The 72,089-nt window shown below is 42.8% G+C and overlaps 2 protein-coding genes across 2 annotated transcripts in view; both read right to left on the bottom strand.

The window, feature by feature from the left end:
• Window positions 1–16,258: 16,258 nt before the first annotated feature.
• On the bottom strand, window positions 16,259–59,553 carry CDK5RAP1 (CDK5 regulatory subunit associated protein 1). The gene is given in 14 exon segments (XM_033433481.2): window positions 16,259–16,511; window positions 21,011–21,151; window positions 34,070–34,219; window positions 36,466–36,596; window positions 42,247–42,302; window positions 43,010–43,107; window positions 44,359–44,589; window positions 48,787–48,907; window positions 50,730–50,940; window positions 52,862–52,962; window positions 53,991–54,025; window positions 54,516–54,619; window positions 57,286–57,400; window positions 57,403–59,553. Coding segments are annotated over 14 exon segments (1,668 nt in total). The 5' UTR covers window positions 57,448–59,553; the 3' UTR covers window positions 16,259–16,382.
• A 7,327-nt stretch (window positions 59,554–66,880) lies between these two features.
• The window catches only part of SNTA1 (syntrophin alpha 1), a 26,342-nt gene continuing 21,133 nt past the window's right edge, over window positions 66,881–72,089 (bottom strand). The window contains exons 4-8 of the mRNA XM_004272725.4: window positions 71,138–71,345; window positions 70,858–70,988; window positions 68,480–68,676; window positions 67,583–67,770; window positions 66,881–67,498 (exon numbers count right to left, since the gene is read on the bottom strand). Coding sequence (XP_004272773.1) covers window positions 67,406–67,498; window positions 67,583–67,770; window positions 68,480–68,676; window positions 70,858–70,988; window positions 71,138–71,345 — 817 coding nt within the window. The 3' untranslated portion in view covers window positions 66,881–67,405. The remainder of the gene's footprint in view (window positions 67,499–67,582; window positions 67,771–68,479; window positions 68,677–70,857; window positions 70,989–71,137; window positions 71,346–72,089) is intronic.

Genomic DNA, 72,089 nt, shown 5'->3' with positions numbered 1-72,089 from the left:
AGGTGTCACAAATTTCACCTAAAAGATGATTCCATTTCCCTCAAATGTCCAAGAAAAATAAGACCCAGGACAGTTGGGTTTTGTCTTCTGCTTATCATCATGTATAGGTTCTGCCTAGGTTCTGCCCTCTGGAAAAGGTCAATGTCATTTGCTCTATGCATCTAACATTCCAGCCAATTCCAAAATGGGACCTTTGGCAACTGAAACTGTAGCTGAGGTTCACAGTATGAGAGCAGTGAAGTTGGGGAGGGCCCTGCAGCAAAATGCTGAGCCTGAAGGCAGGGACACAGCCCAATCCCCACTTCAGGCATTAACCATCCCATCAGTCAAAATCGCCTCCCTCTCCCACACTCTTGCATTGTAAAGCTGTGGGAATACCACAGCATGATCATAACAGGACGTACAAAATCACAAAACATCGAGTGGTAGGAACCTAACAGAGAACTGGGTCTTCTCTAAATTATAGGAAAAACCTGAGGCCCAGAGAATAGGCTCTAGAATTTGGGGAGCCATTAAATGAGACAATAAGTGAGAAGGAGCCTGGGCTAGAGACTGGAAAATCCTGAATACAGATGAGCACCACAGCAGGCTACTGACACCATTCAAGCCTCATTCCTGAGGCAATTAGGGAAAGGAAAAGGGGCTGAACAAATCATGTAACAACCATGTTTAAAATCCCCCAGGCCTGCATTCATGCTCTTGTCTGCCTGAGACACTGTGTACTTTCCAATCCTCCTGCACCCATTTGGATCCTTCATATCACACACATCTGATACAAAATGTCACTTGACATGGAGGCCATCCCCGAACACCCTATCCAAAGGGACCCCATACCCTCTCCCTCAGATCCCCGCTCTAGTATTGGTCACTCAATGCTGAGTGCCAACTATGACCAAGGCATGACACTGGCACCACGGAGTGAATCTCCCAGGCTTCAACCATAACAGCTAAAAGCCTGCCATAGGGGCCGGCCATGTATTCACTTCCATTAAGTCTAATGTACAATCCCTGTGAGGCATTACAACGATGACCATTTCTCGACCAGTAGGACGTGTCCAGCACAGGTCTAGACACTCAACGGACAATACATAAGAAAACAGAAAGTGCCGACTCACCCACCCAGGGAATGCAAATCTAGGCCATGAGGAGAGGCAAGGTTTTGGACCCACTTCCGTGAATCCATCTGTATTAAACATCCTGAGTATAGATATATTTAAGTACAAAGAAATACAGATATTAATGATGGGGAAAGAAAAAAAAACTAGAAAAGAACAAAAAGGAAATATCTGAGTCAAGCATGAGATTAGAAAATTCTCAAAAAATGTAATGGTGTACAAAAATGCTTATGAAGGTACTGTTAATTTTTCAAAAGCAAAATAAAAATGACATTAGGTCTATGCAAACAAAAAAAAAAAAGGAGAAATACCAGTGCCGTCACTCAGAATCTCTTTTCCCTTCTTCATACTTCTCTGAACTTTTCCTGCCATGTGGGGTCTGTATTTTATAAACAGAGAGCGAAATGCGTATGAAAGGAAGAGGAATTATTCAATGGAGGCCAGAATTCCACAGATAAGATGAGCCTTGCTTGAGCTTGCTTGAGAAGAAAGTCATTCTAAGGTTGGGAGAACTGTGAGTTACGTATAAACATGCATACACACACATGTTACTTGAAGCACTACTTAAATGGAGGAATTCACCTGAAAAATGAAGATGTGTGGCTTCTCTTGGAAAATCAGAGGTCTGGGGGACCGAGCCGTCTGCTTCAGGGCTAATCAGCTGGAGAGAGCAGTGCTTCCTCCTCTCTAAGGGGCTCCTCTCTCCGTCTCCACAAACCCCGCCACGCCCCCACGGTCCTGCAACATGGAGGCTGGGAGGTCAACTGCCCTTTGCCTTCATGCTCATCCACTGGGGTGCTCACACCGGGCCACCTCACTCCTCAACATCAGAGCCAGGCCTCCAAAGATACTGAAATTGATGGTAGTCTCACATGATAACAGGGATTTTTCTCTTGTTCTCCCTCTAGACCCACTTTAACCAAAATACATCCCCTGTGCCTGGAAGTCCCCTTCCTCCGGATCCTAAAAATGTCAACACTGCTGTAATTTTGTCCCAAGAAATGCTCAAGGAAATCATCACTAACAGTGCCAGGCAGAGCTCTGTCAAGGTAAGCCTTACCCACATGGCTCCTCCACTCTCCTCTTTGCTTAAGTCTAGTCTATCAACCTCTAAGTTTGAGAAGGTAGAAATACAAGTAGGTTCTGGAACATTCTTCCATAGATAAATATGAGGAAATGCTATGGGATACATATTTTCCCTTAATGGTCATATAAGTGGGTCCTTGCTTACACTGGGGAAAAGGAGAAAGCAGGGGCACAGGAGGACAAATGTTTTCTGAGTGTCTCCTATGTGCCAGGTACAAAGCCAGGTGTCTTTACATGATGTCATTTCGTCCTCACAACAGCACTGAGAGGTAGAGCTTCTTATTCCCACTTTACAGGTGACCAAAGTGAGAGAAGCAACTTACCAATAGTCAAAGCATGTGCAAGGGGGTGGGTTTATCTACATATGAGGTATTCACTTGCCCCCCGCCCCAAAAGCGGTAGAAGGCAGTAGTTACAACAAAATACTAACCTTAAGTCCTCTCTGTGTCAGGCTCTATTTCAGCAATGTACAATGTTTCCTTACCAGAGTCTCCCAAAATCATCAAGTGCAGAACTATCTGCCACAAGAGCATAGAAAGAAACGGGCTTTAAACAGGATGAGGAGTAACAGAAAATGTGTCTCTGTGTTATATGCCCCACTGTCCTTCCGAGAAAGGAAATGAGATAAAAGGAAATGTCTGGAATTAGTGTCTGTGTGGTCATATCACCTGTACCAGCACCCAGCAAGGTAACCAATGCATACTGCAGGATCAATAAATATTTAAATAAAAGAACCAAGCAATGCATGGATATCTCGCAATGTAACATCCTGCAGTCCTTCTTCCTCTCCACACTCTAAATGATGACTTCTTTACAACAGATGAGTAACCTAGGTGCAAAGATCACCAAAATAGTCTACAACCACCTGTCAAGAAACAAAATCCACGCCACCTACTGGGTTGACATGGAAAAGGATGGTGAGAAGTTTGCCACTGGGCAGACGGTGAGTGCTAAGTAACAAATCACGACTGAGCTGTGAGGAGGAACTAGCAGGAGCAGAGGTCACATGGAAAGAAGAGTGTTCTGTAGGGGGAACTCATACCAAAACCCTGGGGGCCACAGTGCCTGTGTGTCCCTAGGAGGAGGAGACCAACCAGGCTGGTAGGCTCAGCCTTGAGGGAAGACTAAACAGGTGGTCCCCTGAGACCCGGTCATCTCCACTCCAGGCCTCACCTGTGACCTTGTTGGTCATATCACAATATGACATGTTTGCTGAGTAGCGTGGTGAAGGTATTTTTTTAACTCATGTTTGTTTTATATTAATGCAGGATTTAATCATCTCCCATGCATGCAAGATTTCAAAAGACAAACTGATAGCGGACATCAAGATTGAGAGGTACTTGTCTGTAACTACAAACCCCTCAACATTCGTCAGCACAGGAAGCAATATCAAAAACCCAATTCAAATCACATGCGAAGAGTAATGGAGAAGGCCCTTGGGAAATACTTGGATGATCACAGGGAAATCAGAAGGAAGTTTTACTCACGTGCTCTTATTCACCTTAAATTTGCTCTTTCCCCTCTGTATTCAACATTTTAAGGGGATATGGGGATATATGTATTCATATAGCTGATTCACTTTGTTATACAGCAGAAACTAACACAACATTGTAAAGCAATTATACTCCAATAAAGATGTTAAAAAATAAAAGTAAAAATAAAATTTTTTTAAACAAAAAATAAATTTTATACGTGACTTTAAGAAGCAACTGAACTGGGACTTCCCTCGTGGCGCGGTGATTAAGAATCTGCCTGCCAATTCAGGGGACATGGGTTTGATCCCTGGTCTGCGAAGATCCCACGTGCCATGGAGCAACTAAGCCCATGCGCAACAACTACTGAGCCTGCACTCTAGAGCCCATGTGCCACAACTACTGAGCCCGCATGCCACAACTACTGAGACCTCATGCCACAACTACTGAAGCCCATGAGCCTAGAGCCCGTGCTCCACAACAAGAGAAGCCACCGCAATGAGAAGCCCGCGCACCGCAACAAAGAGTAGCCCCTGCTCACCGCAGCTAGAGAAAGCCTGCGCACGGCAACAAAGACCCAACACAGCCAAAAACAAATAAATAAAATTTTAAAAAAGAAGCAACTGAACTAATACCTAAACTCTACTTTAGAACTGGTTAATAATTTTTATTTAAAAATAATTTTTCCTTGTATTTTGTTTCCTGACAGCTCTCAATACAGAGTGACACCCCCTGAGGCTGTAAGTCGATTTGATTTTCAAAACATTTATCTATAATAGAGGAGAAATTATTTTAAAGCCAGGCACTCAGTGAAACGGGGACTCTGCAAAGGAAAAGATCACACAGACTAGATCACAGGCACAATGTGGAGCAGGACTGCAGGCTCCAAACCTAGGTTCTCTCTGGGAAGCTCTTAAAACTTGGTTCCCCAAGCTCAGTACTGGAATGCCACATTCAGTCAGTGACCTAAAGGAAGGCCTAGAGTCTGTGCTTTTTTAGTGTTGGGTGATTCTCATACACCAAGAAGTCTTGGGGGTCCACTGGAAGGAAAAAGATGATCTAGATTCTAATTTTGCCTTGGCTCACAGGAGGATATCCAGCCTCCCATAGCCTCACACTTCCCATCAGAGGTTTTCAGTCCTTGTTCTACAGAGCAAGCACATGGAGCCCCAGACGAGACCTGGGAGGTACGCAAGTGGGGAGAGCAAGGGTGGGACCCAGGGACCAGGCTCCAGAAAGAAATATGGAAACTTACAGAAGGTTCACCAACCACCTCCGCATTTAAGACATTTGATCTCCCACATGTTCACACTTTCATTCAACAAACATTTAGTGAGCATCACTACGTGTCCAGCCCTAAATCTATAACATGAAACGGTGATGAGGTCCCAGACTCCAGGAGTGACCCTCTAGTTTAAGCAGGAGGACAGGAACAGATTAAAACCATAAATAAATAAGCCACATCATTAAGAGTCTGGTAACCACACACTGGACGGAGGCACACAATGGGTACCCAGAGGTGAACAACCTTATGTCTATGTCCCATATGTCAGCCGTGAGATAGTGGGGAGTCATGTGAGAGGTAGACTCTGGGAGTCGGTGCAAGCCTGGGGTTGCTTCATCTTATCTGTACCGGGCAGCTATGTGTTAGGCCAAGCTCTGTGCCAGGGAAGGATCACAAAAGGCATGAACCCTGACGCCACATAACTACCCACCTGACAGGGAACACAGACACTCATGCAAATAGCTGTCAATTGAGCATGAAGAAGACAGAGTGGAGGAAGCATGAAATGGAAGGCAGACTGCGGGTTCACTGAGAAAATGATGCCTGAACTCGGCCCTGAAGAAGGAGCAGTTTACCAGAGGGCACAAGTGTGTACCAGGTAGAGGGAACAGGATGTGCAAAGGGTAGGTCGCATGGACACATCGGCCTCTTGAGGGGAATGCAAAAGAAGGGAGGTAAACATAGCACCAGCGAGGACGACCAGATCAGGGAGGGACTCAGAATGGATCCAAAGGAGGCACCATCCATCCTCCCCAAAATACTGAATTCACATTTGGCCTGAGGGCACGTGGCTGTACCACTGTGCCTACAGCAATGTCTGGAACATAAAAGGAGCCCAAAAATCACTGGTAAAGGAGCCACCTGAGGCATCAAAACCTACTGAAGGGCCTTTGAAAATTCCCAAAGAATTAGAGGCCTGAGAGATAGATTAAGATCCACTTCCCCTCATAGCCTTGTAGAGTACCAGACTTCTTCCACCAGGAAAAAAGCCCATATGTACAGAGGCACCTAAGACCACTTTCCCTGATGTGAGGACTACCTGGGGGACTAGCAGATATACTAACAAAAAAGCTCTACCCATCTCTTTCAGATGGACGAGGTGCAAAATGTGATACCTGTGGTTCTGAAGAAATTACTGCTTGCCACTGTTGGTATGTGGAACTAATAATGTGAACACCTACAAGAGTCAGTGTCACAAGAAAGGTACAAAGATGGGAAACCACACTCCAGAATGTGACACGGCGTCTGACCACTGTGATTGAAAAGCACTTTTTTGTTTTTAGATAGGGACTTCAGCATCTTGAGATGGCAAAACATGAAAAACAAATCAAAATGTCCCTTCTACACTTTCAAATGAAATTCAGCCCACTAGGTGTTTTCAGAACAACAGCATCATGACAGGAAACAGGGACCAAGTCACCTAGTCACATAGATACTGGGGTTTGAGAAATGCAAGAGTGTGAGTTCATAACCCTTATAACCATCAAGAGATATGATGCAAAATGCCATCTGTACATATTTATGATGAACTCTAGGGGGTTCAATGTACTGCAAATGAAATCAAAATAGTAGGGCTTAATTCTTCTGTTTTCTCAAGGTAGGGAGGGGAGACATGGCGGCATATCTCTTGGTATCAATTCTCCGCACATATAATGTCCATCAGATTTCCAGTTAGTTCTAGGGTCCTTGGGAACTTACCCTCACACACACAAAACACTGGGAGAGACTATGTCTTAACTCAAATCCCTCCGTTGAATGAGCAGGGGAGAGATTTCTCCTAGAGCCATACACTGCCCAAAGATATCCTCCAGCTGACTGTGGCTAAAACAACCCAGCCTAGTCATTGTTTCTTTCAACTCATATCATAAGATGCTCCTTCTTTACTTCAGAAAATTTAAATCAATGGAATATTCCACCAGGAGTAATCTCAAACTCACTAACAATGCCAAGGATCAAGTGCTTAAATCGGTAAGAAAAAGAAATATAAACATTTTCCTTTCACGCTAAAGCTCACTCTGCACTTCAGTCTTCAGAGTAACAAAGAGGGGCCAGTGGGCCCTGGCATCACAGTCTGTTCAGGGCTCTCCCACCAGCTCCCTCTGGTCCCCCCACTCTTTCCTAGGCAGATTCATTGCGTACTGCTCCTTCAGTTACCATGTAAGTCCTAACCCTGAGATTAGAAACACCCCCACTACATATGCCTAACTCATCTACACTATCACCTTGTGACTACTGGAGCCTCTCATTCTCTGCCACCCTGACTCAAATTTCCCCTTCTTCCCATCTATCTAACCCTACATTCAGAGAAAACTGAAAAGAGAACTTGTTTTCTGAAAAACATTTAAAAGAACGGGAGTTTTCCATACACAAAAATAAATTCAAAATGGATTAAAGACCTAAATGTAAGGCCGGACACTATAAAACTCTTAGAGGAAAACATAGGCGGAACACTCTATGACATAAACCACAGCAAGATCCTTTTTGACCCACCTCCTAGAGAAATGGAAATAAAAACAAAAATAAACAAATGGGACCTAATGAATCTTCAAAGCTTTTGCACAGCAAAGGAAACCAGAAACAAGACAAAAAGACAGCCCTCAGCATGGGAGAAAATATTTGCAAACGAAGCAACTGACAAAGGATTAATCTCCAAGATATACAAGCAGCTCATGCAGCTCAATATCAAAAAAACAAACAACCCAATCCAAAAATGGGCAGAAGACCTAAATAGACATTTCTCCAAAGAAGATATACAGATTGCCAACGAACACATGAAAGAATGCTCAACATCACTAATCATTAGAGAAATGCAAATCAAAACTACAATGAGGGGTTTCCCTGGTGGCGCACTGGTTGAGAGTCCGCCTGCCGATGCAGGGAACACGGGTTCGTGCCCCGGTCTGGGAAGATCCCACATGCCGCGGAGCGACTAGGCCCGTGAGCCATGGCCGCTGAGCCTGCGCGTCTGGAGCCTGTGTTCCGCAACGGGAGAGGCCACAACAGTGAGAGGCTCGCGTACCGCAAAAAAAAAAAAAAAAAAAAAAAAAAAAACTACAATGAGGTATCACCTCACACCGGTCAGAACAGCCATCATCAAAAAATCTACAAACAATAAATGCTGGAGAGGGTGTGGAGAAAAGGGGACCCTCTTGCACTGTTTGTGGGAATGTAAATTGGTACAGCCACTATGGAGAACAGTATGGAGGTTCCTTAAAAAACTAAAAATAGAACTACCATTCGACCCAGCAATCCCACTACTGGGCATATACCCCGAGAAAACCATAATTCAAAAAGACACATGCACCCCAATGTTCATTGCAGCACTATTTACAATAGCCAGGTCATGGAAGCAACTTAATGCCCATCGACAGACGAATGGATAAAGAAGTTGTGGTACATATATACAATGGAATATTACTCAGCCATAAAAAGGAACGAAATTGAGTCATTTGTTGAGAAGTGGATACATCTAGAGACTGTCATACAGAGTGAAGTAAGTCAGAAAGAGAAAAACAAATTTCGTATATTAACGCATGTATGTGGAACCTAGAAAAATGGTACAGATGAACTGGTTTGCAGGGCAGAAGTTGAGACACAGATGTAGAGAACAAACGTATGGACACCAAGGGGGGAAAACTGCGGTGGGGTGGGGATGGTGGTGTGCAGAATTGGGCGATTGGGATTGACATGTATACACTGATGTATATAAAATTGACGACTAATAAAACCTGCAGTATAAAAAAACAAACAGGGCTTCCCTGGTGGCGCAGTGGTTGAGAGTCCGCCTGCCGATGCAGGGGACACGGGTTTGTGCCCCGGTCTGGGAAGATCCCACATGCTGCGGAGCGGCTAGGCCCGTGAACCATGGCTGCTGAGCCTGCGCGTCCGGAGCCTGTGCTCCACAATGGGAGAGGCCACAGCAGTGAGAGGCCCGTGTACTGCAAAAAAACAAACAAACAAAAAAACCCAACTAATACTAAACTTTCTTAGGGTTATTTGTATGGAAATATGTTAATATAAATGTTTCAGACGTTACATGAAATTTCTAAAAATCTTATATGTTCTGGTATAATGTTATAAGTCATAATTCTAGTTATTATTTTAAAATGTGTATCTCAGAAATAACTAAATTTCCTTGTCAATTGCATTATTATGAACTTTCATCAAATCTTTAACCGTGGTCATTTTTAAGTCTTTTGTCATTTACAGACAGTTCTGGGTATACTCTGATGCTTTTGCAAATATGTTCCTATAAAAGGGTTTCATCTTCAAGGAATTCATGGAAAAGACTCTGACAAGTACAGGTTTCTGGTAACTGATTATATTGCTGAACTGAATGAATAAGCATTTTCAGAACTCTAATGGAAAACTGATGAATTCAGAAAAGTGCTAACAAAAGATCAAGATGAAAAAAAAATTAATTACATGGGACTGAGTGAACTGATGAGGATGATTATAATTTTTGTGACTTTCTGTTTGAATAAAAAAAAAATCCCACAAGGACTCAGAGGCAAAAAATATACAAATCAATTTTCACTGCAAAGTAAAGGAGCTGTTACAGTGGAGGATTACTGGACTGAATGTCAATATTATGACATAGTATGAGTGTGTTTTCTGTTTGGTAATTGCAATCGTTGCTTTTGTTGTGGTCATCCATTTACAATGCTTGGTGTCAGTTTATCTCTTGTAAAAATAAAATACAGCGTGTATGTGAAAAAAAATAAAATAAAATAAAATAAAAAGATTAAATGAGGTAATGCATGCAGAAAGCTTATCCCTGGTTCTAGCACACAGTGAGCGCTAAATACGTATTACTTATTTTTGGAGATTAATATGAACTTTCTTGTGATGGGGTGGAGGCCAGAAGAAGGCAAAATGTTTTGTGAACTTCATTCTCAGGAATAAAAGAACAAAAGTGTGTTGGGACATATATCTACCCTATGACCCAGCAATTTTAGTTCTGGTCATTCACCAATGAGAAATAAAAAATATGTCCAAAATGGGCAAGGATTTTCCTCACAGCTTTATTCATAAAAGACTAAAACTTGAAACAACTCAAATGTCCACCAACAGGTGAATGGACATACAAATTGTGATATTTTCATACAATAAGATATTAATCAGTAATAAAAAGGAATGAACTGATGTGTACAACAACATGGATATATCTCAAAACATTATGTTGAGCAAAAGAAACCAGACACAAAAGTTGCTTACTGTATAGTCTGTACAGTCTGTAAATGAATTTCTGGAACTGACAAAACTAAGCTAATGTAATAGAAATTGGAGCAGTAGTTGCCTTAGCGGGAGGGTTGACTGGAGAGGTGCACTGGGAAATTTGTGGGGTGATGGGAAATATTCTATATCTTGATTGGGATGGTGGTTTCGAAAGTGTACACATTGTCAAAACACATCAAAATGTACACTTAAAATATGAGCATTTAATTTTACGTAAATTCAAATTCAATAAAAAATAACTCCCAAGAAAATGCAAAAAAATATATATAAAAATCCTAGAAGATAACATAGGAGAAAATCTAGGTGACCTTGAGTTTGGCAGTTACTTTTTAGGCACAACACCAAGGGCACAATCTAAGAAAGAGGTCATTAAGAAGTTGGACTTCATTAAAATTAAAAACTTTGGCTCTGTGAAAGATGAAGTTAAGAGAATGAGAAGACCAGGCACAATCTGGGAGAAAATATTTGCAAAGCATATATCTAATAAAGGATTGGTATTCAAAATATACAAAGAAGAGACTTCCCTGGTGGCACAGTGGTTAAGAATCTGCCTGCCAATGCAGGGGACACAGGTTTGAGCCCTGGTCCAGGAGGATCCCATGTGCCACGGAGCAACTAAGCCCGTGCACCACAACTACTGAGCCTGAGCTCTAGAGCCCGCGAGCCACAACTACTGAAGCCTGCAGGCCACAACTACTGAAGCATGCAAGCCACAACTACTGAGCCCGCGTGCCTAGAGCCCTACTCTGCAACAAGAGAAGCCACCACAATGAGAAACCCTCACACCGAAATGAAGCATAGCCCCCACTCACCCTGCCAACTAGAGGAAGCCCATCATGAGCAGCAACGAAGACCCAACACAGCCAAAAATAAATAAATGAATAAATAAATAAATGTATATAAAATATACAAAGAACTCTTCTTTTTTTTTTTTGCGCCACGCTGCGTGGAATGCCGGAGTTTAGTTCCCCGACCAGGGATCAAACCCACATCCCCTGCAGTGGAAATGCGGAGTTTCAACCACTGGACCTCCAGGGAAGTTCAAAATATACAAAGAACTCTTAAAATCCAACAATAAGAAAATTAACAACCTGATTAAAAAGCAGACAAAAGGGCTTCACTGGTGGCACAGTGGTTGAGAGTCCGTCTGCCGATGCAGGGGACATGGGTTCATGCCCTGGTCCAGGAAGACCCCACATGCCACAGAGCGGCTGGGCCCGTAAGCCATGGCCGCTGAGCCTGCACGTCCAGAGCCTGTGCTCCGCAACGGGAGAGGCCACAACAGTGAGAGGCCCACGTACTGCAAAAAAAAAAAAAAACAAAAAACAGACAAAAGATCTAAACAGACATCTTACCAAAGAGACACAGATGGCAAAGAAGCATATGAAAAGATGCTCAACATATGTCATTAGGGAACTGCAAATAAAATAACAAGATACTACTATACTACACATCTATTAGAATGGGGAAAATTCCAAACACTGACAACAACAAATGTTGATAAGGCAGGAACTCTCATTCATTGCTGGTGAAAATGCAAAATGGTGCAGCCACTTTGGAAGACAGTTTGGCAGTTTTTTATAAAACTAAACATACTCTTCACATATGACCCAGCAATCACGCTCCATGATATTTACCCAAATGAGTTGTAAACTTATGTCCACACAAATACTTGTCACAGATGTTTTATGGCAGCTTTATTCATAATTGCCAAAACTTGGAAGCAACCAAGATGACCTTCATTAGGTGAATGAATAAATACATTTATCCAGTGTAGTATATCCATACAATGGAATAATATTCAGCACTAAAAAGAAATGAGCTATAAAGCCATGAAAAGACATGGAGGAACTTTAAATGCATATTACTAACTGAAAGAAGCCAATCTGAAAAGGTCACATAATGTATGATTCCAACTATATAACATTCTGGAAAAGGCAAAATTATGGAGACAGTAGAAAATTCAGTGATTGCCAGAGGTTGGCAGGAGGGAGGGATGAACAGAATTTTAGAGCAAGGAAACTATTCAGTATGATACTATAATGATGGATACAAGTCTATAAATTTGTAAAACTCCACAGAATGTATAACATCAAGCGAGAACCGTAGTGTAAACTATGGACTTTTGATGATAATGTTAAGTCAATGTAGGTTCATCAATTGTAACAAATGTACCACACTGGCATGGGATGTTGATAGTGAGAGAGGTTGTACATGGGCACGAGGCAGGAGGTATATGGGAATGCTCTGTGCTTTCTTGTTATTTTGCTGTAAACCTAAAACCACTCTAGAAGAACAAAGTCTATTTTTAAAAGAAAAAGAAGATCTTGAATCAATAACCTACCTGCCACCATAAGCACTAGAGAAAGAAGAGCAAACTAAACCCAAAGCAAGCAAAACAAAAGAAATAAAAAGGATTACAAAAAAATCCTATGAACAATTTATGCCAATAAATTAGATAACCTGGTTGAAATGGACAAATTGCTAGAAATACACAACCTACCAAATCTGACTCAAAAAGAAATGGAAAATATAAACAGATCTATAACTAGTAAGGAGACTGAATTAGTAATCAATACATTCTATTAACATGGAGTATTACCAATGATTGACATTATTCAACGATAAAAAAGGAATGAAGGACTAACACATTACACAACATGGACGAACCTTGAAAACACTATGTTTAGTGAAAGAAACCAGACACAAAAACCACATATTGTATTATTACATTTATATATTAAGAAAATGTCCAGAATAGGCAAATGCATAGAGACAGAAAGGATAGTAGTGTTTGCCAAGGGATGTTGGGGGGAGTGGAAAATGAGAACTGACCACTAACAGGCATGGGGTTTCTTTTTGGAGAGATGAAAATGTTCTGGAATTAGACAGTGGTAATGGTTGCATAACCTCATCAATTTACTAAAAACCACTGAACTGCATACTTTAAAATGGTGAAATTAATGGTAGGTGAATTACATCGCAACGAAAAGGGAGAGGGAATCAGTCAAAGTGGCTATATAGGGTTACAGTAACATTAGACAATGTGGATTTCAAAGCAAAAAATATTACCAGGGGTAAAGAAGGTCACTTCATGTTGATAAAGGAATCAATTATCAAGGGGACATAAAAATCCTAAATGTTTATTCATGTATTAACATAGCTTCAAAATACATGAAGCAAAACATTGTAGAACTGCAAGAGGGAAAGAGACAAATCCATAATTATTTTCAAAAATTTCGGGCTTCCCTGGTGGCGCAGTGGTTGAGAATCTGCCTGCCAATGCAGGGGACACGGGTTCAAGCCCTGGTCTGGGAAGATCCCACATGCCGCGGAGCAACTAGGCCCGTGAGCCACAACTACTGAGCCTGCGCGTCTGGAGCCTGTGCTCCGCAACAAGAGAGGCCGCGATAGTGAGAGGCCGGCGCACCGCAATGAAGAGTGGCCCCCGCTTGCCACAACTAGAGAAAGGCCTCGCACAGAAACGAAGACACAACACAGCCAAAAGTAAATAAATAAATAAAATAAAAAAAAAAAAATTTCAATACCCCTCTCTCAATACCTGATAGAACTTGATAGATAGTAGGCAAGGATATTATAGGTTTAATGTGAACTGACTGACATTTACAGAACACTACACCCAACAACAGCAGAATACATATTCTTCTCCAGTGTACACCGAACATTTACAAAGACAGATCATACTCTGAGCCATTAAACAAGTCTCAATAAAATTCAAATGATTAAAGTCATACAAAGTATGTTCTCTAACCACAACGTAATTAAATTAGAAATCTAACACAAAGATCTCAGGAAAATCCCCAAACATGTAGAAATTAAATAACCCAGTTCTAAATAACCCATTGGTCAAAGAAAAAAATCAAAAGGGAAATTGGGAAGTATTAAACACAACATGTCAAAAGGCATGACAGAAAAATCCATGGTAGCTTGGGGATGGGGGATCAGAGGCGAGAGGGATTACAAAGGGACATGAGAAAAATTTCAGGGGTGATGAATATATTCACTATTTTGATTTGGTGATGGTTTATACATGGTTATATACATAGGTCAAAACTTACCAAACTATACACTTGAAATGTGTGCATATCAGTTGTATGTCAATTACACATACTTCAATAAAGCTGTTAGTAGCGTACATGGTGTATAACCATTTGTATGAAACAAATACACACACTAAACACCATATATACAGAGACTATATCTGAAAAGACATATTAGAAAATGATAAATGTGCTGGCTTTTTTTTTGGCGGGGGGGCCACATCCTGCAGCATGTGGGCTCTTAGTTCCAACCAAGGATCAAATCCGTGTCCCCTGCAGTGGAAGCGCGGAGTCTTAACCACTGGACCACCAGGGAAGTCCCAAGTGCTGGCTTTTTAAAAAGGAACTAGGGGATTAGAAAAAAGTGATGGGAAGGAAACGGACCAATTACAGATACCTACTGTATTGTTTGAATTATTTACCACATGTATGTTTCACTTTTTCATAAAAAGTAAAATAAAATTTCCAAAAAAGAATTTTTCACATATTTTCAATGAAGAACTGAGGTGAAGAGCCATAACAAACATTTCTTGAGTAGAAGATGGATCTTGAGGGCAGAAATCAACCCCTCAAGCCATACCGACAGGTGAGGAAGATGTTCCTGGCCTGGGATTCCCAAAGGCTACCATGCAGGTCAGTGGAAGGGGTCAAAGGAGATCATAGCCAGACACACAATAAAAGCCTCAGCATATCCTAATATACACAGTCTGTTTTAGAAGCAAAATCTTTCAATGATCACTCTCATTTGTTAAGATTTTACTATGGGGGCTTCCCTGGTGGCGCAGTGGTTAAGAATCCGCCTGCCAGTGCAGGGGACACGGGTTCGAGCCCTGGCCCGGGAAGATCCCTCATGCCGCAGAGCAACTAAGCCCATGCGCCACAACTACTGAGCCTGAGCTCTAGAGTCCACGAGCCACAACTACTGAAGCCCGTGCACCTAGAGCCCGTGCTCCGCAACAAGAGAAGCCACTGCAAGCCTACGCACCGCAACGAAGAGTAGCCCCCTCTCGCCGCAACTAGAGAAAGCCCACGCACAGCAACGAGAACCCAACACAGCCAAAAATAAATAAATAAATAAACTAAAAAAAAAAAAAGATTTTACTATGTTCCATAGACAGTGCTAAATTCTTTACAAGTATAATCTCACTGACCTCCATATGAGATAAGCATTTTATTATTATCCCCATGTCACAAGAGAAAATCAAGGCACACAAGAATAATAAAGTAACTACTCAAGTTCACACAACTCTGAAGCAATGGAGTGGGGAATTCAACGAAAGTCCTTCTGACTCCAAATATTCTACACTACCATCTTTTGGATTTTTTTTTTCATGATCCCCACAGAATGACATAATCTTGGTAGTGAATGGGCCAAAAATGACTCCTCAGAGCCTACTATAAGGTAATGATGCTTTCTAAACTCCAAGTGCTGTCAGACCTGAAGGTAAAGAGTGAGCTGACAGGGGCTTCCCTGGTGGCGCAGTGGTTGAGAGTCCGCCTGCTGATGTGGGGGGACACGGGTTCGTGCCCCAGTCCGGGAAGATCCCACATGCTGCGGAGCGGCTGGTCCCGTGAGCCATGGCCGCTGAGCCTGCGCGTCCGGAGCCTGTGCTCTGCAGCGGGAGGGGCCGCAACAGTGAGAGGCCCGCGTACCGCAAAAAAAAAAAAAAAAAAGAATGAACTGACAGGCTAAAAAAGGGGTCCATGAGGGAAATTCTCAGGTAAAATATGAGAATAAAGTGAGGAGACAGGCAGCTAAGTCAATGTTATCAAACCAAAATGTTAGAAAGATCTAGAGCAGTTTTTGCTAAGCAAATGGTTCTCTCCACCTTCGCCTCCCCTTCAGTCTCTAATTCCTAGGGTACATGGGAGAAAACCAGAGAGGTTTTCTGGTAGAAATCGGGCTGGGAAACACTTAATCCAGAAACTATAGGGAAAATCTCAGAGACACTAACCAAGGCAAAAATGAAGTAAAAGTAGATAAAAAGGGACCACTTCAGTAATTTAATGACTGTAAAAGCTGTTCACAAAGGAGCAAAGAAATGCATTTTCCATTTCATAGAAAGCTGCTTCACCACTTACAGCTTGTCTCCAAAGCTTCGTTACCTCTTTCATTAGTGACCAGTCATCTCTCTCTTCCTGCTGGGAAGGAATGAGAGGCCAACCACTCAGGTCGGCAATATGCTGCAGAGTCCTTCAGAGTGGTCCTGCAGAGAACATGTCCTTTAAGTGTCTGAGAGCTGGCTGAGGTGATCTGAAAGAAAACCAGTCAGAAGAAGGCAAGGTAACCAGGACTGAACTACAGGGACTTAATGTGAATCATCCAGAGGAGAGGCCACCAAAAGGAATCTAATGGAGATAACAGGCCAGCAGAGACTGCATGGTTCCTCTGTGCCCCCAATGCTTAGAGGAAGAGACGTTTGATACAATGCTAATGCATATAAGTTAAGAAGTCCAAAATAGGTCATTCCCAAACAGCCACTTCTCCCTTTTCTCTTGGGAGACGGCTTCTCCCCAGAGGCAACCATAAAGTTCAGGTGTGAGCTGCCTATCACAGACCCTGCCCCTCCTAATCCCAGAGGTAAGCTGTGATCCAGGCTGTACCAGTCAAATTCCTCCTTAAGATATTTATGGCCAATATTTGGTGAGAAAGGCTCTCTTTTTTCTCTAATTGAGAGCTGAAAGCATGTGACCCCCAAAATTACCAGAGGCCTCATTTCTGACCATAAGAATGAGTCAGTCCATTAGTAAATATTTATTTAGTGCCTATTGTGTTCTAGGAATTGTCCTACGTGCTAGAGATATCAAGAAGAACAAAACAGATGTTTTTCCTACCCTCAAAAGAGCTTTCAAGAGAAGACAGACAATATATAAACAAACGAAAATTACTTCAGGCACTAAAAAGTGCTATGAAGATAAAATGGGCTAATGTAAACAGAGAAAAAAGCAAGGCAGAGGGAAGCTGCTTTCAGCACTACAGTGGGCCTCTCCAGGAGACGACATTTAAGAGAACCTGAAGGCTTAAAAGAAGGCAGCCAGGCAAAAGTCAAGAGCCTCCTAAGCAACACAGCATGTGCACAGTCCCTGACACTAGAACTAGGTCTGAGGGGCAAAAAGGAGGTCACCAAGACTAGAGGAAAGAGAATAAAAAGAGTACAGGGCATATGAGGTTGGAAAGGTAGCTGGGGAAGACCACAAAAGGCCATGGACACCCTGCATTTTATGCTGGCTCCAATGAGAAATCACTGTGGGGCTTAAGCAGATGAGCGAGTGATCTGATTTAGAAAGGTCACACTGACTTCTATGGGGCAGAACGACTAGAGGGCAAGAATGGAAACAGGAATATGAAGCCTCTGAAATTCTCAAGTACTGTTGGTGGGAGTGTAAACTGGTACAACCATTTTGGCTATTTCTATTATACACACCCTGTTACACAGCAATTCCAAACCATATACCCTATAGAAATGAATATATACTTGCACTAAAACACAGGCATAGTCGTAGCAATTCTATTCATAATAGCTCCAAACTGGAAACAACCAAAATGACCAATATATAAATTGTGGTATATTCATATAATATGGATAAATATAATCATGGATGAATTGCACAATATCCATGCATCAAAAATATACACTGTATTAGAGCAATTATACTCCAATAAAGATGTTAAGAATATATATATATATATATATATACACACACACACACACTGTATAATTCAATTTTATATCAAAAACAAGCAAAACTGAACTATGGTATTAGAAATTAGGATGCAGGGGAAAAGAGTAACTGGTAGGAACATGACAGGGGTTTGGGGAGTTCTGAAAATATTTTGTTTCTTAATTCAGGTGGTATTCACATGGGTAGGGTCACTTTGTGATGATTCATCAAGTAGTACACTTGTGAGCAATTTTCTACATTTATGATATGCTTCAATAAATAATTCATTTTCAAAATATAGAAACAGAAAACCCGTGAGGAGGCTGCTCTAATCTCCCAACCAAGAAATTATGATGGCTTAGAGAAGGAAAGAAACGGTCAGGTCCCAGATACATTCCACAGGTAGAGCCGAAACAGATGAACTACTGATGGGGAGTACAGGAAAGTAAGTATCTAGGATGATTCCTATATTTTCTGTTTGAGCAACTGAGTGGTGCCACTTGCTGAGATGGAGGAGACTTGAAAAGAAGAAAGCTGCAGGAAAGTGGGAAGAATTCATTCTATTTTGGCCACATTAAGTTTAGGATGCAAGAAAGAAAGGAGACAAATGCAAATCTGGAGAGGAAGTGAATGGATGGAAGCAAAAAGCACAAGGAGCAGCGTGACAGAAGACGCAGACACTTCCTACACAGTCCCACATGAGCAGATAGCGTGGACAGGTGGAGATGTGAGTGAGCTGGTGGAAATAATGATGAGACAATGAGATTTCACCTGATTGTATCGATTTTCTCTATGAAATATGAGGCAAAGACATCAGCTGAGACTAGGATTTAGATAAGTGAGCGAAGATTTAGGGAGAATGAGAGTGGAAAAGTTACTTTACTGGGGAAATACAGTAGGATTAGGATTTCAGCGCCATTCATTTGAGTTTTATGGCATGAATGTGAACTGAGTGCAGTTGGTTTATGTGAAGAGACTGTTATTTGTCCCCCAACAGTTCTCCTGTTCTTCCTCAGTTACTCCTCAGAACTCCCAATTTTTAACTGGGCACATTGTCATTCAGAATGAAGACCACACTTCTCAGCTGCTTTGCAGCCTGGCGTGATATGTTACCATGGTGGAAATAGGATGTGCAACTTCTGCAAACTGTCCTAAAAGGAAGAGGACAAGCCCTTCACCTTTCTTCTTCCTGCTTGCTACTAGCTAGGACATGGCTGCTGGAACAGCCAACCTGAATCATAAGGTAACCTTGAGAATGGAGGCCACACACAGCAGAGCAAAAGACAGAAGGAGCCTAGACCCTTGGTGATCATGGAGCCATCAAAATCACCAGTCCTGGACCTTCTATATCTAGATTTTTATGACAAAGAGAACTCCTACCTTATTTAAGCCACCGTATTTTGAGTTTTCAATCCCATCATCTGACCTAATCTATGTAATAAAGATTAACTGTGTGCTCTTCCCCAACAATGTTCAGCTGCTAGGGTGCGGCTGCAGAGTAAGTAGATAACCACTTTCACCAAGGTTGGAGTTTAGCCAAATAAGCACCATAGAAGAAAGGGAGACAAGAAAATGAAATTTACGAGGAAATGGTTCTAGCACAGCCCGGGGACTCTTAAGTAGAGAAAGACGAGAAAAGTGACAGAAAAATCCAACAGACCTCTGGTTCCACATCTTCTCCTTCATTCTGATCCTTCCACTAAATCTCACTTGTGGGGTTTATGTCACTTCGCATCAAAAGAGTCCCAAGTAACATAAGTATCGGAACAAAAAAAGAGTCCCAAGTATCACCTTTCTATCTTTCTTGACAAATGGAATTTTTCCATTTTACAAAAGAATATCATACTAACATTACAACCCATACCACCAAACTCATCTTGCAAATAACCCTTATCTATAGTAGAAAGAGAACAGGAAGAGGTATGAAAAAGCAACTGAAAATCAAAGAAGCAAACATTCAGAAGACAAAGAAGAAAACAAGACAGTGTCAAAAAGGAAGAATGAACAAGTAGAAGAGCCTATGAGAGACTGTTTCCAGATCAATCACGTTGTTGCCTAGTAGGAATTACTTCATTTAGGAAATCTCTAGGTAATGCTGAAAGTAAGACAATCCCCAGTCAGGACAAGGCCAGAAAGGAAGGGGATCATCAAGTTCCCAACATGAAAAATCATTGTTTTTGCTAGATGGACAGAACAGAAAAGTTCTGAGCGCTGGTAAAATTTCCAGGCCAATCTACAGAAGTTACATGCCAGGGGAATGAGCCTCCCTCAGCTGCACACCATGAACCATGGCTCCCATGACTCCAGAGAGAGGTGATGAAGAGCAAGGACAGAAAGCAGAGGAGAGGGTAAGGCACTAAGGAACAGGGTGGACGACATAACACTGAACAACATCAGCAGAAGCATCACCCTCTCGCCACCTCTCTCTTTGCAGATGCTTCAAAGCTCAGTGTTGGAAAAGTGGTCTTACTCCTGCCCACCTCATCAGTACGTGTCCTGCCAGTCTCTGGCTCTGGGGCAAAGTGGACATGAGGAAAAAAAGGAAGATGGCAGTAGCAGACCTGTGGTAGTGTAGGAAGAAAAAGAAGAAGGAAGAAACTCATGAAGGAGGGAAGAAATGAGGAATATCCTCAGTGAAATGGGGAGAGGGAGAAAGGGAAAATCCCACAGCCATTCAACTAGACCTGTTAGTCCAGGGAAGGGATGCAGGAAACTGGAGCACACGTAAGTTAGGGATGCCTGCAGCATCAGAGACCTTGAAGGGCATGCTGATCTCTGACAGAGAGAACTATCAACTCACTTAAAATCACTTACACTTCCTGGCCTCTCTGCAGCAGGAAACTACTTGCCACTATGTATTCCAACCTCACCAAATTCCCAGAAAGAACCCTTTCAGGGCAGGAGAGAAGAAAAACAAAAAGCCTAGTTTGGAGCAGGCTAAAATTCAATTCAAGTGCCCTTCCATTGGTCAGGTTGAGAAGAGATTTTTATTTTACTAAAGAATTTCTCCAGAAAAACTTCATTCCTCCAAATTATCCAATCCAATACCCACTTCACAGTGCAAGTCAACAGTGCAAAAGGATACCTTACCTTCACCAGCACATAGTCCCCAGGCTGGGCTTGGACCCTAAGCCCAGGGTTAGTGACATCCTCCATCGCTACATCAGGAAAGATCACCTTAAGGTTTCCATCATTCCGGCCATACAGGTCAGTGGCAGAGCGTTTACTGAGCTGCAAAAGAACAGAGGAGAGGTTATGAGTCTGTCACAGTCATCAGTTCTTGGTCTGTCTCAGATCCCCAGGGGTCTGACCCATAGAGCATTTCTTTTTTTTCTTTTTTTAAGTATGGTACCTCTTTTTTTTTTTTTTTAATTATTTAGTTATTTATTTTTGGCTGCATTGGGTCTTTGCTGCTACGTGCGGGCTTTCTCTAGTTGCAGCAAGTGGGGGCTACTCTTCGTTGCGGTGGGCTTCTCATTGCGGTGGCTTCTCTTGCTTCAGAGCACGGGCTCTAGGCACACGGGGCTTCAGTAGTTGTGGCTTGCGGGCTCTAGAGTGCAGGCTCAGTAGTTGTGGTGCAAGGGCTTAGCTGCTCTGCAGCATGTGGGATCTTCCCGGACCAGAGCTCGAACCCATGTCCCCTGCATTGGCAGGCAGATTCTTAACACTGTGCCACCAGGGAAGTCCCCATAGAGCATTTCTTAACCAAGGAATCACAAGACTAAGTGCTTTACTGCTGCTTCACCAACAAGGGCAGTAAATAGCACACAACAGAAGCTCAATAAAATTTTCTGACAATATAATATATGATTCAATCAACGAGTCTTTGATTACAAAATTACCTTTCGCAGGAATGGACCTCCAACAGGCCTGATGCCAAGGACATAGGGGTGATACACTTGGCAAAAGGACTCTCACTTCACAGAGTCTCATAGTCTCAGACTCTCATAGTCTCAGGAATGTTCTGGGGTTGTCTGGCCTGGGTTACTTGTCCCAGTGAATAGGCAGACTGGAAGCCAGAGTCTCCATCACAACATGCAAAAGACTGGGCCAGGAGAATACTAAAACCAGTATGATGGTATTAATTTCCAGAACATACCCAAGTCTTTCTGCTCCAATCATGATGAAGTGACAAAAACCAAATTTATCCTCAGGCCTTAAATAACCAGGAAACTGGACAAAATATATGAGACATCTATTTTCAGATACTGGACAACAGATTTGCAAAACTATGATCCCCAAGAGAAGGAAAACAAATGGGGTGAGCCCTTCAATCACCCCTGCATTCTACCAGAAGACATGTGCCAGACCAGAGAATGCAAAGTGGGGAGGGAGATCTCAAGGCAGAGCATGGTGGTTCTCTCTGAATTGAGGAAAGTTGGATCAAAGTCCAGGGAGCCTGCAATAGCTGGAAATTGTGGAGCAAGTTCGAGAGAGGAGGGAGCTAAGCAGAAAAAGAGCTGTAGAAATGTGCATAGCGGCCCTCTGAGTCTTTGCTGAATAATAATACGTCCCTGTGTGGAGCAAAAATCCATGATGTCAGACAAAGAAAGTAACCTGGGAACTGCCAGCTGGTTAGCTCCCAGATCTCACAAAGGGCTATGAATCATCTGACCTACCATCAAATAGTCCTCACTGATTCCTTGGGATATGCAGTAACAACTCTAGAAGAGTCGTAAGTAGTACTAAGACTAAACTATCCCTAGAATAAAAAAACTTTTCTAGCAGATTAAAAACAAGACTTTATGGCCATTCTGACCAGTGTGATGTGTGGAATCTAGAAAAATGGTACAGATGAACCTATCTGCAGGGCAGGAACAGAGAGGCAGACATAGAGAATGGACATGTGGACACAGGGGGTAAGGGAAGGGTGAGATGAACTGGGAGATTACCATTGATATATACACTACCATGTGTAAAACAGATAGCTAGTGGGAACCTGCTGTATAGCACAGGGAGCTCAGCTCAGTGCTCTGTGATAACCTAGATGGGTGGGATAGGGGTGGGCGGTAGGAGAGAAGTCCAAGAGGGAGAGGATATATGTATACATATAGCTGATTCACTTCATTGTACAACAGAAACTAACAACATTGTAAAGCAACTATACCCCAATTAAAAACAAAAAAACCTTGAAAGGATCAAACAAAACTACAAACGACAAGTAACAAAACTGCTTATCAGAACAAAGCCCAACACAAAACCCAGACACTCAAAGATAATGTCTGACAACATAATGTCCAACATCCAATCAAAAATCACTAGATATGCCTAGAAGCAGAAAAATGTGACTCATAATCAAGAGAAAAGTCAGTCAGTAGGGGCTTCCCTGGTGGCACAGTGGTTGAGAGTCCGCCTGCCGATGCAGGGGACACGGGTTCATGCCCTGGTCCAGGAAGATCCCACATGCCGCAGCGCGGCTAGGCCCGTAAGCCATGGCCGCTGAGCCTGTGCATCTGGAGCCTGTGCTCCGCAACGGGAGAGGCCACAACAGTGAGAGGCCTGCGTACCACAAAAAAAAAAAAAAAAAAAAAAGTCAGTCAATAGAAACAGACCTAGAAATGATAGCAGTGATGGAATTATCACAAAGATATTAAACCAGCTATTATAATTAGGCTCAAATACTAAGTTTCAAAAGAAAACAAGAACACAGAAGAGAAGCAGAAGATATTTTAAAAAAACCAAATTTAAATTACAGAGATGAAAAATATATGATCTAAAATTTTTAATTCAATACATAATAGCAAATGAGACACTGCCAAAGAAAAGAATAATGAACCTGAAGACAGAAAAATAGAAACTATTTAAAATGAAGCACAGATATAAAAAAGAGAAAAAAAACTGAACAGCCTCAGTGTCCTATGACACAATATCAAGTGGTTGGACATATAGGTGACTGGAGAAGGAAAGAAGAAACAGGGGGCAGGCGACGGGTGGCAGGAAGGAGGAGTACAGAAAAAATATCTGAAGAATAGTAAATGAAAATTTTCCAAATTTGATGAAAATTATAAACTCACAAACTAAGTAGCCTCAACATATCCCAAACAAAACACAAAGAAAGCCATACCAAGACACATCAAATTTCTAAAAAGTGATAAAATGACAACTAACACAACATGTAATACTAAACTAAATCTTTTTCTTATAAATGACAGTTCTGAGCCAAGTGGAGAATTTAAATGGGGGTCTAAGGACTGGATGGTAGTAATCTAACAAGCTTAATTTTCTGATTCTGATGGTTGTGTACAGTTGTACAGGAGAATGCTCCTGTTTGCACAAAATACACACTGCAGTATTTGGGGAATTGGGGGCACCAGGGCAACTTACTCTCAAAAGCTTCAAAGAAAAAAGTACTATACTGCTACTTTTCTACAAGTTTGCGATTGTTTTACAATAAATTTTTTAAAAGAGAGAGTGTTCATGTTCCGTGATTTGAACAAACCAACCATAAAAGAACATTTATAAGACAAAGAGGGAAATTGGAACATCAACTACATATTTGATAATATTAAGAAACTACTGTCAATTATTTCAAATATGATAGTCACATTATGTCTATTTTAAAAAAGAGTCATCTTTTAGAGATATATACTGAAATAATTACTGACAAAATAATATATGTCTTGTACTTGCTTCAAAACAACTCAGTGGGGGCAGTAGAGATGAAACAAGATCAGCCATGATTAACACTGTATTAACAAATTGCTGAGGCTGGTTAATGGGTACGTGGGCATTCACTATCCTCTCTATACCTATTTTTTTTTTTTTTTAGATTCTCCATAATTTGAAAAGGTGGGGGGGGGGTACTTATAGGCTACAGAATGAGACAGATATGGGTCAAATTCTGGCTCTGCCACATTAGCTGTGTGACCTTGGGGAAGTTATTCCTACTTCTCTGAGTCTCCTTTCTTCATCTACAAAAGTGAGGTAATAACAGCACTACCCCCAAGGACTGTGGTGGGACTCAACGTGCTGATGACTGTAAAGTACACAGTTTCTGGCACATAGTAAATGCTCAGTATACAGACGTTATCATCTTCTCTGACACTGAATACAGCAACCCGGTGTTTTAAGCTGGCCATGGGACTTCCCTGGTGGTCCAGTGCTCAAGACTCCACATTTCCACTGCAAGGGGCACAGGTTCGATCCCTGGTTGGGGAACTAAGATCCCACATGCTGCCCAGCACAGCCAAAATAAATAAATGAACTGGCCATGACTGGAGGGAAGAAAGTCTCCCCTAAGAAAAAGTGAAGGAGGGAGAAGGGGAAGATGGCGGGAGGGAGAGGGGGAAGATGGCGGAAGAGTAAGACGCGGAGAACACCTTCCTTCCCACAGATACATCAGAAATACATCTATACGTGGAACAACAACTACAGAACACCTACTGAACGCTGGCAGAAGACCTCAGACCGCCCAAAAGGCAAGAAACTCCTCACGTACCTGGGTAGAGCAAAAGAAAAAAGAATAAACAGAGACAAAAGAATAGGGACAGGACCTGCACCAGTGAGAGGGAGCCGTGAAGGAGGAAAGGTTTCCACACACTATAAGCCCCTTAGCGGGCGGAGACTGCGGGTGGCGGAGTGGGTAAGCTTCGGAGCCGCGGAAGAGAGCGCAGCAACAAGGGTGCAGAGGGCAAAACAGAGAGATTTCCGCACAGGGGATCGGTGCCGACCAGCACTCACCAGCCCGAGAGGCTTGTCGGCTCACCCGCCGGGGCGGGCGGGGCTGGGAGCTGAGGCTCGGGCTTCCGTCGGAGCGTGAACACAGCCTGAAGGGGTTAGTGCACCACGGCTACCCGGGAGGGAGTCCGGAAAAAAGTCTGGACCTGCCGAAGAGGCAAGAGACTTTTTCTTCCCTCTTTGTTTCCTGGTGCGCGAGGAGAGGGGATTAAGAGCGCTGCTTAAAGGAGCTCCAGAGATGGGCGCGAGCCGTGGGTAACAGTGCGGACCCCAGAGACGAGCATGAGACGCTAAGGCTGCTGCTGCCGCCACAAAGAAGCCTGTGTGCGAGCACAGGTCACTCTCCACATCTCGCTTCCGGGGAGCCTGTGCAGCCCGCCACTGCCAGGGTCCCAGGATCCAGGGACAACTTCCCCGGGAGAATGCACGGCGCGCCTCAGGCTGGTGCAACGTCACGCTGGCCTCTGCCGCCGCAGGCTCGCCCCGCACTCCGTACCCCTCCTTCCCCCCCGGCCTGAGTGAGCCAGAGCCCCCGAATCAGCGGCTCCTTTAACCTCGTCTGGTCTGAGCGAAGAACAGACGCCCTCCGGCGACCTACACACAGAGGCAGGGACAAATCCAAAGCTGAACCCCGGGAGCTGTGCGAACAAAGAAGAGAAAGGGAAATCTCTCCCAGCAGCCTCAGGAGCAGCGGATTAAATCTCCACAATCAACTTGATGTACCCTGCATCTGTGGAATACCTGAATAGACAACGAATCATCCCAAATTGAGGAGGTGGACTTTGAGAGCAAGATTTATTATTTTTTCCCCTTTTCCTCTTTTTGTGAGTGTGTATGTGTATGCTTCTGTGTGAGATTTTGTCTGTATAGCTTTGCTTTCACCATTTGTCCTAGGGTTCTATCCATCTGTTTTTGTTTTTACTTTTAAAAAAATTTTTTTCTTAATAATTATTTTTTTATCTTAATAACTATTTTATTTTACCTTTATTTATTTATTTATTATTTATTTATTCCTCCCTCCCTCCCTCCCTTCCTCCCTTCCTCCCTCCCTCCCTCCCTCCCTCCCTCCCTTCCTTCCTTTCTTTCTTTCTACTATTTCTCCCTTTTATTCTGAGATGTGTGGATGAAACGCTCTTGGTGCTGCAGCCAGGAGTCAGTGCTGTGCCTCTGAGGTGGGAGAGCCAACTTCAGGACACCGGTCCACAAGAGACCTCCCAGCTCCACGTAATATCAAACGGCAAAAATCTCCCAGAGATCTCCATCTCAACACCAACACCCAGCTTCACTCAACGACCAGCAAGCTACAGTGCTGGACACCCTATGCCAAACAACTAGCAAGACAGGAACACAACCCCACCCATTGCAGAGAGGCTGCCTAAAATCATAATAAGTCCACAGACACCCCAAAACACACCACCAGACGTGGACCTGCCCACCAGAAAGACAAGATCCAGCCTCATCCACCAGAACACAGGCACTAGTCCCCTCCACCAGGAAGCCTACACAACCCACTGAACCACCTTTAGCCACTGGGGACAGACACCAAAAACAACGGAAACTACGAACCTGCAGCCTGCAAAAAGGAGACCCCAAACACAGTAAGATAAGCAAAATGAGAAGACAGAAAAACACACAGCAGATGAAGGAGCAAGATAAAAACCCACCAGACCTAACAAATGAAGAGGAAATAGGCAGTCTACCTGAAAAAGAATTCAGAATAATGATAGTAAAGATGATCCAAAATCTTGGAAATAGAATAGAGAAAATACAAGAAACATTTAACAATGACCTAGAAGAACTAAAGATGAAACAAGCAATGATGAACAACACAATAAATGAAATTAAAAGTACTCTAGATGGGATCAATAGCAGAATAACTGATGCAGAAGAACGGATAAGTGACCTGGAAGATAAAATAGTGGAAATAACTACTGCAGAGCAGAATAAAGAAAAAAGAATGAAAAGAACTGAGGACAGTCTCAGAGACCTCTGGGACAACATTAAATGCACCAACATTCGAATTATAGGGGTTCCAGAAGAAGAAGAGAAAAAGAAAGGGACTGAGAAAATATTTGAAGAGATTATAGTTGAAAACTTCCCTAATATGGGAAAGGAAATAGTTAATCAAGTCCAGGAAGCACAGAGAGTCCCATACAGGATAAATCCAAGGAGAAACACGCCAAGACACATATTAATCAAACTGTCAAAAGTTAAATACAAAGAAAACATATTAAAAGCAGCAAGGGAAAAACAACAAATAACACACAAGGGAATCCCCATAAGGTTAACAGCTGATCTTTCAGCAGAAACTCTGCAAGCCAGAAGGGACTGGCAGGACATATTTAAAGTGATGAAGGAGAAAAACCTACAACAAGATTACTCTACCCAGCAAGGATCTCATTCAGATTTGATGGAAAGGTTAAAACCTTTACAGACAAGCAAAAGCTGAGAGAGTTCAGCACCACCACACCAGCTTTACAACAAAGGCTAAAGGATCTTCTCTAGGCAAGAAACACAAGAGAAGGAAAAGACCTATAATAACAAACCCAAAACAATTAAGAAAATGGGAATAGGAACATACATATCGTTAACTACCTTAAATGTAAATGGATTAAATGCTCCCACCAAAAGACACAGACTGGCTGAATGGATACAAAAACAAGACCCATATATATGCTGTCTACAAGAGACCCACTTCAGACCTAGAGACACATACAGACTGAAAGTGAGTGGATGGATAAAGATATTCCATGCAAATGGAAACCAAAAGAAAGCTGGAGTAGCAATTCTCATATCAGACAAAATAGACTTTAAAATAAAGACTATTAGAAGACACAAAGGACACTACATAATGATCAAGGGATCAATCCAAGAAGATATAACAACTGCAAATATTTATGCACCCAACATAGGAGCACCTCAATACATAAGGCAAATACTAACAGCCATAAAACGGGAAATCCCATAAAACGGGAAATCGACAGTAACATTCATAGTAGGGGACTTTAACACCCCACTTTCACCAATGGACAGATCATCCAAAATGAAAATAGATTAAGGAAACACAAGCTTTAAATGATACATTAAACAATATGGACTTAATTGATATTTATAGGACATTTCATCCAAAAACAACAGAATACACATTTTTCTCAAGTGCTCATGGAACATTCTCCAGGATAGATCATATCTTGGGTCACAAATCAAGCCTTGGTAAATTTAAGAAAATTGAAATTGTATCAAGTATCTTTTCTGACCACACGGTAGATATCAATTACAGGAAAAGATCTGTAAAAAATACAAACACATGGAGGCTAAACAATACACTATTTAATAACGAAGTTATCACTGAAGAAATCAAAGAGGAAATCAAAAAATACCTAGAAACAAATAACAATGGAGACATGACGACCCAAAACCTATAGGATGCAGCAAAAGCAGTTCTAAGAGTGAAGTTTATAGCCATACAATCCTACCTTAAGAAACAGGAAACATCTCGAATAAACAACCTAACCTTGCACCTAAAGCAATTAGAGAAAGAAGAACAAAAAAAACCCAAAGTTAGCAGAAAGAAAGAAATCATAAAGATCAGATCAGAAATAAATGAAAAAGAAGTGAAGGAAAAGATAGCAAAGATCAATAAAACTAAAAGCTGGTTCTTTGAGAAGATGAACAAAATTGATAAACCATTAGCCAGACTCACCAAGAAAAAAGGGAGAAGACTCAAATCAATAGAATTAGAAATGAAAAAGAAGTAACAACTGACACTGCAGAAATACAAAAGATCATGAGAGGTTACTACAAGCAACTCTATGCCAATAAAATGGACAACCTGGAAGAAATGGACAAATTCTTAGAAATGCACAACCTGCCAAGACTGAATCAGAAAGAAATAGAAAATATGAACAGACCAATCATAAGCATTGAAATTGAAACTGTGATTAAAAATCTTCCAACAAACAAAAGCCCAGGACCAGACAGCTTCACAGATGAATTCTATCAAACATTTAGAGAAGAGCTAACACCTATCCTTCGCAAACTCTTCCAAAATATAGCAGAGGGAGGAACACTCCCAAACTCATTCTACGAGGCCACCATCACCCTGACACCAAAAGCAGACAAGGATGTCACAAAGAAAGAAAACCACAGGCCAATATCACTGATGAACATAGATGCAAAAATCCTCTCAACAAAATACTAGCAAACAGAATGCAACAACACATTAAAAGGATCATACACCATGATCAAGTGGGGTTTATTCCAGGAATGCAAGGATTCTTCAATATACGCACATCAATCAATGTGATACACCATATTAACAAACTGAAGGAGAAAAACCATATGGTCATCTCAATAGAAGCAGAGAAAGCTTTCAACAAAATTCAACACCTATTTATGATAAAAACCTTCCAGAAAGTAGGCATAGAGGGAACTTTCCTCAACGTAATAAAGGCCATATATGACAAACCCACAGCCAACATCATCCTCAATGGTGAAAAACTGAAAGCATTTCCACTAAGATCAGGAACAAGACAAGGTTGCCCACTCTCACCACTATTATTCAACACAGCTTTGGAAGTTTTAGCCACAGCAATCAGAGAAGAAAAGGAAATAAAAGGAATCCAAATCAGAAAAGAAGTAAAGCTGTCACTGTTTGCAGATGACATGATACTATACATAGAGAATCCTAAAGACGCTACCAGAAAACTACTAGAGCTAATCAATGAATTTGGTAGAGTAGAAGGATACAAAATTAATGCACAGAAATCTCTGGCATTCCTATACACTAATGATGAAAAATGTGAAAGTGAAATCAAGAAAACACTCCCATTTACCATTGCAACAAAAAGAATAAAATATCTAGGAATAAACCTACCTAAGGAGACAAAAGACCTGTATGCAGAAAATTATAAGACACTGATGAAAGAAATTAAAGATGATACAAATAGATGGAGAGATATACCATGTTCTTGGATTAGAAGAATCAACATTGTGAAAATGACTCTACTACCCAAAGCAATCTACAGATTCAATGCAATCCCTATTCAAACTACCACTGGCATTTTTCACAGAACTAGAACAAAAAATTTCACAATTTGTATGGAAACACAAAAGACCCCGAACAGCCAAAGCAATCTTGAGAATGAAAAAGAGCTGCAGGAATCAGGCTCCCTGACTTCAGACTATGCTACAAAGCTACAGTAATCAAGACAGTATGGTACTAGCACAAAAAACAGAAATATAGATCAATGGAACAGGATAGAAAGCCCAGAGATAAACCCACACACATATGGTCATCTTATCTTTGATAAAGGAGGCAGGAATGTACAGTGGAGAAAGGACAGCCTCTTCAATAAGTGGTGCTGGGAAAACTGGACAGCTACATGTAAAAGTATGAGATTAGATCACTCCCTAACACCATACACAAAAATAAGCTCAAAATGGATTAAAGACCTAAATGTAAGGCCAGAAACTATCAAACTCTTAGAGGAAAACATAGGCAGAACAGTCTATGACATAAATCACAGCAAGATCCTTTTTGACCCACCTCCTAGAGAAATGGAAATAAAAATAAACAAATGGGACCTAATGAAACTTCAAAGCTTTTGCACAGCAAAGGAAACCATAAACAAGACCAAAAGACAACCATCAGAATGGGAGAAAATATTTGCAAATGAAGCAACTGACAAAGGATTAATCTCCAAAATTTACAAGCAGCTCATGCAGCTCAATAACAAAAAAACAAACAACCCAATCCAAAAATGGGCAGAAGACCTAAATAGACATTTCTCCAAAGAAGATATACAGACTGCCAACAAACACATGAAAGAATGCTCAACATCATTAATCATTAGAGAAATGAAAATCAAAACTACAATGAGATATCATCTTACACCCATCAGAATGGCCATCATCAAAAAATCTAGAAACAATAAATGCTGGAGAGGGTGTGGAGAAAACGGAACACTCTTGCACTGCTGGTGGGAATGTGAATTGGTACAACCACTATGGAGAACAGTATGGAGGTTCCTTAAAAAACTACAAATAGAACTACCATATGACCCAGCAATGCCACTACTGGGCATATACCCTGAGAAAACCATAATTCAAAAAGGGTCATGTACCAAAATGTTCATTGCAGCTCTATTTACAATAGCCAGGAGATGGAAACAACCTAAGTGTCCATCATCAGATGAATGGATAAAGAAGATGTGGCACATATATACAATGGAATATTACTCAGCCATAGAAAGAAACAAAATTGAGCTATTTGTAATGAGGTGGATGGACCTACAGTCTGTCATACAGAGTGAAGTAAGTCAGAAAGAGAAAGACAAATACCGTATGCTAACACATATATATGGAATTTAAGAAAGAAAGAAAAAAAGTCATGAAGAACCTAGGGGTAAGACAGGAATAAAGACACAGAACTACTAGAGAATGGACTTGAGGATATGGGGAGGGGGAAGGGTAAGCTGTGACAAAGTGAGAGAGTCACATGGACATATATACACTACCAAATGTAAAATAGATAGCTAGTGGGAAGCAGCTGCATAGCACAGGGAGATCAGCTCGGTGCTTTGTGACCACCTAGAAGGGTGGGATAAGGAGGGTGGGAGGGAGGGAGACGCAAGAGGGAAGAGAGATGGGAACATATGTATATGTATAACTGATTCACTTTGTTATAAAGCAGAAACTAACACACCATTGTAAGCAATTATACTCCAGTAAAGATGTAAAAAGAAAAAAAAAGTGAAGACTCCAATGCTGGCCTTGAAAAATTCATTTATTCTCTAGCCCCAGGTGAGTACTGGCTTATGCTGGATGTGTTTTTTAAAAAAAAAAAAAAAAGCCTTGTTTTGGTTCATTTAATTACCATGGGCTCTCTGTGGGGTTGATGAAGTGTTGGACAAAAATTAGTAACCTTTGAGTACTTATTCATTCAATCAAAAGACAGGTACACTATTCTGTACCAGACCCTGTGTGAGGAGAGCTGGGCATATAATGACCTAATTCCTACTGGATAAAATGTGGATTACTAAAAGACATGTTCATGTACAGGTCTCCAGAATCACAGTGACACCCTAAATAACAAAGCATTTATCGAGGCAAATACTTTTGAGGTATTTCACCAGCTCAGCATCACCAACCATCAGCAGCTACTAGACCAGACCACAGGAAGATTCCTAACCCAAGCTGAGGTGATCAGACTCCCTCTCCTGGAAATCTGAATTGGAGCTGAAAGACACAACTTCGGTCTGTGAAAAACTGGAACTACACCATGAAACACAGGAACTATAGGGCTGCTGTACTCTACCACACAGATGAAGAATCAGGAAAAGCTGGTCTGAGGAGGAGAGAAGAAAGTCTGAGCCTCAAGGGCTTCCCAGACTGGGTACAGTCCCTTCCAGACACCTGGCAGTATTCTTGCCTTTGGGCTCCACAAAACACTCCTGAAGTCTTATACAACACAGAATTATTTTTGGCTTAGACTGAATGGTTTGAACAAGTTTCCCACTGTTACTCACTACCAGAGAGTCCTAACAAACACAAATACCAAGCAATTGCTGATTTTGACACTGCCATATCCTAAGGCATGGAGCAGGACTCTCCTTTCTCAAACCTGGACTTGTGAGGAGTCACAGAAAGAGCCCTATCTCTCTCTTTCCTCTCCTCTTCAATAGCCGAAGAATGCAGCTTCACAGAAGGTTAGGTTCCCTAACTCACCCCTTATCCCATCTGTTTAGTGCTCTAAATGATGACCAGGTTCCCAAGCTTGACCACAGAAGACTACAGAACTCCAAACTTCCAAAACACAGTACATTTCTAAGAAAGTGTGATTTTTAAAAGGACTGAAAACAAACAATAAAATTATTTCTAAAAATACACATATAATAGTGTTTCCAAAAAGGTGGAGCAGAAATACTTTTCACTAATCCTTGCACTAAATACAAAAATATCCTTCAGGAATGAAGAAGAAATCAAAACACTCTAAGATGAAGGAAAACAAAGAGAATGTGCTGCCAGAGTGTCTAAAGGGAGTTCTCTAAGCAAAAAGTAAACAAAAAAGAAGGAACCCTGGAACAACAGGAAGAAAGAAAAACAGACATGATAACTTGCAAAGAAAATCCCAAGCAACCTACCCAAAAAACTCCTAGAACTATTTAGTTCAGCAAGATCAGAGGATACAAGATAGAAATACAAAAACCAATTATTTCTACATACTAACAGTGAACATATGGACACCCAAAATAAAAATATAGTTGCAATTACAATAGCTAAAAAAAAGAAAAAAATGGGTGTAAATCTAAGAAAACATGTACAGGATCTATATGCTAAAAACTGCTAAAAGAAATCAAAGATCTAAATAAAGGGAGATATACTGTGCTCTAAAAAACAAAAAACAAAACAAAATATATATATATATACATACACACATACATACACACATACATACACACATAGCCTCACCCCCTCCACCAGCACCAGCTGGGTACAACCCACAAAGGTCTTGTTGGCTTTTGTTGCTTCTTCTCGGAAGACAGTGATAAGTTCCTCCAAACGCCTTAATTTTACCTCTTCTGGGATATCATCCTTCAGCCTGTGATATGCCCGTGTCTTCTATTAAAAAAAAAAAAAAAAAGAGAGAGATGGAGGTCACCACGGACTTGTAGAATCCGTTCTTCAAACACGGAGGCAGACATGTTCATCCAATTTGCAATTTACAGACACATGTATAGGAACACAAGCCACACCACAAGGGTTCTCTAACTCTTGGGACTTCTAAGAGAAAAAGGTAACTATACAGTGGAGCCACGTTTTTACAAGGGTTAAATTCTAAATTTAGCACATGAAAATCATAGACTCAAAATTGTTCTTGATATTTTTATAGGACACAGACACTAAATAATTCATATACCAGGTTACTCAGCAGCAGTGTTTATAAAGACACAAGATGCAAAGCATAGTAAATGTTTATCAATAGGGAACCAGTAGGGTCTTCCCTGGTGGTGCAGTGAGTAAGACTCTGTGCTCCCAATTCAGGGGGCCCAGGTTCAATCCCTGGTCAGGGAACTAGATCCCACATGCATGCCGCAACTAAGAGTCTGCATGGTGCAACTAAGAAGTCTGCATGCTGCAACTAAAAGATCCCACATGCCACAACTAAAGATCCCAGGTGCCGCAACTAAGACCCGGTGCAGCCAAATAAATAAATAAATTTTTTTTAAATTTATTTTAAAAAATAGGTAACCAGTAAAACAAATTATAGTTTATCTACACAATGGAATATTACACAGCTGTGACAAAGAATGAGATAGCTATCTATACAGATATGATTGCTCTCCAAAATATACTCTGAACAGAAATAAGCAAGGCACAGATCAACATGTATAATAACTTTGATGTAGAAAGTATACAAATAAATATATTTATAAATACATGAAATGTCTCTGGAAGGTTAAAGAAGTAGTTGCTAAAAGCAGTTGCCTTCAGGAAAGGAACTGAAAAACTAGGCAACCCAGGAAGAAAAAAACAACTGCTTTGCACTGCATACTATTTTGACCTTTTGAATTTTATACCACACTCAGGTTTTACCCAGTCAAAAAAAAAAAAGAAAAGAAAATGTATCCTTGAAAACCTTTTAATTCATCCAAAATCATAGTGTACATACATGTTTATATATATAAACACACACAATTTATATATATCTTTAGGTACGCAGCTCATAATGGAGTTGGAGAACCACTGAGCTAGACAAAAGTGGAAAGTCTATACACCAAAGTCTAGACATTCAAACCAATCTGCCTTTAAGAGAACTACCACATCCAGAGGGAAATGAAGAATGGGTAGAGAATTCTAAAACAGAATTCTCTTACAGGATTTACTCTATTCTGTCTTATTAACAACTAACCTCTACTGTGCACTTAACTATTATAAAACACTATTTTAAGTGCTTTATATATATTATCTTAAATCTCAAAATAACCTGATGAGGTTGGTATTTATGTTATCCCTTTTCACAGATGAAGAAAGCAAAAACTTTTCCCAAGGTCACACATTATTAAATGGGAAAGGCACAGTGTGAGTGCTTGTTCTCATCCACTATGCTACTTGATTAAGCCTCTAGGACCTTAACCCTAATCTAGGAATTAGACTCCAAGTAAACACTCATATTCAATGCCCATAGGATATGCTTCCACCTCACACTGAAAACTCACTTCCCAACTCTAGCATTAAAAAGAATTTCTCGGGCTTCCCTGGTGGCGCAGTGGTTGAGAGTCCCCCTGCCGATGCAGGGGACACGCGTTCGTGCCCCGGTCTGGGAAGATCCCACATGCCGCGGAGCGGCTGGGCCCATGAGCCATGGCCACTGAGCCTGCGCGTCCGGAGCCTGTGCTCCGCAACGGGAGAGGCCACAACAGTGAGAGGTCCGCGTACCGAGAAAAAAAAAAAAAAAGGCTGAGGATGGCTAGGAGGGCAACAAGGAGCCTCTGTAAAACAAATCACATCTGTTGGCCAAAAAAGAAGTTCTGCATATTAATAAAAGATTTTCGGTTTCTTTTCAAGAGAACAGTGCCCCTCCCTCCACTTTCAAATTCTGAACAACCTAAACATAATTTTAAATATTCTAATGAAGAGGAATATTAGCACAATTGTTTTTCATCTCAAATTGCTGAACTGTATAAAAGGGTAGACAGGTTTATTAGAAAAAATAAAGAAATGAATGGTAAGATCCTTGTGGTTTCTCAAGGACAGCCTCGCTGCCACTTTCTTTTCTTCCCAGCTGTCCACAATCGACCAGAAACTGGTCAGGAATGATGTCAGTCTCAGCATAGAAGTAGCTCCTCCCCCAGCCCAGGGCTCACCTGTCTCATGCTATAGGCAAAGAGGAAGCCCATGTTGTACTGAACTTCCTGAAGCAAAGACACTGTCTGGAGGTGATCTTCCTCCGTCTCACCACAAAAGCCAGCAATGAAATCGCTGCTGAGGCTCACACCTGTGACACACAACAAAAGACAGCATGTCACTGCTGCTTACCTTCAAGAGAAGCCTTTGGTACCTGTGGATTACGGAGGGAAAGATAGAGACTGTAAGGCCTTCCCTGGAGCTAGCCAACCCGTGTGCAAGTAAAACGGAACAGTCATTATAGAGCAAGGAGGTAAAGGCCTGCTCATCAACAAGGTTCCCATGCCAGAGCCTGGCTTCTCAGTCTACATTCCCCTCAGTGCTAGAAAAGATATTTTTCACTACAAATATTGGATTTAGGGACACAGTAGGAGTCCGTATTTTCAAATTTGTCCTGTTTTAACTTTTTTTTTAATTTAATTTTTATCTTATATTGGGGTATATTTGATTTACAATGTTGTGTCAGTTTCAGGTGCACAGCAAAGTGATTCAGTTTTACACATACATATATCCATTCTTTTTCAGATTCTTTTCCCATATATTTAGGTTATTACAGAATATTGAGTAGAGTTCCCTGTGCTATACAGTAGGTCCATGTTGATTATCTATTTTATGAATTCCACTTATAATTGACATCATATGTTATTTGTCTTTGTCTGACTTACTGCACTTAGTATGATAAACTCTTGGTCCATCCACAGTGCTGCAAATGGCATTATTTCATTCTTTTTTATGGCTGAGTAATATTCCATTGTATATATGTACCACACCTTCTTTATCCATTCCTGTCAATGGACATTTAGGTTGCTTCCATGTCTTGGATACTGTAAATAATGCTGCAATGAACACTGGGGTGCATGCATCTTTTCGAATTATGGTTTTCTTGGGATATATGCCCAGGAGTAAGATTACTGGATCATATGGAAGCTCTATATATAGTTTTTTAAGGAACATCCAAACCTACCAATATGGAGGTTGTCTCCGTAGTGGTTGTCTCCATATGGCTGTCTCCACAGTAGCTGTACCAATTTACATTATCATCAACAGTGTAGGAGGGCTCCCTTTTCTCCACACTCTCTCCAGCATTTATTGTCGGAAGATTTTTTGATGATGGCCATTCTGACCAGTGTAAGGTGATACTTTATTGTAGTTTTGATTTGCATTTCTCTGACAATTAGCAATGTTGAGCAGCTTTTCATGTGCTCTTTGGCCATCTGTATGTCTTCTATGGAGAAATGTCTATTTAAGTCTTCTGCCCATTTTTGGATTGGGCTGTTTGTTTTTTGATACTAAGCTGCATGAGCTGTTTGTCTATCTTGGAGATTAATCCCTTGTCGGTCGCTTCGTTTGCAAATATTTTCTCCCATTCTGTGGCTTGTCTTTTCGTTTACGGTTTCCTTTGCTGTACAAAAGCTTTTTAAGTTGAATTAGCTCCCATTTGTTTATTTTTGTTTTTATCTTCATTACTTTAGGAAGTGGATCCAAAAAAGATATTGCTGCAGGAATTCCCTGGTGGTCCAGTGGTTAGGACTTGGCGCTTTCACTGCCATAGCCTGGGTTCAATCCTTGGTTGGGGAACTAAGATCTCTCAAGCCATGTGGCATGGCCAAAAAAAAGATACTGCTGCCATGTATGTCAAAGAGTGTCCTGCCTATGTTTTCCTCTAAAAGTTTTATAGTATCCAGTCTTACATTTGGGTCTTTAATCCATTTTGAGTTTATTTTTGTGTATGGTGTTAGAGAATGTTCTAATTTCATTATTTTACATGTAGCTGTCCAGTTTTCCCAGCACCACTTACTGAAGAGACTGTCTTTTCTCCACTGTATATTCTTACCTCCTTTGTCATAGATTAATTGACCATAGATGTGTGCGTTTATTTCTGGGCTTTCTATCCTGTTCCAATGATCTATATTTCTGTTTTTGTGCCAGTACCATACTGTTTTGATGACTGTAAGTTTGTAGTATAGTCTGAAGTCAGGGAGCTTGATTCCTCCAGCTCCATTTTTCTTTCTCAGGATTGCTTTGGCTATTCGGCATCTTTTATGTTTCCATATAAATTTTAAAATTGCTTGTTCTAGTTTAGAGAAAAACGCCATTGGTAATTTGATAGGGATTGCATTGAATCTGTAGATTGCCTTGGGTAGTACAATCATTTTGACAATATTGATTCTTCCAATCCAAGAACGTGGTATATCTTTCCATCTGTTTGTGTCATCTTCAATTTCTTTGATCTTATAGTTTCTTAACTTTCATCTTATAGTGTTTTATAGTTTTCAGAGTACAGGTCTTTTGCCCCTTAGGTAGGTTTATTTCTAGGTATTTTATTCTTTTTGATGCAATGGTAAATGGGATTGTTTAATTTCTCTTTCTGATCTTTTGTTGCTAGTGTATAGAAATGCAACAGATTTCTGTATATTAATTTTGTACCCAGCAACTTTACCACATTCATTGATGAGCTCTAGTAGTTTTCTGGTAGCATCTTTAGGATTTTTTGTGTATAGCATCATGTCATCTGCAAACAGTGACAGTTTTACTTCTTCTTTTCCAATCTGGATTCCTTTTATCTCTTTTTCTTCTCTGATTGCCATGGCTAGGACTTCCAAAACTATGCTGAATAAAAGTGTCTTGTTCCTTGGGGTTCCCTGATGGCGCAGTGGTTGAGAGTCCGCCTGCCGATGCAGGGGACACAGGTTCGTGCCCTGGTCTGGGAAGATCCCACATGCCGCCGCGCGGCTGGGCCCATGATCCATGGCCGCTGAGCCTGTGCGTCCGGAGCCTGTGCTCCACAACAGAAGAGGCCACAACAGTAAGAGGCTCGCGTACCACAAAAAAAAAAAAAAAAAAGTGTCTTGTTCCTGATCTTAGAGGAAATGCTTTCAGCTTTTCACCCTTAAGTATGATGTTAGCTGTGGGTTTGTCATATATAGCCTTTATTATGTTGTTAGGTTCCTTCTATGCCCACTTTCTGGAGAGCTTTTATCACAAATGGGTGTAGAATTTTGTCAAAAGCTTTTTCTGCATCTACTGAAATGATCACATGGTTTGTACTCTTCAGTTTCTTTTTTTTTTTTTGCGGTACGCGGGCCTCTCACTGTGGGCCTCTCACTCAACCACTGCGCCACCAGGGAAGCCCCTACTCTTCAGTTTCTTAATGTGGTATATCACACTGATTTGTGGATATTGAAAAAAATCCTTACATCCCTGGGATAAATCCCACTTGATCATGGTATATGATCCTTTCAATGTACTGTTGGATTCAGTTTGCTAGTATTTTGTTGAGGATTTTTGCGTCTATGTTCATCAGTGATATTGGCCTGTAATTTTCTTTTTGTGGTATCTTTGGTTTTGGAATCAGGGTGATGGTGGCCTCACAAAATGAGTTTGGGAGTGTTCCTTCCTCTGCAATTTTTTGGAATAGTTTCAGAAGGATAAAAAGGATAAGTGTTAACTCTTCTCTAAATGTTTGACAGAATTTGCCTGTGAAGCCAGCTGGTCCTGGATTTTTGTTTGTTGGAAGTTTGGGGGGTGGGTTTGTCTGTCTGTCTATCTATCTATCTATCTATTTATTTATTGCTGCGTTGGGTCTTCGTTGTTGTGTGCAGGCTTTCTCCAGTTGTGGCAAGCAGGGGCTACTCTTCGTTGCAGTGTGCAGGCTTCTCATTGCAGTGCCCTCTCCCGTTGTGGAGCACAGGCTCTAGGCACATGGGCTTCAGCAGTTGTGGCACATGGGCTCAGCAGCTGTGGCCCACAGGCTCTAGAGCACAGGCTCAGTAGATGTGGCACATGGGCTTAGTTGCTCCAGGGCATGTGGGATCTTCCCGGACCAGGGCTCAAACCTCCATCCCCTGCTTTGGCATGTGGATTCTTAACCACTGTGCCACCAGGGAAGTCCCTTGTTGGAAGCTTTTTAATCACAGTTTCAATTTCAGTACTTGCAATTGGTCTGTTCATATTTTACTTCTTCCTGGTTCAGACTTGGAAGATTTTACCTTTCTAAGAACTCATCCATTTCTTCTAGGTTGTCCATTTTATTGCCATATAGTTGCTTGTAGTAGTCTCTTATGATCCTTTGTATTTCTGTGGTATCAGTTGTAACTTCTTCATTTTCATTTCTTTTTTTTGGCTGTGCCACATGGCATATGGAATCTTAGGGATCTTAGTTCCCCAACCAGGAACAAACCCTTGCTCCCTGCAGTGGAATCAAGGAGTCCTAACCACCGGATTGCCAGGGAATTCCCTCATTTCTGATTTTATTTATTTGAGCCCTTTCCCTTATATTCTTATATATAAGCCAAAGGTTTATCAATTTTGTTTATCTTTTCAAAGAACCAGGTTTAGTTTATCTTTTCTGTTGTTTTCTTCATCTCTATTTCATTTATTTCTGCTCTCATCTTTAAGATTTCTTTCCTTCTACTAACTATGGGTTTTGTTTGTTCTCCTTTCTCTAGTTGCTTCTGATGTAAGGTTAGGTGGTTTGAGGTTTTTCTTGTCTCCTAAGGTAAGATTATATTGCTATAAACTTCCCTCTTAGGGACTTCCCTGGTGCCGCAGTGGTTAGGACTCTGCGCTCCCAATGCTGGGGGCCCGGGTTCGATCCCTGGTCAGGGAACTAGATCCCACACACATGCCACAACTAAGAGTTCACATGCCACAACTAAGGAGCCCGCGTGCTCCAACTAAGGAGCCAGTGAACCGCAACTAAGGAGCCCACCTGCCGCAACTAAGCCCCGGTACAACCAAATAAAAATAAATAAATAATTTTAAATAAATGAATAAACTTCCCTCTTAGAACTGCTTTTGCTGTGTCCCAAAAGTTTTAGATCGTCATGTTTTCATTTTCATTTGTATCTAGGAATTTTTTGATTTCCTCTTTGATTTCTTCAGCAATCCATTTTTTAGCCTCCATGTGTTTGTGTTTTTTACAGTTGTTTTCTTGTAGTTGATTTCTAATCTCACAATGTCGTGGCTAGAAAAGATGCTTGATATGACTTCAGTTTTCTTAAATTTCCCATGGTTTGCATGACCCAGCATGCGATCTATCATGAAGAATGTTTCAGTACCTCATCCAAACATATACTTTTGAAGTTAAACACAATGTTCCAACACACTTTAATTTATTTAAGTATCCCAACAATCCAATAAGGTGAGTACTATTAACTCCATGTTACAGATGAGAAAACTGCAGCCCAGAGAACCTCCACACTATCCTGCCCCATCCAAATGAAAGTATTGGTACAGAACACAAGTTACAATAATTAGAAATTTGTAAAACAATGTAGACATTGTCAACAAATCTAAACTAAAAGACTTACAGAGTAATTTTATTCGGAGGAAGGGAAAAGAGAAAGGGGAGTAAGGGTTATGATAACAAGAAAGGAATTACCTCTAAGTACACATTTTTAAAAATATCAATTGCTCCCAAATCAGAACTAATGTAGACTATAACTTTGCCAGCTAACGAGCAGGAACGAGGTTTCTCTCATGTGTTCAGAAACACAAAGACTATAGAAAAGGAATCCCTTTAGTACCTGAGGCCACAAGCTAATCCACACCTCTGAGTATATCTAGCAAGACCAAGATATTAAAAAATCGGAAAGAAGAGAAAGAGAGAAAGGAAGAGGAGCAAAAGAAGCGAGAAAGGTGACACAATGTACTACCACAGGTGTTGCCTGTATCTGACCAAGAAGACTGGGGTCACTGGTAGAGTAATGTGCTCAGCAAAATATGTTTCTTAAATGTACCTGGGATAGACTCTCTGATATGATGAATTAATTCCACATAAGCTTCTCTTGAATATCTGCAATAAAGAACAAAAAGAAAACGCTTAGATGAACCAATCTTCTTTAAATGAATGCTATAAGAAGATAGCACTATGAACTAATCACATGTAATTACTTCTCATTCACATAGGACAGTACAAGAGTAAGTATCCAGAAGAGTCCTTTTGATCCAAATCCTGTACTATAACCTAATCCAAAGCCTATAAAATTTTAATTCAAGAACATAAATTACTCTAAATAGATGTTTTTATTTAACTAAGAAATGAAGACAAATTAACATTTAATATCTCTAAAACTCTCTGCCAATGTGGAATACAAGGAAATTACTAGTTCCATACAGCTTGCCATTTGTCACATGATCCTTTCAGTCTTATCTTTGCTATACTTAGTATTCCCAAAGTGAGTGAATACATGGAGCTATATTTAAATTCTAAGACCTAAAAACCTTTAATGTTAAAAGCTAAAGGATTAAAATCTCAGCGTGCCACACAGTAGGTGCTTAATAAAACACATGCTAAACAAATGAAATGAGTGATCTAGTCCTCAGTCTATACTTATAGAATGAACAGAAGCAAGTTATAATGTCCATGGGTTTACTCATGTAATAAATATTTAGTGAGCAGCTACTGTGTGCCACACACTACACTAGGTTCTTAGACACTGCTTGGTCCTTAAGGAAACATGGAAAGGTATGGGATGCCCCCCCCCCGCAAGCAAGTCTGACCCCCTCCGCATGGCCTCCAATACACGGCTGCTTCCACTCTGGGCTGGTAGGTGGATCTGTTTACAGATATTGTCCCTCTCGTGAATCAGCTGCAGAACCTGATCAAATAGAACACATTAAAGGTCATCAAAGTCACACCAAAGAATCTTGCGGAAAGGAATACCACCCCCCACTGTTTCTCCACCAAGGTTAATTTTTGAGAATTAAGAGGCTGACTAAACCAAACACATAAATTACCGAAAATCTTTACTTTTGCTCAACCCACGTTCTGTCTGTCCCAGACATTTCACCTGATAGCACCTCTGCTTTCAAGGAGTGAAGAAAGTAAGCAGAGGTCAGATTCAAGCCATGGGGCTATACAGGGGTAGTGCCAACAGAGGCCAGAAAGGAAAAACAGCATTTGTTTCATCCAGCTTACAAACTAATTAGCCACTTTAAAAGATATCATCAAGAAACTAAAACTAGGGCTTCCCTGGTGGCGCAGTGGTTGAGAGTCCGCCTGCCGATGCAGGGGACACGGGTTCGTGCCCCAGTCCGGGAAGATCCCACATGCCACGGAGCAGCTGGGCCCGTGAGCCATGGCCACTGAGCCTGCGCGTCTGGAGCCCGTGCTCCGCAACGGGAGAGACCATGACAGTGAGAGGCCCGCGCACCGCAAAAAAAAAAAAAAAAACTAAAACTAGGAGAAAATACCTGAAAAAAAATACTGACAAATGATTTGTATCAAGAATACATAATGAACTTTCACAACTCAATAAGACAAATAACACAGAGGGGAAAAAGTAGGGGTGGGGCCAAAAGACAGACATTTCACCAACACAAAAAACCTTCCAAAAAAAGGTTTCACACATGAGCTACATACTACATGCCAAGCACATTGCTGAGTACGTTCTACCTGTTATATCTACTTCCCAATAACCCAAAGCAGGAAGTAATTATTAACCATCTTACAAACAAAGGTGACAAGTTGAAAAGGTCACCCCTACTGGTAAAGCAGTGGAAGAGCCAGGACTGAACTCAGCTCTGAGGCCAAAGTCTAGACTGTTTCACACTGCATCACACTGCCCCCCACCTGTCCTTCCCACAACATCCTGTAATAAAACCTCTCTCCGCACAGCCCTCATGGTCCCACTGGTGGTCTTAGTATCAGTCCTTTACTTGCCCCCACCTTGGGAGACTTCAAATCTTTCCAAAGGATGGGTAGATTCAGAGGGCAATATATAGTAATACACCACAGGATCCCCTGATCCTCTGAGGATGGATGCCTCTGCTGCATGCTACTGGCTGCAGCCTTTGGCATGCTTAAGGATACTGATGTCAGTTCGACACACTAAACTCTCAATACTCACCTCATCAGGAAAGTCCTTGGGGTGGGGAGAGGTGAAACGAATCCTCATTTCAGGATCTATTCTGGAGACCTGATCCAGAAGGTAAGCAAAACGAAGGCCCCCTTGCTTGGCTTTATAGTTGGTAGAAAAGCCACGGCTAAGGTTGGTGGACACTGCATTGTTGAACTGGACCTCTGAAGTGTCCCGAAAACTATTAACATTCTGACCAAGGAGTGTCACTTCTTTCAGCCCCTGAAAAAGGGAAAATAAATATACTGGAAGCAATTTGAAAACATGTTTGGCAGCTTCATACCAAATCTCTAAGTAAAATTAGCTAAACCTACCAAGAGCCATCCATAAATGTACTCTGTCTTTAACCCAATAATTTCATGCTTGGGCACCTTGTATGAAGAAATGAACTTCAGAATAAAACCTTATGTAAAAAATCTTCAAAGCATTTTTTAGAATAGCAAAAAAGCTGGATTCAAGCCCCATGTTCAATAACAATGGTTAATTTATAACACCCAAAATCAAGTTATGACACCATTCTGTCCACTAAATGTTATATAACCATCACCTATGAAGTATTCTTGCCAAAAACATTTAGTCTAAATCCCATCAAGCTTTTACACCTAACTTCCAGTTTACCAGAATTCAGGGCAATATTTTAAATGACAACACGAGGAAGCAATCAGCCAAACCCAGACATGTCTAATGCATCATTTAAGACACACAACAAAAAAGTGAAAGGACTGTTTTAGATTAAGAGAGTTTGAAGAAATATTACAATACAATCAAACAAAACTGTACAAATCTTGATGGGATCTTAGTTTGAAAACAGAACAGTAACAAGATATTTTTGGATAAATTAATAAATTTTGAATATGGGCTGTGTGTTAGAGAATATTAGTTAATTGTTAAATTTCCTACAAATGATAATGGTATTATGGTTATGAAGGGGAAAATTCTTTATTCTGAGAAGATACATACTGACGGATGCAGGGCAAAGTGGCCTGATGACTACCACTTACTTTCAAATGGTTCAAAAAAATATATTTATATATCTACAGAGACAGGCAGATAAAGGACATATGACAAAATGTTAATAATCATGTTTATTAGACTAGTCTTTCAACCTGTTTGAAAATTTGCATTGTAAAAGTTCAGAAAGAAGAATAATGGTTTCTATAAAGACTATTTTTTATAATTTTATTTTGACATAACTTCAAACTTATAGAAAAATTGCAATGGTGTAAAAAACTACCAGGACTTCCCTGGTGGTCCAGTGGTTAAGAATCCGCCTTCCAATGCTAGGGAAGCAGGTTCGATCCCTGGTCAGGGAATTAAGATGCCACATGCTGTGGGGCAACTAAGCCCGCACTGCAACTACTGAGCTCGCGCACTCTGGAGCCCATGTACCACAACTGGAGAGCCCACGTGCCATAACTACTGAGCCCAAGTGCTCTGGAGCCCGCGTGCCACAACTAGAGAGAAACCCGCACACCGCAACAAAGAGCCCATGCGCCACAATGAAAAGATCCCACATGCCACATCTAAGACCCAACACAGCCAAATAAATAAATAATTTATTTATTTTTAATTAAAAAAAAAAAACTCCCATATACTATTTGCCCAGATTCAATAACTGTTAACACTGTGTCCTATTTCTTTATTATTCACATTCACACCTCATGTATATACTTTGTCTCTCTACACACACACGCAAGCACACATTTTTCTAAGTCTTCTGAGAATAAGTTGCAAACATCATACTCTTTTACTTCTAAATATTTCAGCATATAGGAATATTTTCTTATATAATAGTAGTCACAGGACAATTATCAAAATCAGAAATAATGATAATATTATCTAATCCACATTCCATAAGCCAAATTTTCACCAACTGTCCTATGTCCTTTATAAGTTTTTTCTTAATCTTTATTCAGCAACAGCATGTCTAGAAATTTATCTTATGGATATAACTATGAAGATGGACAAAGATTAATGCATAGAGATGTACTTCTACACAGCACTGTTTTAACAGAGGAAGAACTGAAAGCAAGTTGAAAGCTGCTGTCCTACAAGTAAATCATAGTGCATCCATACCAAGGAAGGCCACACAACTACAAAAATAAATTAAAAGCTGTTAATGACATGAGAAAATGTTCACACTATCACAGACAGGATACAACCTTGCTTAGGCAATGACATCACAATCACATTAAAATATATAATTTTTTTTTTTTTTTTGCAGTACGTGAGCCTCTCACTGCTCTGGCCTCTCCCGTTGCGGAGCACAGGCTCCGGACGCGCAGGCTCAGCGGCCATGGCTCACGGGCCCAGCCGCTCCGCGGCATATGGTATCTTCCCAGACCAGGGCACGAACCCGTGTCCCCTGCATCGGCAGGCAGACTCTCAACCACTGCGCCACCAGGGAAGCCCACATATGTAATTTTTTTAAACATTTTTTCCCCCGATTAGAATCCCACTCCAGGACCATGCAATGCATTTAACTGTCAAAACCCGAGTCTCCATAAAGACTATTTATTTTTACAAGTTGTGACATAATGTTAGCTTAAAAAAACAGGGTATACTAAATGCAACATGGATCCTGGACTGGATCCAGAAAGAAGACATTAGTGGGGAAACTGGCAAAATCAGAATAAAGTCTGAAGTTAGTTAACAATAATATACCAATGCTAATCTTTTAGTTGTAAGAAATGTACCAAAGTTAAGTGAGATGTTAACATTAGAGGTAACTATCTTTGCAACTTTTCTTACAGAAAAGTTTGAAGTTATTCCAAACCAGAAATTTTTTTAAAAAGATAGTGAGATATAAAACTAAGTAAAACACACACATATAAAGAGATGTAATGACCAAATGCAAAATGTTATGGGACAATTGGGAAAATTTGAATATGCGTGGACTAAAATGAAAAGATATTTAGCATTTTTTGTTAATCCTCTTAGAGGAATTAATGGTATTGAAAATATCCTTATTTTTTTTTAGGGATGCACAATCACTTAAGGGTGAAATGTCATGCTGTACTCTGAGATACTTAACAACAAAAAAAATAAAGTAAATATAGCAAAATGTAACAATTATTAAATTTCAGGGACTTCCCGGGCAGTCCAGTGGGTAGGACTCCACGCTTCCACTGCAGGGGACACAAGTTCAATCCTGGGTCAGGGAACTAAGATCCCACATGCTGCGGGGCAACTAAGTCTACGCGCTGCAACAAAAGATCCTGCATCCCACAACGAAGGTCCCAAGTGCCACAACTAAGACCCGATGCAGCCAAATTAATTAATTAATTTTTAAACACACACACACAATGCAGAATCTTAATTTTTCATAAGTCAGTGTCTTTGAATTCACTAAGATTCACTTTAATGTTATTAAGTTCCTTCTTTTATATGCAAATACCCTAGAAAAGTTAGGGGGTTTTTGTCATCACCTCAGTCTATTTAAACAGAATATCTCCATACCAAAGGAGTGAGTTTTGGTACTATTGGGGAGCTGGAAGGGGAGAGGAAGGAGACCACTTTAGACCACTTTGGATAGCACTGGGTGAGGTAAGGTATGAAGAATACTCACAGTGCCTGTAAGCAGCCAGAGACCGAATCAGGGAACTGAGAATCTGGGGATGGGAGAAGAGAAGAGAGCGTGCCCGAGGGCACAAACAAAGGCAAACTGTTGACTTAGAACTGGAGCAAGGGCTAGCTTCCCATGGTTCCTAAGCCAACCAAGTAAGAAAACACAGAGACTCAAGTGGAAGAAAAGCTCTGTATTCCCACCTATTGTCCTCTTTTGCAGGGCTGGAAAATTAGGGCCTAGGGTTAGGGAGAGACCTCAAGGGCTGAGGGACCAGCTCCCAATAGGAGGAAGGCAGGAGATATCTCCCCTCTGGCCTCTGATCTGATTCACTACCCTCACCTAACCTCTGTCCCTCAACCAGTGAGCTGGCTCAGTGATAAAATGAACAAGAGATTTGGGAATAGCCTAGAATACAAAGACAGACTAATAAATCATTCTCTGAAAACTTACTAAGTGCCAGTAACAACTGTCCTTCCAGCAACAGTCCTTCCAATAACCTAACAAAGAAGGTATCTACCCTCTTTTCATAGATGGGGAAACTATGTTTTGAAGAAGATAGTTAAGTGACCTATGCCAGGGCATCAAGCCAGAGAATGGTGGAGCCAGAATTCACAATCATCTGACTCATGCTCTCTCCATTCTACTGTGCTGCAGCCCAAGCAAACCTCTCAGTGGATCTGCCTATAATTCCTGGGCAGCAAACCCAAGATGTATACCCAGGTATTTCCTTCTGCCCAGGTATGGTTCTAAACTTGTACAGCTTAGAAACAGCACAGGCTGCAAAACTAGAAAGGTTGTCCTCATCCTCCCATAAACACGCTCAGAGTAAGAAGGGCTGGAGAATTTTTCACCTGCTCAGAAAGCTTCCTCACTTCCTCTAGAATGGAGGCAACAGGCCGACTCCTCTCCCGGCCACGTGTGAAAGGAACAATGCAGTAGCTGCACATGTTGTCACAGCCTCGCATGATAGACCTGGGGAGGAAAGCACCAGAACTTAGTAAGAGGAGCAGGATGGCCTGGTCCAACCCAAGGAACAGCTCCCTTGGCATTATCCTTTGGCTCTGAATTCTCTTGGCAACAGGCTCACACTGGACCAATCGGAGATCTAAGAAACAATAAAGCAGACATTTTTTATCTTTAAAAACTATTATGGGGAGTTCCCTGGTGGCCTAGTGGTTAGGATTCCAGGCTTTCACTGCCGTGGCCTGGGTTCGATCCCTGGTCGGGGAAATGAGATCCCACAAGTTGCAAAACACGGCCAAAAAAAAAAAAATTATTATGTGTTAATCACAGGATATAAACCAAACTGTAACTGGTGGATGCAGTGGTTACCCTAAGGGACCGCAGTGGTGAATGAACGGGTTGCAGACGTACCACATCTGGACTTTCTACTGTTTATATTTACATATTTTTGAACTCTTTAAATCTAGACCAGAAAAAAATAAATACTATAAATAGTGTATTACGGGGCTTCCCTGGTGGCACAGTGGTTGAGTCTGCCTGCCGATGCAGGGGACAGGGGTTCGTGCCCCGGTCTGGGAAGATCCCACATGCCGTGGAGCAGCTAGGCCCGTGAGCCATGGCCACTGAGCCTGCGCGTCCGGAGCCTGTGCTCCACAACAGGACAGACCACAACAGTGAGAGGCCCGCGTACCACAAAAAAAAAAAAAAAAAAAAAAAAAGAGTGTATTAGGAATGGAGACCTTGGATTTAAAACACAAGGTTCTGCATCTCTCACTCATTCCTGATCCAAATGCTAAGTATCTAAGTTACATCACCCTCTTTCATTGCATCATGTATATGAAAGCCTAAATTTATCTTAAGGAAATAATGATGGATAGATGTATAGTAAAGATGTTCACTAAAGATTTAAAGACTGTTAAATAAATGTTAGCTATTAATTTTTATAAAGCATTCCAACAACAGAGTATTGGACAGCCATTAAAATGGGAGGTTGGCAAACTTTTTCCGTAAAAAACCAGATGGTAAATATTTGAGGTTTTGCAGACTATACAGTAGAGACTCACCCTCCTCACAACTACTCAATTCTGATATTGTAGTGGCAAAAGCAGCCACAGATAATATATAAACAAATGGGTATGGCTGTATTACAATAAAACTTTATTTACAAAAATAGGCTATAAGCCTATTTGCCAATCTGTTAGAGAAAATTCCATGACATAACAAATGTACATTATTTTAAATATGAAAAGGTTATAAAACCAAGTACACCAAGAGCCAATTTTTATAAATAAATATACACAAAGCATACACATACAAACACAGAAGAAAGAACAGAGTGATACACACCAAACTGATAACAGTGTTTATCATTAGCTGGTAGGAGTATAGGTAATTCTTACTCTCTTCTTTATGTTTTTCTATCTTTCCACATATTCTTCAACAAACATGAACTATTTTGTCATCAGATCTTCTTTTTAACTTAAAAGATCAGAGGAGGGGAAAAAAAGATCCTGAAAGCCCTAGATATTTTAAGTGAAAAAAATAATAAGAGTATAGAAGGGAGGGTAGGAAAGATTCCATATTATATACATGAATGCATGTGCAAAGAATACCTCTGAAAGGATTATATAAGAAACTCCTAACATGGCTGCCTCTGAGAGGGAGCCTAGGAGACTGAGGATGACAGGTGTGAGGGAGTCTTACTATACCATCTTTTGTCTTCAGTTTTTTGTACTATGTGCATTAATTTTTTTAATGTAATAAAATTAACATGTTATTTTAAAAGTAAGAAAGGAGAAGCTGACTCCCCATCTCTTGGTCAGTGACTCACACAAAAGCAGAAGTGGCACTGGGGCTCATCTGGACTGGCAAGACATCAGCATAGGTCTCATCCATAGAGAGCAGAACGTTGGCAGCTTGCTGGCCTGACTCGGCAACAGCAAGCAGCCGAGGAAGGTCCCTGTAGGCATCTGGACCAGCCAAAATATCCACCGTTTTCTCTCTGTTGAGGATCTCCTCCTTCAATCTCTCAGCCATGCAGCCTGGGAGGGAAAAGAAGTAAGCTAAGACCTGTTCCCAAATTCATCTCGTCTCACTTCGTTTTAGTACACATTCTCTCCAGCTGGATCAGAGACCAGGTCACAGAAACTTCTCTAAGAGTTTAGCAGCATCCCTCAAATTTGCCCAACACTTCTATACCTCTGGAACCTGCATATTCCTATATAAGAAAACCACAGGAAAAGAGCTCTATAGCAATTCAATTAAATGCCTGGAAAAAATGAAACCACCATCCAAAAACCTTTCTAGACATGAACCACCTCTTTTTTCAATTGAAAATTACTTGGTGCTACAAATAAAAACTATTTTGTGTCAGGAACTTATTTATTAAATAAAACCTATTTATATACATCTGCACTTACATACTTTATCCCTCTTGTTGCCCATAATACTTATTAAAACCTATAAGAAATGAGTTATCCATCTACGCTGGTATCTTCCATAATCAAGAATACCACTATTAGTAAAATTATACAATTTAAAAACTCATTTTATTTAAAAAAAAAAACCTTTAAAAACACTGGTTTAACAACTATTCTTGGCTGTACAACCGTGTATAGCAGCATCATTCACAATAGCCAAAAAGTGGAAGCAATCCGAGCGTCCATAAACAGATGTGATATATACATACAATGGAATATTATTCAGCCTTAAAAAGGAAGGAAATTCTGACACAAGCTACAGCCTGGATGAACCTTGAGGGTATTATGCTAAGTGAAAAAAGCCAGTCACCAAAATGTTGTATGATTCCATTTATATGAAGTACCCAGAGCAGTAAAATTCACAGAGGCAGAGACTAGAATGGTGGTTGCCAGGGACTGAAGTGAGGGAGGAATGGGGAGTCATTACTTAATTGGTGTGGAGTTTCAGTTTGGGAAGATGAAAAAGTTCCTGAAATGGACGGAGGTGATGGCTGCACAACAATGTGAATGTACTTAATACCACTGAACTGTACATCTAAAAGGGGTCCAAATGGTAAACTTTATGTTACATATACTTTACCACAATTAAAAGAAAAAAACTATTTGGGGGATTTCTGACATTCCTAACAGATATATACCCAGGGGCTTCTATAATGAAGGAACTGGAATGGAACAAAACATTCTAGCTAATCTTTCCATCCTCCTGCATCACTCAGTACATTAATCTGTGTAATAAAGGATATGCTCCAACCTGTGTTTCGACCCATCATCAAGAAGAATTAATTTAACTATTCCACAATGGACACAGTCTATTTTAAGGTTAAGTACATTGACTAAATTCTGGGACCATGAGGGTACAGAATATTTATTTCTGAAATATTCCTCCCAGCTATCTATACCAGAGCTGTCCAATAGAACTTTCTAAGACAATGGTAATGTGCTGTATCTACACTGTTCAAACTGGTAGCACTAGTCAAGTGTGGCTACTGAGCAGTCGATATGTGGCTAGTGAGACTGAAGAAGTAAATTTTTAATATTATTTAAGTGTAATTAAATTTAAATGACCACATATGACTAGTGGCTATTATACTGGTCAGTGAATAATTAGATCTTCACTTGGGCATGCTTCAGGAGTCAAGATAAAAGGTGCCTACATGGTAAATTCAAGCTGCCCCTTCAGACTCCAAACTCTCTCCTATCCACTACTCTGTGCCACCATGAGCCCCATCAGACTAGTAAGGACAGATCACTTTCTGAGTACAGTACCTATTACTTTAAGGCACTAAGAAAAGCCCTCTTATGAGCTTTATCTCATTTAATCCTACAGCCTCTGACATTAAGTATAAGAGTTGAACGGCATGTATAAGATTGTATAAGATTTCTTCACCACTGGGAATCCAGCCTCTAAGGGAAATCCTAGCATATAAAGCTACACGGAGCCCAAGTCTCACAAAACTCACAAAATCTGCAAATTACCAGATACCTAGAATCCCAATCCTCAGAGGCACTCGGGAGCGGAGCCGTTTTGACTTCAAGGATTTGAGCTGATATAAACGATTCCAGATGGTCTGTTCAGCCTTCTCCCTGCAGAGGTCAAAAAAGGTAGACCTGAACCTGAAAATAAACTACAAAGCAATCTAAAAGAGCAAGACAATGGGAAGAATGGGAATTCCCTGGCAGTACAATGGTTAGGACTCCACGCTTTCACTGCAAAGACACAGGTTCAATCCCTGGTTGGGGAACTAAGATCCTGAAAGCCATGCGGTGTGGCCAAAACTATTCCTAGAATGATGCCCTCCCTGCACATCTCCAAATCCTGACAAGCCTTTAAGCCAAAATCAAAAACAATCTACTCCACAAAGCCCTCCCCAACTCTCCTCTGTTGGAGAGTTTGTTCTCCTGTCACTTTAACTATTCTATTCCCTGTACTCAGCAATTTCTTTTTACTGTTTGATTTTTTTACCTAGTGCTTTCTGCCAGATGTTAAGAGCTATTTGTGTATGTGTCTTAGTTCCCATATCAGACCAGACTCCTTAAAGTCAGGCTCCACGGAGGAAGGGTTCATTTCGGAATCTCTCAAAGAACCTAGTCCAATGTCTTGCAGCAAAGACCCTCAGGACAAAAATGCTGGATTAATTAGTTGATAGTATAGCCAGCTGAGGAAACATAACACCAACATGCCTTGTACACAGAGACAAAGTAATGAACAGGGTATGTTCACTTCTGATGGATGCCACCCATCTCTGTTCAGAAGAACTCTGTCCCTGACCACTGACGGTACCTAGCCCTTATGATGTGAGGTACATCATAAACATGTGCCATTGGCTGCAAGAAAAACCCAAGGAAAAGTTGGGCAACTCAGCACACTCTCTGTTTCCTCATCAATAAAATGAGTTTGATAACAGCACCTACCTCATAGGGTTGTTGTGAGAATTAGTTAGTGCACGTATAGTACTCAGTACAAGACTTGACATTCTACCATTACTATCTCCACTGGTGTAAAACTGCAAATCCACTGGCTCATCTCCATAGGTAGGGCCAGCCTGGCACCGTTGGCTCTGGCATTATTATATAAGATATATTCACTCTCTAGGTAAAGAACAAATTCCCACCTGATAGAACATGTGACAAGGAGGACCACATCAGCCTGGGTGGAGAGCAAGAAAAAAAAAGAAAATTATGATCTTTGAAATTAACCTTTTAGAATCACTGCCCACAGCCCTTTTTTTTTTTCAGATTGTGGTGAAACACACATAACATAAAATTTACCATTTTAACCATTTTTAAGTGTACAGTTCAGTAGCATTATGTACATTCACACTGCTGTGCAGCTATCACCACCATCAACCTCCACAACTATTTCAACTTCCCCAACTAAAACCTGTACCCATTAAACACTAACTCCCCATTCCCCTCCTCACGGCCCATTTTTAACCTAGTTCCTTGCCTGAAGGTGAGCACTACCTTAAAAGTTTCAAAAATAACTGCAACAAAAGTACAGCTCGGTCCCACACTGCACTTTCCTCAAGGGAACTCACTGTCACTAGGCCACAGCCTGCTCATGAAACTCCACCCAAGAACTGGTACACATGCAGAATCTCGCCCAGGAAACAAGGGGAAGCAGGAAATGTGTGTACCTCCTGAAGGTTACTGGTCCGGAGGTAGCCACTCTTCTGTAAGATGGACCAGGCTATCTCTGTGTCATTCACATTCATCTGGCAGCCATAGGTCTCAAGGTAGACTGCAATGAGAGGGCAATTCCACTGTAGGCAGATGAAAAGGGACCGCATGTCTCAAAAGGGCTCCTCCCCAAATGCCCCAGAAACACCTGAGGCAACTGGTTAGCCGCTAAGTCCCCTGCTGCCTCAATTCTAAGGCATCATTAATTGCCAGATGTACCCCCAAATTAATGACAGCCTTTCAGAACAAAAGAAATACTACATTATATACACACACCAATTACAAGCCGTATCATTTAAAAATGGAGAAAACATGCACCTGAGAATCAGGAAATATGGTTATAAAAACAATTAGAAAAGGGAGAACTAGTTGACAATAATTATCAACCTGGGGGAAATAAATTTAAATCCATGTTAGGGCTTCCCTGGTAGCACACTGGTTAAGAATCCGCCTGCCAATGCAGGGGACACGGGTTCGAGCCCTGGTCCAGGAAGATCCTACGTGCTGCGGAGCATCTAAGCCCGTGAGCCACAACTACTGAGCCTGTGCTCTAGAGCCCACGAGCCACAACTACTGAGCCTATGCTCTAGAGCTTGCAAGCCACAACTACTGAAGCCCGTGTGCCTAGAGCCCGTGCTCCGCAACAAGAGGAGCCACTGTAATGAGAACCCCATGCATAGCAACGAAGACCCAACGCAGCCAAAAATAATAAATAAATAAAACAAATAAATTTATTTTTTAAAAAATCCATGTTACACTCCTCCTTCTCAAAATGAGGTTCTCCAGACTCTGGAGGGAGCAGCAGTGGCCAGAGGGTACATAAAGCCACAAAATAAAAATGAGGCAACTTCCTACAGTAACTTCAAACGTCTTAAGTGAAAGCAAGCATGGCTAACATGACATAAAACACATTTGCACAAAGTTATAAGAACCTCAATTTCACACCGTAGTAAGACCCTTCAAACTAAATTCCTATTTCAACCCCTGTGCCCACCAACGCACTTTAATCTACAAACCCAAATAAATTCTAAATGGAGTTAAAAGTTGAAGGATAATCACATGAAAACCAATAGAAAAGATCAGTAATTTTTTAAAAAAAGAAACAATCAGGATTTTTTTTTAAACCTTCCTTGGCTCACTTCCCTTGTATAAAAAAAGAAAACACCAAACTTATGTCAGGGAGACACTGAAGGGAACAACAAATTTTAAAGGACCACAAAATACTGAGCAGGAGTCACAAGGTATACAGACTCCTTGATTTACAATTTCAACTCCTAGAAGCTTATTCCAGAATAAAATTTTTAAAGAAGCTATCTATATATGCATGTATCTGTATACATATATATGAGGCACTTATTATAGTGTTATTTGTAATATAAAAATTTTTGAAACAACCTAATGTCCCAACAATTGGAAAACATCATGGTACAGCATGTGATATTTTGCACCAATGTGTTTAAATTTAATTATTAAGACTAGTATTTGGAAGAATATTAAATGAAAATAGCACATTACAAATAATTTGCACCATATGACTGCAACCAAATCATTAAGAATTATAAAGGGAAATTTTTTTTTGAAACAGTGCAAAAGGGGAGAGATCTGGTTGTCTCTTAATGTCTCTTCAACCTTTTTTTTTTTTTTTTTTTTTGGCTGTATTGGGTCTTCATTGCTGTGTGCGGGCTTCCTCTAGTTGCGGTGAGCGGGGGCTACTCTTCATTGTGGTGTGCGGGCTTCTCATTGTCGTGGCTTCTCTTGTTGCAGAGCACAGGCTCTAGGCACGCAGGCTTCAGTAGCTGTGGCATGCAGGCTCAGTAGTTGTGGCTCATGGGCTCTAGAGCGCAGGCTCAGTAGTAGTGGCGCATGGGCTTAGTTGCTCCACGGCATGTGGGATCTTCCCAGGCCAGGGCTCGAACCCGTGTCCCTTGCATTGGCAGGTGGATACTTAACCACTGTGCCACCAGAGAAGCCCTCAAACATTTTTTTAAGGCATTTTAACTGAGTGCATTATGTTTCTCAGAAGATCTCTGCCTACGCATAATGATTTTCTACAGCACCAATTATGAAACCTACCTTATAACTTAGGATGATCTAAAAATCAGAATAGAGATCATAAGGGTTTCCAAAGGTAACCAAAAAGAGGACTACCCAGGACTTCTACCCACAAGTTGCATGTACCAAAACTATAAGTTCCTTTATATTATTGTTACTTGGTAGAGTCTGACAATTCCATAACTTAGCAGCCTTCCCACTCTGTTAACCCTCCAAAGCCACGTCTGTAATAAAAGACCTGTTAAGAATCAGACTATCGGACGTCCCTGGTGGCACCGTGGTTAAGAATCTGCCTGCCAACCCAGGGGACATGGGTTCGAGCTCTGGTCCAGGAAGATCCCACATGCCATGGAGCAACTAAGCCCATGCGTCACAACTACTGAAGCCTGCGTGCCCTGGAGCCCTCACGCTGCAACTACTGAGCCCACGCACCACAACTACTGAAGCCCACATGCTGCAACTACTGAAGTCCGCATGCCTAGAGCCCATGCTCTGCAACAAAGAGAAGCCGCTGCAATCAGAAGCCCGCACCCCGCAGTCAAGTGTAGCCCAGAAAGCCCGCGTGCAGAAATGAAGACCCAACATAGCCAAAAAAATAAAGAAAGAAAGAATCAGACTACAGATACTGGAAAGGAGTAAAGCAAGAAGTCCAAAGAGAAGTAAAGTAAAACCAACCTTTTCTCTGCCTTCCTAAAAGATCATCCACTGTGAGATATGGGGGTGGGTCCTCCACATCTGGAGTAGACAGTTTCTCTTGAGGAACTGAAGCACTTCTTAAAAAATGCTGAAAAGTCGGTCCAGTGGCCAGCCTGGAGCTGAAATCCTTCCAAACTCCATCCTCCTGCCGCCTCTCTGGACTGGGACCTGCAGAGCTGCGGACACCACTGTGTGCCCTGCAGGTCCTAAGCAGCAGCCAGGACACAGAGGTCAAGGGCCCCCACCTCAGACATCTCTGTGCTTGGAGGACACACTGTAAAGGATGCATGGCACTAAAACAGCCCAAAGACTGCAAGAGAATGACAGACATCACCAACATTTATTGAACACTATATACAGGGCACTGCTCTAAGCACTTCCAAGTGTATTAATACATTTAATCCTCACAAAAACCCAAGAAGGTACTCTTAATAAGATTGTCCCCTTAATAATATTTTACAGGTGAAAAAACTGAGGCAACTTGCCAAATATCACACAAAGAAGTGCCAGAGATGAGACGCAAATCCAGGTAGTCTGTTTTCAAAACAAAGGGGTGGTAGAGATGAAATGAGAAGCCCTGACAAAATAACAAAGTAGCACCTTGTGCCAGGAACAGTTCCAAGGGCTTTAAGTGTATCAGCTCTTTAAACCTTCACAGCATCCTGAGTAACATAGGCAACAGATACTATTATTATCCCCATTCAGAGAGGAGGAAATAGACAGAAAGGCTGAGGGACTTACCTAAGCTCCCACAGCCAGTAAGCAGCAGAGTCAGGATTCAAATAAAGGTCTCTATTACAACAAAGCTTGTGTCCCTAGCCACCTTGCTACACCACCTCCCCACACTGTGAAAACCATTTACTGAGGGCATCTTCTTTTGGGTTCCTTCAAAAGTAAAGTATCTAACATGGGGGCACCATATGCCTGATCGGTGACTACTTTCGACCTCCAAGAGTCTCAGATTACTGCCCTTCAAACTTCCCACCCAGACTCTCTCACATATGGCTGGGGGAGAGAGATGGAAAATGGCACAACCTTTACAGAGAGCAATTTGCCACCTTCCATCAAAATTACAAACACACAAACCCTAGATAACTAATAAGAACCTACTGTACAGCACAGGGAACTCTACTCAGTACTCTGTAATGACCTACATGGGAAAAGAATCTAAAAAAGAGTGAATATATGTATATGTATAACTGATTCACTTTGCTATACAGCAGAAACTAACACAATACTGTAAGTCAACTATACTCCAATAAAAATTAATTATAAAAAAACACACACACACAAAAACCCTTTGACCAAGCAGTTCCATTCCTAGGCATTTATCCTACAGATAGACTCATGTGCAAAATAACCTATGCATAAGGATATTTGATGCAGCAGTGTTTCTAATAGCAAAGAAACGGGAAAGATCTAAATGTCACCCATAGGGGACTAGTTAAATAAGTCACAGTACATCCATACAATGGAATAAGATCCAACCATTAGAAAGTGAGGTTGAATCTATGACAAAAAAGCAAAGAAGCAAAGTGCTATACTAGATATAGCGGGCCATCCACAAATCTGTGTAGGAAAGAAGACATGAATATTCAGGTACATATTTATAAATGCACACAATATCTCTAGAATGCATAAGAAACAGTGGGTGCCTCCCAGGAAGGAACCTAGGTGACTCAAAGCACAAAAGGTGGAGACTTACTTTCCACCACATATTCTTAATGGACCCCACATCTCCAGCCTGACTACCTCACTCCAGCCATACCAGACATCTTTGTACTGATCTTCACTAGCTTCTAGGCTTTTACACATGCTGTTTTCTCTGGCTAGTGTATCTTCGCTCAACTGACGTGGCCAACTCCTACACTACTTTTAGGTCTCTGCTTCCTCCTGGAAGCCTTTCCTGGCCACCACCGCCAAAGTCTAGGGGTCCTCCCCTAGGTTCCCAAAGCCTCCTTATAACTATCACAAGACTCATCACACTTTGCTGTTAATTACTGCTTATCTCTTGTAAGCCGGAGGTCTCTGAAAGCAGGGAACAAATCTCATTCATTTCTATATTCTTAGTATCTCCCATTCTAGTAACATGGCAGGTGCTATACATGTAAAATGAGCAGATGTGGCCTGTTACTTCTCCAACCCGATCACCTGCTGTACATGCTACCAGCATTTTAGGCAGGAGCAATGCCAACCTACTTTCAAGTGACAGAGAACAGCAGACTTTTAGTGTGAACTTTAAAGTCACCCGTTTCTGCCCCTTACTTGTGGTGTGACCTCGGGAAAGTCAAATTCCCACCTCTGAGCCACCAATTTCACATCTATAAAATAAGGATAAAAATAATACCCACCTCTCAGAGGTGTTGTGAGAATTAAAGATATTAAAACCTAACTTGGCATACAGTAAGTCTTCAGTAACTGCACAATTGCAGCCCACACCTCCTTTGATGGTGGGTATAGAGCATTGTGGTTAAGACGCGAGAGACAGAGTCTGACCCAACTGCTGCCTCGCCAGGTAACTTTGGGCACGTGGAAGCGTCTTAAGTTCTGGGAGCTTCCATTTCCTCATGTGTAAAATGGGAATAATAGTACCTATTACAGCACCTATCTCCATGTCTGTTGTGAGGATCAAATGTGACAATACGAACAAAATGCTTGCATAGCACAATGTAGGGGGCCTCGGTGGGGGCCCACATTAATTAGTCGACAATAACGATGAGACAATAGCCTCATCTCAATATAAACAATAAAGCATCCCACTTCATTGGTGATTACAATGTGTCATGCGTGGTGCTAAGCGCTTTTCATGGATTACCTTATTTAATCCTCACAGCAACTGTGAGGCAGGTTCTACGATCATCCTCACTTCACAGGTGACAAAGCTAAGGCTCAGAGGAAAGAGGGCTGACTTGTCCAAGGTCATAAACGAGTAGGAAGCGGGGCTGGAGTGCGAACCCCGACAGCCGAACTCCAGGGTCCGCGCTGTAACCACCGCGCCAACCTCCCCTTGAACACCGCGCATTCCCGGGGCACCGCCGCCCCTACAGTCCCAGACGTGGGGCGTGGCCGAGGGCGCAAGCGACCTCCGCCGGCGCACCGTTCACCTACCGCTGCCCGAAAGCCTGGCGTCCAGCCGCGGAAGCTCCTCTCAGTAGGCAAGCTCCCGGCTCAGCTGTCTGCGGCTGCGCACGCACACGCGCAACTTCCGTTCCGCCTCCAATTTCCGTCCGGGGCGCTCCGTCCGGCAGAAGTGCGTCTTTTCTACTGTCCGGGTGGGTCCAAGCTCCTGGCTTTGAAAACCCTCCACTGGTGAGCTGAACCAAGCGGTAACCCCTAGCCGGCAGGTGACAACTGAGCGCTTGAAATGTGGCGAGTGCGAGTTAAATGTGTTCTAAATGTAAAATACACACCGGATGTCGAAGAAAGGATGCCAGCTACCTCCTCGATAATTTTTAGATTGACTACGTGCTGAGATAATATTTGGGATTTATTGGTTTAAATGAGTATATTATTTAAGTTAGTTTCATCTGTTTCTTTTTACTTTTTTCATGTGGCTACTGGGAAAATTTTAATTATTTACGTGGCTCGCTTTCTATTTCTATTGGACAGTGCTGCGTTATAGGTTAAAGATTTCCCAATTCACGTTTCCAGCATAGAACCCCCCTCCCAACCCCTGGAGTCACAGACACATAGTTCCACTGTCTATGGGGCACCTCCCCTTGGGTACCTATCGACCGTCTGTAACTCAATACAGAACTCTTCATTTCTTCGTACACATCCTAACCCAAAACCTGTGTCTGCCCAGTCTTGCCCATCTCAGTAAATGACCCAAGCATCCTCCCAGTTGCACTAGGAGAAACTGAGTCATTTTTTGTTTCCTCTCCCTCAATCTCCACACTCAGTCTATCAGCAAAGTTTTGTCAGCTCTAACTCCAAAATGTCTTAAATCTATCCACTTCCCATTCTCCCTTTCTTCTTCTGCTGCAACTCTAGCCCAGGCCACCATCATCTCATCAGAAAGGACAACAATAGCCTGCTAACTGGCCTCCTTGCTTTTGCCCTTAACCTAGTCTCCTACCAACTATTTCCCACACAGAGCCTAAGAGAGTTTGTTTTCTTAACTCAGATCATGGGAATTCCCTGGCGGTCCAGTGGTTAGGACTCCGCAGTTTCACTGAGGTGGGCCTGGATTCAATCTCCATCCTTGGTTGGGGAACTAAGATCCTGAAAGCTGTGCAGTGCAGCAGGAAGAAAGCAAAACAAAACAAACAAACAAAAAAACAAGACAACTCAGATCACATCATTCCTCTGCTGAAAACTCCCAGTGGCTTGCCATTGCCTTTGCAATAAAATCCAGATTTCCTACTGTGTCCTAGGACCTGCATGATCTGGCTACTGCTTACTTTTTACTTCTCCAACCTACTTATTTATTTCTTACTATTTACTTCTCCTAGCATGTTCTCTCTAATTAACTATATTTCAACTACACAATTTTATTTTGCTCCTTCAATACCCCAAGCACATGTTTATCTCAGAGCCTTTGTACTTTGAACATTCTGTCTGGAATGTTCCCCCAAATTGTTTCAAGGCTGGTGCCTTCTCATCCTTCAGCTCTCCAGAGAGGCCCTCTCTGACCACCCCATGTAAAAGGCTCCCATCACTATCACATCATTTTCTTCTCAGTATTTGTCACTATCCAAAATGATTGCATTTTTTGTTTACTTGCCATTGCCTCTTTCCTAGACATTCAGCTCCCTGAGAGGAGCAACACATTCTGTCATGTTCACGTCAATATCCCCAGGACGTAGCGCAGAGTCTGATTCATAGGAGGCCTTAATAAATACTTGTTGAATGAACAAATGACTGCTTTATGTATTAGTTTGGGTTCCCCAGAAGCAGACCTTGAAAAAAGGACTTGAGTGCAGGCAGGTGATCACAGGAGACGCTGATAAGGTAACTCAGGGAATGAGACAGGGGAGACAGCCAATAAGGAGGGTGTTATCAAGCCAGGTGGGCATCTGGGTCTTCATTCTGTTGGGGAGCTCTAGGAAACAGTGTAAGACACAGACCTCAGAATTATTTCACCCAAACGGAGAGGAAGCTGGGGTAGTTATATACTACCAGCCATGGTGGAAGTATACTCCTACATGTGTTAATTCCTCAGTGCTTCTACTCTGCCTATGCAGGGAAGGCTGTGGTTTGGGAGAAAAACCTCTATCAATAAAATGCAGTCACTGACTCCAGCATTCTGAATTACCAAGGCTCTGGGTGGCCTGACAACCCCTGCTACAACTGGCCTCTTCGACACCTCATTAGAACTCTATGAGGTTATTATTGGCCCAAGTTACAGGTGAGAAAACTGAAAATACAAAAAGGTAGTCGAGTGCTGAAGCTCACATAACTAGGGTATGGCAGAACTGGGATCCACCCACAGGTCAGTCTGATCCCAAAGTCCTATTCTTAACACTGACTGACTAATTCAAAGTCAGACTGGCTGGTTCACATTAAGGCTCCGATGCTTACCATGATAGCCATGGCCAAGTCAGTCCCCCCTGCTGACTTCCACTTTCTTTGCATATAAAGTGGCTGCTATGTAGAAAATGTACTGCACTGAGGGTAGGAGGGTGGGAAGACAAATCAGTAGAGTATTGAGGAGGCTGTGGCAGTTGTCCAGAGATTGTGGAGTCCTGGGCCAGTGCGATGGCTTGGGGCAGTGAGGGAAAAACAAACCCAGATTTCAGGAGTTTGAGACATACCACAATAAATTCCACAGCATCTCTTTACATAACTGCTGGGTGCCAATTGAGTCAAATATACAAAGGCAAACACAGCCCAAGAATTGTATTATGGCTCTTGTTTTTTACTGTGGTTCTCCAGGTAATCTAGAATGTGCTCTGAGCTTTTCAGGCAATAATCAGCACCGAAAATACAAAATTTCAGAATTCCTGGAAAACTTTTAGACTCTAGAGACAAGTTCCTGGAAACTCTGAGATCTAAAGACTCCAGTTGGAGAAATATTCAGGTTTCCTGTCAAAGTTTTTACTACAAGGGGAAGATGTTCTGTCCTAACTCGGCCGGGGGTGGGGTTCCACCTGTGCCACACAAAGCCCCACCACGGTGGCCGAACCTCCATCCCAATAGGAGTTATGTTGAGGAGGGAAGCCTCCCACCCACGCTACCAAGGTCAGACAACACCCATTCACTCTCCACAGTGACCCCAAGCATGGACCCTGTCCTTCCTGACACATCAATTCTCTATTTCAGGTCCTACTTATCATTTCAACATGGCCCTTCCCTCTTTAGCCTCGGTATTGTCCTCCTAGAATCACAGGAGAGAGGGATTCTAGAGCTGGAAGGAAGCCACTTTTAGAGCTTCCAATGTGGGAGTCAGGGAGGAGCCAGGATTTCAACCCAGGTCTCTTGGCCTCTTAGAACTGTGCTCTTTCAAATCTGGATCTTCCCCTAGTGGCCCCAGAAGGAGGTGTCACCTTCCCCTTTTGTGGCCAGAGCAGGAGGCAGCAAGTCAGATGTCAGAGCTACCCCTTGCCAGTTCTGATTGCCCATGGGATGGGCATGAGGGATGTTCTCTGGTGCGTGTTATGCTGCCCCCACCTATACATACACACACACACACACACACACACACACACCAGCCATTCCCAACATCCCTACTATCCTTTCCCACACACATCAGCCCATGTGAGGGCCAGGGACCATTTCCAACCTCCCAACCCAACACCCACTACATTCCAACAACAAGGGTCCTTTCAGCTGCCATATTGTGGAGTCTCAGACAGTGTTGTGTCTTGGGCAATGAAGGTGATAAAAACAACACCCCCCACCCCCGCCCAGATCTCCAGGAGCTTGGAAGGCTCATGTTCCATCCCACCTTGGGAATCTGTCATCTGGGATGCCATTCCCCCTCCTACCTAACTCCTCCTGGTTGCTGATAGTTCTAACAGTTACTGAGCAACTTCTTCTTCCCCTCCTCCTTCCCCACTGATTCAGCCTCAGCCAGATGACTTGTTGTGGCCAACGGAATGAGAGCGGACAAAATGCAGAGGATGTACATGTGCTTGTGCACTTTGCTTGTCTTTGAACTCCAGTGACTTGCCATGAGAACATGCCCTGGGAGCTGATGCCCCTTCATCCTGGGCTCCAGAAGGAAAATCATAGAGTAGGCCTGAGCCCAACCCACAGCCTGGACCAAAGCCACCCAGCCAAGCCCAGCTTCTAATGGTCAAACTGCAGTCAACATGCAGCCCCAGAAGCATGAAAATAAATGCTTGTTGCTGTGGCCACAGAGTCCGGAGCTGTTTTGGTCCATAGCATTATTGCAACAGCAGCTGATTTTTAGCCTGCTCCTTCAGAAGGACATCAGCTTCAGGTCTCCTCCTGAGAGAAACCTGCCCTCACCCCCAGAGCAGGTCAGGTCCCCGCTGTCCTCTCTGGTATTTCCATGAGTCTACCCAATCACACATTTGATTGTGAGAGCTTCTGCTGAATTTCTTTCCCCTGTGCAAGGGGGCCTGTCAGTCTTGCTCCCAGCAAATCAGCTCCTGGACCCAAGGATTAGCACAAAGTAGGTGTGCACTATGTATTTCTCAAATGAACAGTGGGTGCTTCCCTGGTGGCGCAGTGGTTGAGAGTCCGCCTGCTGATGCAGGGGACACGGGTTCGTGCCCCGGTCCAGGAAGATCCCACATGCCGCGGAGCAGCTGGGCCCGTGAGCCATGGCTGCTGACCCTGCGCGTCCGGAGCCTGTGCTCCGCAATGGGAGAGGCCACAATAGTGAGAGGCCCGCGTACCGCAAAAAAAAAAAAAAAAAAAAAAAAATTAACAGTGGCTTGACGAATGGGTGGGCAGATTGAGGTGGGCAAAGCTGGAATATCTCTGCTTACCTGCATTTCCCCAGGTTTCTAGAACAAGCTCTGGCTCTGGCTTGTTACGTGAATCTATGTGGGCCTCAGTTTCGTGTGGGACCTTGATTAGAACTGCTTAGTCTAATGCAGTAGCTACTAACCACATGTGGCTACTGAGCATGTGATATGCAAGCGGTGTGAATGAGGAACTGAATTTAATTCCATTTTAATGAATTTTAATTTAAAAACTGATAATTCAGTTATTGGAAAACTTTAGTACATTTGGAAATACCTGATTATGTGAATCTAATTTTTTCAACTGGAAACTTTATGAAATCTGAATACCAATCAAAGGTTTCCAATGAAAATTTGGTATCTGAATAGAGATGTGCTGTAGGTATAAAATACACACCAGATTTCAAAGACAGTATGAGAAAAAGAATGTAAAACATTTCATTAATGAATTTTTATAATATGTGTTGAAGTGGTAACATTTTGGATCTACTGGGTTAAATAAAATTTATTATTAAAATTATTTTCATCTATTTTTTCTTACTTTTAAAAATATGGCTACTAGAAAATTGGTAATTACAAATGTGGCTTGCATTATATTTCTAGTGGATGGTGCAGGGCCAGAAAGTCTCTAAGGTGAACAAGGGCTCTGCAGTCAGAAAAACCTAGTTTGAATCAAGCTCAGACATTTCATAGCTGTGTGACTTCAAGCAAGTCACTCTCCTGTTCTGAGCCCCCGTTTTCTTACCTGTGTAATGGAGACTGCCGTGCCTATCAACATAGATACGTGGTGAGGATCCAATGAGGAGATGTATGTACAGTGCCTAGCACATAGCAAGCACTCTCTAAATGTAAGCTATCGTTACTGTCATCACGGTAATTTTTCTGGACAACGCAAGCAACTGGGGCTCATATGCAGCCAGCTGCATGGTACAGATTCCAAAGAAACATTCCACGAAGCACACTCCAAGCGTCCTCCCTTCTGCAGGAAAGGAGCGAGAGGCTCTCTATGATGGTTTTAAAATAGGTCCACACACAAAAAATGTTTAAATAAATAAATAAATAAAATAGGTCCACAAATTCTTCAAGAGGTGGAGCCTAATTCCCCTCCCCTTGAGCGTGGGCTGGGATTAGTGACTCACTTCTAATGAATAGAATAAAGCAAAAGTGACAGTATGTGACATCCAAGAGTGGGTGATAAGAGGCATTGTGGACCCCTCTTGGTTCTCTCTTCTGTGTCACTCACTCTGGGTGAAGCCAACCTCCTTGTCATGAGCACACTCAAGCAGCCCTATAATTAGGCCCATGTGGTGAGGAACTAGGGCTTCCTGCCAACATCCATAAGTGAAAAATATTGGAAACAGATCCTCTAGCCCCAGTCAAGCCTTCAGATGAGTGCAGCAGACACCTTGACTATATCCTCATGAAAGACCCTGAGGCAAGAACAACCCAGCTTAGCCCCTCTCAAATTCCTAATCCACAGAACTTGAAAGAGAATAAATGTTCACTGTTTTAAGCTGTGAAATTTGGGGGTAATTTGTTATGCAATAGTAGATAACCAATAGATTCTTTTTTGGCCCTGTGGTTAAAGGTCTGCTCTTCTCTAGGGAAAGGGGCTCCAGTCCTGGGTCTGGTCCCTCTTGCAACTACAGGGGCCACTACAGCACCCACAGGCCAAGGTACAAACCACAGACACTGGGCCAGGCTGCCTATGTACTCACAGGCTGTTTATTTATCCGAGACTAAGGATGAGAGAGAGAGGATGAAGAGAAAAACCAGATGCCTCAAGGTGGTAGAGCTGATGGGAGAAATGAACAGAAAGGCTCCTCCTCTTTCTCTTGACACAGACCCCAGGGAACTCCAGCTTCAGATGGGGCCTCTGGGGACAGTTTAGGGGCCCCTGGGAGGCCTGGCAGTTGTCAGCTAAGGTCAAGATCCCCAGAGGGGCAGGTCCCGGGCTCGGAATGGCTTCTGCATACACAAAATATCTCTCCACAAAAGGCACTGGTGTGGGTGGGGGGAGCAGCAGGGAGGCTACCACATCACTGGCAGGATCCACTGTGTCCTGAGTCTGGGTCCCAGCCTCTCTCAGGGGCTGGGTCTCTGCCTCCTTGTTCCTTTCCTCTCCCTTCCCTCAGCCCAGTGGTAAGCAGGCAATCAGCGGAGGGCCAGGTCAGGCCATGTGGTGGACACCCCCTCTTCAGGGCTAATGCATCTGACGACCTCTAGGCTAAGAGCCCCAGACGGGTGACTTTGGCCGAGAGGAAGGAGTGGATGATGAAGACCATTGTTTTGGGGCATGAATGCAGGTCCAGCTGCTGCAGGGTGGACGGAGAGAAGGGTCAGGAGCCCCATCCAGCCTGGGCCCCCGGACAGCATCACCCCCCAGCCCCTCCACTCACAATCTCTCCTTCAGCGCCCCCGAAGTCCAGGAAAAGGAGACTGGCACCATCGTCGGAGGACATCTGCAGCTTCTCAAAGGGTTGTCGGAGCAGCACAACTTGGGCCGCACCTGGCTCAGCCGCCCACAGTGTGAAGCCTTTGTCAATATGCACAGAGAGGCTGCAGGGACGGCCGTTCCATGTGCAGGCTGTGGGGAGGTTGTGGGCATGGGCACAGCGACACCTCAGAGACCGCAAGCCCTACCTCCAATCCCCACTGGCAGCTCCAAAAGCGGAACTTGAATGCCACTGGAGGTGGGAGGCTCACTGTCAATGCCATTTGTACACCCACCCTGTATAGAGTCACCCACACTCTGAAATACAGAAGGATGAGCAGGCAGAAAACCTATACCCCACTTCCAGTCCCACTGCCAGCAGCCAAGGTGGAAAGGGGGAGCTTCAACTCTGCTTTGGACAGGAGGCCCACTCCCTATAAAGGCATCAGCAGACCCACCAAGCATGGCCTTTGGAGACCTTAGAGGCCTGTAGACTTGCCCAGTTAAATGTGAATTTCAGATAAGCGATGGACCATTTGGACATACTTATACCAAAACATTATTTGTTGTTTTACCTGAAATTCAAATCTAAGTGAGTGTCCTGTATTTTTTCTGGCAACCCTACTCCAAGTGCCATCTCTCATATCCTCACCAGCAGAGTCACAAAGCCGGCACGAGAAAACCCCTGGGAAAAGTCTCACTACCTACCAGGGCACCTGCACATCCAAAACAGAGGGCCCTCAGAGACCCCAAATCCCACTCTCTCTCCCCCTCCTGAAGCACCCTAAAGAAGGAAACTTGAAGGCCCCTGGGGTTAAGAGGTTTGTTACCAGAAAGGCACTCCCAGATCCACCCAGCCCACCTGTCGACACCTCCTGCACACCCTCAGCAGCCCGGTGACAGCCATCCACCAGCTGGCGGGTCCAGGCAGCCAGCTCCTGCGGTGACTCCACGCTGAACAGGTGAGTGTCCACACCGTGGCGCGTACCCGTGCGCAGGGCAAAAGAGAGCTCTGCATCGTAGGACAAGGAGCCCTTGGAGGGGCCTGAGTGCACCAGCCTGGGGGCAGGGGGCAGAGGGCTAAGCATGAGGCCTCAGGCAGCAGGGAGGTAGTTCTGGGCCACGAGGGTGGTTACCTGGGAAGGGACCCTGCGACTCCTTTGCCACCTAATGTGGGGACAGGACTTCCAGACAGCCACTGATTGACTCACAGGAGACCATCTCCTGCCACCCTTCCCCTTGCCCCCTCGGCTCCAACCGTTCTGATGTCTTCAGACACGCCAAGCACACTCCTGCCTCAGCACCTCTGCGGTTCCCTCAGCCGAGCACACGCTTCCCTGATTATCTGCATTGCTCACTTCCTTCAGACCTTTGCTCAAGTGCCATCTCCTCTGAGAAGGCTTCCCTGACCTCTCTGTCTAAAGTGGCACCCCTCCCTATCACCCACTAGCCTTACTTTTCTTTATGGTACCAGAAGTTATAATTACTTTTCACTGTTTTGGTTGGCTTTTGTCTTTTTCTCCAGAATATCATCTAGGGTACAAATTTTTGTCTAATTGTTCGCCACTATATTCCCAGCAACTAAAACAATGGCTGACATATAGTAGGTGCTCAGTAAACATTTGTGACCTGAATTAATGAATCACTTAATTAGGCAGGCAATTCATGACCTGCTTATCCCTGGTAGGCAGCAGGCTCCTGACACGTACGCCAGAGCCCAGCCCAGAGTGAGGAGACATGGACAACAAGGGCCGAGACCCCGCAGCTTGACTCTCACTTGCTGTGTAACCTTGGGCAGTTCAATGCCCCTCTCTGGGCAGCAGACCCCAGAGTTCTGTTCCTTAGCCCTCTTTGCTCCTCACTCCACATACTTTCTCTCGTAGCTTCATTCCCCCTTGGAGCTGCTTCTGATACCCAGTCCCCTACTTTGCAGCCCTAAACTACAGACCCACAAGTCTCCAAGTTTCCTACCCAAGCTCCCTACCTGTCCCTCGCACACTCTGGACTCAACTCAGCGTCTTGCTCTGACCTCCTTCCTTTGCACTCCCAGCCCCAGTCCCACTGCTCCCCCAGACACAAGCTCCAAACCTCCCATTCATCCATTCATCCGGACACCTCCCTCACCCTCCCCATCTGGTGAGTACTAAGCCTGGTTAATTTTACCACCCATGTGTTTTCCAATGCAAATGCGGCCTTCCTTCTCCATCTGCTGCCTCCACCCACCTCCACCAGCTCTCCTGCATGGCTGCTCCCATCCACCCCCACCCCCAGCATATTTTCCAGGTGGCAGCAACATGGATTCTTTTAAAACACAACCCAGGGCTTCCCTGGTGGCGCAGGGGTTGGGAGTCCGCCTGCCGATGCAGGGGACACGGGTTCATGCCCCAGTCCGGGAGGATCCCACGTGCCACGGAGCGGCTGGGCCCATGAGCCATGGCCGCTGGGCCTGCGCGTCCAGAGCCTGTGCCCCGCAACGGGAGAGACCACAAGGGTGAGAGGCCCGCGTACCGCAGAAAAAAAAAAAAAACACAACCCAAAGAGCCACCTCACTCCCAGGCTCAAACTCTTCAACTCTGCCCCAGCTCTTAAGATAAGGCTAACATTCCTTAACCAGCCAATAGAGGCTCTGCAAGATCAGGCCCTGCCAACTCCCCGCCTCTCCATTTCCTGCAGAGAGTCTACAAACTGGTTATAGCACACTCACAGCTCCATGAACGTGCGAGAGCCCTTCATGCCTCTGTACCGTTGACTACGTTGTTCCCTCTGTGTGAGATGCTTTTCCAGCCTTTCTTAAATAGCAAACTTCTACTCATCTGTCAAAGTCCAGCTCAAATGTCACCTTCTGCCCGAAGACTTCCCCCACCAGGCCAGGTAGAGTTAAGTGGTTCCTACAACTCTGCATCCTAAAGTCTGTTCCCAGGTCAGTCTCCCCTGCCAGGCTGGGGACTCCCTGAGGGCGGAGCCTCTGGGGGCTCTCTGTCTCCTGAACCACACAGCACAAGGTTGGGCAGAGTAGGCATCAATGAATGAGTGACTGGTGGGACCTCATATCCTTCTGTTCCAAGCCCCCATTTTACAGATGAGGAAACCAGGGCCCAGACAAGGCAGAGACTCGCTTCAGGCCACCTGGGGAATAACTCAGGGCAGGATAGGGCTGGAATCCCCAGCTTCTGAGGTCCATCTAGAGCATCACTCCCCAAGCTCTGGGTGGGACACACAGTCCTGCCTGTCCGCAGATACCTGGTGGTGATGAGCGGGGCAGTACGGGCCGGCCGGCTCAGGGCCTCACGGGTCTGGGGGAGACAGCAGTAGAGGAGCAGCTCCTTTTCGGTCAGCAGGGCCAAGGTGGGTGCTGTGCCCCCACTGGGCAGCTGCAGGGGGCAAGGCAGCAGTGAGGAGGGACGGAGAGGGGAGAGGTCAGAGGGCCAGGGAGGGGTGAGGCAGTGAGGGGCAATGGGATTTGGGTCAGCTCCAGGACAAGGGAAGAGTGGGGAGGATAGGTCCCGGGCCCTGCAGGCACCTGCTCAGTCAGCCAGCCGATCTGCTTGATGTCCTGGCTCCCGGCTGTGCTGGTGGCTGACAGCAGCGCCTGCAGCTCGTCCTTGACCCAGGGCATCAGAGCGTTGACCTGGGCTTGGATGGCAGCTGCCCACGACCTGGCGCTAGCCTCATCCTTAGCCCTCAGGAAGAGGGTGTCCCGGCCATCTGCTGAACAGATCTCCAGATACCTGCAGGCACAAATGAGGTGGAGGGGAGGGCCCGTCCACTGGGCTGCAGGTACCCAACCCTGAAATCTGGCCCAGGAAACCCCATCTACCACAAAACCAGAAGAAACCACAGGGGATGTCCATGACAGAATCAGGAGCGACACTCGCTGCAGGGCTCCAGCCACAGTTGTTGGAGCCTCATGGGGCTTATCTATCTTATCTCAGGATAAGAGACTATCTCACACACACACACATAGGCATATACACACAAACACACACACTCAAACATGTGTGACGGGGGCCAAAATTATCACTGTGCGAGGATTCATGATTTTGCCCTGTCCTCCTGGTTTCTAAGGAGAAGGACTGTCTTGCTGGGCCATCTCCCAGGTTCTCCTTTGTGGTACAGAACCAAAGTAACGCACTGACGGGGTAGGGGTGTGGACACAGCAACTGAAGAGGCTTGGTAGCCTGAGATGGTCTACATAAAAAGAGGTGGGGGGCAGGGAACTTCCCTAGCAGTCTGATGCTTAGGACTCCATGCTTCCAATGCAGGGGGCACGAGTTCGATCCCTGGTTGGGGAACTAAGATCCACGGTGTGGAAAAAAAAAAAAAAAGAGCTGGGGAATGGAGAAGGGAAAAGGGCAGGGAGATAAAATGCCACACAGGTAAGTGTGGGGGAAAGGTTTCAGGGAGGTACAAGAGGAGTTAGTGACAGGGAGAGGACTTTCAAATGTTCTGTGGGGCATTAAAGATTCACTCCC

Source organism: Orcinus orca, chromosome 16 (assembly GCF_937001465.1).
Source record: "Orcinus orca chromosome 16, mOrcOrc1.1, whole genome shotgun sequence".
In the NCBI taxonomy this organism is placed as follows: domain Eukaryota; kingdom Metazoa; phylum Chordata; class Mammalia; order Artiodactyla; family Delphinidae; genus Orcinus; species Orcinus orca.
This window is presented reverse-complemented; position numbering and strand designations above follow the sequence as displayed.